Source organism: Euphorbia lathyris, chromosome 6 (assembly GCF_963576675.1).
Source record: "Euphorbia lathyris chromosome 6, ddEupLath1.1, whole genome shotgun sequence".
Taxonomy (NCBI): Eukaryota; Viridiplantae; Streptophyta; class Magnoliopsida; order Malpighiales; family Euphorbiaceae; genus Euphorbia; species Euphorbia lathyris.
Window position 1 is genome coordinate 30,504,651 of NC_088915.1, and position 72,089 is coordinate 30,576,739.

A 72,089-nucleotide genomic window follows, 5' to 3' on the forward strand; every position below is an offset into this window, starting at 1 on the left:
TACTCCTCCCTTTTTCTCTCATCTCACCCTCATTTCTCGACCTCACTAATGCATTTTCACTCACCTCTTCTCTCTTCACACCCTCACTGATTTTATCACTCTTATTTTCTCTCGCTTTAACCGTTTCCCTTCTCACAGATTGTTCTTGAAACATTCTTTGCATGTAGAGCTGATCTTCAAACACTTCAGCAGGTGACAAAGGTGGCAGAATATACTTCTTTCCATCTTTAGCAATAGTAAATTTATTTGTTCGACCATGATGTAGTGCTGATCGATCGAATTGCCAAGGCCTCCCCAATAACACATGACATGCTTGCATGGGTACTACATCAAATAATACCTCATCAGAAAAAGAACCAATAGAAAAGTTCAGAAGCACCTGTTTAGTAACTTTGAGTTCGTTACTATCATTCAACCATTGTAACCGATAAGGATTGGGATGTGGAATTGTTGATATCCCCAATCGGCTTGCCAACATGTTGCTCACCACGTTGCAACAACTTCCTCCATCAATAATTAGTAAGCATGTCTTTCCAAGTACCTTGCAATGAGCATGAAATATGTGCTCCCGTTGCTCAATGTCACTACTCACTCCCATCTTCAATGTTCTACGAGTGACTAAGTTAACTCCATGTCCTCCTTTACTATCCACCTCTTCTATATCACTACAATCTTCCAAGACGGGCATATCATCTGATTCATGTTCGGACTCACTTTCGGATATTAACTCCCCATGCTTCATAACCACCACCTTTTGATTCGAACACTCTCTTGCATAGTGCCCTCTCCCTCGGCACTTAAAACAGACAATTTCACGAGTTCTCGTGGGTTTTTCAGTACTTTGGTGTTTTGGAGTAGTTCCACCAATTTGCAACTTTCCAAATGCTTTTAAATCAACCTGAGACTTTTGATCACTTTTAGAGCTGAATTCGGATTTAGTTTTGAAATTACCTCTTGGATCTGACTTCCATGGAGTGGAAGTAGTGCATTTGAACTTTGATCTCCCTTTCTCAACCTCTTGAAGTTGTCTCTCAATTTTTATCGCTTTATGGAGCATCTCCTCCATGTGGAAATAAGTTTGTAGCTCAAGAGGGTTGCGAATCTCCCTCTTCATTCCCATGAGAAATCTAACCATGGTAGCTTCCTCATCCTCTTGTATATCCGCTCGGATTAGTGTCATCTCCAATTGTTTGTGATAATCTTCAACAGATTGGTTACCTTGAGACATAGATTGGAGTTCTTTCAACAGCTCCTTATAATAGTGAGCCGGCACAAATCTCTTTTTCATGACCTTCTTCAATTCCCCCCATGTTCTTATGGGTTCATCACCATCTCTTTTTCTTGTGCGCTTTAATTGGTCCCACCAAACAGCCACATATTCAGTTAGTTCAGATACTACAAGTTTCACCTTCTTCTCCTCGGAATACTCATGTATGTCAAAGATTGTTTCAACCTTTCGTACCCAATCAAGATACGCCTCCGGGTCACTAGCTCCTCGAAAAGTAGGCATTTTAAGTTTGATAGCATTGAGATTACTATCTTTTCGATCATTACCCCTTTTTCGGTATCCAAACTGCTCCTCCTCTTCAGACTCTCATAGTTCATCATCAAAATTCAATCTCCCCCGTCCTCCTTTCTTTTGGCTTGATTTCTTTTGGTTTGAAACCAAATCAGCCACAATAGCCCCTAACCTCTTCATCTCACCTACAATAGCTTGTTGCCATTCTTTAGAATCAACGTCGTTAACGTTGTCCTCTTTAGGCCCGTTAGACATAACAAAATATATAAAGAATGAAAGAGAAGTGAAATCTAGTCTAAAGCAAGAAAAGAAAAAAAAAAGAAAGTAAAAGAAGTACCTCACAATCGGTTCAATCACTCTTTTATATTATCTTGATAGATCACAAGGATTATCTCGGGTAATATAAATGTCAATGAAGCAAAAGAATGACAAAATAAAGTAGGGCAGAAACTAGAAGCAAAGAAGACTAATATTGTAACGATAACCAAAGTTTAGCACACTAAGAATAAAATAAAAGACGATTTTCGAAGAAGAGACAAAAGTTTGAAAGAAATTTTAAGCATGTGTGTTTAGCATGCAAATTCTAGAAAACTTGTAACTTTAGTACAAACAATGAGCCGATTTTTTTTTTCTTTTTTTTTAAACTAGGCTGAAATTGATTAACAAATTAAACTTGTACTAATGATTTAGCATGCAAAAATTTGAATAAATTCACACACATAAATAGGTTTGGCTAGTAAGAATAGAATCCAAAAATCAATTCGCTACAACTAAGAACCTAAATAACTAGATGCAAAGGTATGAGGAACTCGATCAATAATTAAAGACTCTAGATTGGGTTTTTTTTTTATTTCGACAAAAAAAAAAATAAAAACAAGAAATTCCTTAAGAGCCAAAGCTCTGATACCAATTGATGTGATATTGGTTATGAAAGAGAAATAATAACCAAATCAACAAGTTTTCCCGATCTATCTTAAGGAATTAATATCATCAAATAACAAGCATAAATTGGTGATAACAAACCAATCCCAAAGAATTAAAGACAATGAAAGGAGATCTAACTTTACACCTTCGAATAATTAAATTGGAACCTGAGTGTTTGGCGATTCACAAGTACCTTACCAAAATACTTGTTCACGATCAAGATAATATTGCAAGAATGATGACCCAGTCTCTCAAGCTCACAATAAAGAATTCAATCCCGGATTGAAAATAATTCCCAAAGGAAAAGAAGAACTTTTGTTCATAAAAATATTGATGTCTGATTGATCAAAATAATGAAGAATACAAGCCTTTATATAGGCTACAAAATAAACCTAAACCTAAACCTAAACTAAAAAGGAAGTTGAATTCGTTTTTGTCCTTTAGAGCCCAAGGTAAAGAAATCCTAATTAGACAAGGAAAAACATTAAATTCGTTTTTTTCCTTTAGAGCCCAATTTCAGCCCACTAATTAACATTATTTGGGCCTTTTAATTAGCTAGAAATAAGCCCAATCAAACCTATAAGGTTATAACATTAATTTTAATGAGTCCCAATGGGTTTTGCACATGCCAAACACATGCAAGTCCAAAACTTCTCTTAAAACATGATCAACCTTTTTACATATCACTATTATGGGCTTAGGCTTGGATACAACACAAAAACACACCATCTTTAATGACTTTGCTAGAATTCATTCCTTGCTTAAAGAAGCTCAAGATGAGTCCATTAAGCATTTGTTGGTCTTTCTTTGCACGATTCTTCATCATAGGTCCAATTGACAGCTCCAATGGATCCCTCATGCTTCTACTGAGCTCCTTAACTCCAAGCTCCTTTGTTCCATGCTCTTGTGCTTTTGATATCACATCATCTAGCTTCGCTTAACCTCTTTGCTTGGTAATAACACTTAACCCCTTTTAAGTTGTTTTATCCTTTTTAAGATGGCGATTTTTCTTATTAACTAATAGTTCTCGAGATTGGTTCTAAACTTTCGACTAATTACTTTCCCTTGGTCCGGCTCAAGTAATTAATCAAGAGAAGCATTAAGTTTTCTTAGTTCCAAACATTCGATTTATTACTTTCCCTTGGTCCGGCTCAAGTAATAAATCTAAGATTTGTAATAAGATTTAATCTAAACCTTTTTAACCTACTTTACCTTGGTCCGGCTAAAGTGATTACTTAAGATTCAAGAAAAAATACTCGAGTAATTAGTTCTAAACTTTCGATTAATTACTTTCCCTTGGTCCGGCTCAAGTAATTAATCCAAAGAAGCATTAAGTTTTCTTATTTCCAAACCTTCGATTTATTACTTTCCCTTGGTCCGGCTCAAGTAATAAATCTAAGATTTGTAATAAGATTCATGAAAAACCTTGAAAAACCAATAAGCCACACTAAATGGTCATTAGGTCCAACTTATGAATTTTGATTAATCAATTTAATTATGGTCAATATAAACGATTAATTATATTCAAGTAGAGAGTTGACCCATCTCCTACAAGCATTAAGAATCATAAGTTAGTTCTTAAAAAGAATAAAGATAAGTTAAATAGGTTAAACGTAATTACCACATAATTAAGGTTAAGATTCACTTTTAGCCTTAGTTAAGGGGGTTTTAGCCCATGATTAGATTAAAACACACCTTAGAAAGATAGATAATAGAGTTCATATTAATAAAAGAGATTAAAGTTTAGAAGAAACCGTAATGACAATTGCCGAACAAACTTCTTCGGTAACTTGAAACTTACTTTTATTTGATGAACTTGTGCACAAACAACACTTTAAGAACAATAACAACAATTACAACAACAAAACAACTGATTTTTGAAGAGAAAAATCAGCAAAATAACATTATAGATGGAGGAATTAAGCCTAAGCTTGGTGTGTCTTCAAATGCCACCCAATGCCTCCTTTTATAGTAAAACGACACACATAATTCCAAAGACCAAGTCATCCTTATGGCCTCCCACTCCTTATCATCTGAATTTAGCATTTAAGAGAGCATGGTGGAAGATTTCAATAATTTAGGAGTTGAAATGTGTAAAGGTGTGAAAGGAATCTTAGGCTTCAACATATTCATCAACTTTGGATAATTTTCTGGGCCTGATTCACTTCGAATTTAGAGATGATTATTATTAGTCATTTGTTCATATTTCTCTTAGCTTTCCAACGCATTTTGAATCGCCTCAATCCGAGCCCGTATGAGGGAGATAAGTTGAAAATACGAAAATGTGTCAAATCTGTCCTAGTGTGAATAATTGGACTTTATTTTACAGCACCTATCCGCGATGAAGTGCACGCTGGGTGTCACTAAAACTCCTTTTTTCTGGTCCCTTTTACTCCCGAGTTGCCGCCTTAAGCCCCGACTTGGTTATTTGTACTGAAAATCTTGCGAAAGTGCCTAAAAAACACACAAAGTGGCTTAGATACATAAAATGAAGAAAATATACAAAAACCATTATTAAAATGATACAAAATAACTAGTAATTAAATACTAAAAATGCTACAAATTACGACGATAACAACACCCCCAAACTTAAGCTTTGCTTGTCCTCAAGCAAAGAAAAGCTGAAAACAAAATTTATCGTCGAATAAGTTAACGTAAAGACATGAATTATTTTAATCGAAAATGAGCAAAAATTCTATATTCAAATCTCAGACTATTTCTTTGGATAAAATAATTTGTTTTTTACACCCTTATTTTTCAAACGGACATTTTTCATTGTGTTGAATAAAATTGAACCAATTTAAACACCTCGCATGGAAGTCACTCTTACGCTCAAGTGTTTAGGGCATCAAATTTTTGCTCAAATCCGATAAAAACACTAACTATTAAAAATTTGCATGGTCATCCAAATCTTTACCATACGTGACCGACTATAAACACGATCAAAAGGTCTTTAACGGGTTGTAACGTTGGTTGAAGGTAAAGGTATGGAGAAGAGGAGATTTTTTGGGTAAATAAATTCACGGGTAATTATTTGATAGATTCACAAGAGAGATTTTGTCTTTCGGAAATTCAAAATTTTTGTAACGGAAATCTCTTTTTTATTTATATATATATGATACTATATATTTTTATTTTTATTTATATATATTTTTTTTCCTTTTTTTTTACTTTATATATATATATATAAATATCAATATGAATTTTATATATATATATATATATATATACACGAAAATAGAGAGGTATAACCGTTATATATCGGTAGAAGTATTTGTCTGAATTTTATACTCACCGTGAATCATCATTTCTTGTGATTAAAAAGCATATTGGTTACTAATTACCTGTAAATTTAGGGGAAACAAAAAGGTATTTATGAAGGGAATGCAGCTTGTAACGTGGTGAAATGAATGGAAAGTCTAGGCTCGAAGGGGTGAACGACGGAGAATGTGTTTAAGGTGGGCTACTATTTCGAGTTTGAAATGTGAGGGTAAAACAAGGAAGGCCTTAATCATGTCGTGATTTGAGCTAGACGCGTGAGGTTTTGACCGGTATTTGATGCAAATTCTCAAGTTTCGTGTAATTATGGAACACTCGTGAGAGAAAAAAAATGAAGCATTAGTAAATGCTTTTTAAATTAGGCTCAAAAACTCACTTTAGAATGGTAATGTGTGCCAATTAACTCAATTTTATTCCTCAAAATGTAAATGTCGATTTGCTAAATACTGAGTGTAATAAAAAAAAATTACGTATTCAAAATAGTCCAAAATTTGTTTACAAAATTTAAGGTTTTCAAATAAAATTTTATCCTATCAAAATTTAACATTTATTCTAGACAAAATTTTGTTTGATTTTCTTGTTCGATTAAAGCAAAGCTTTAGAATGAGACTTTTATTCAAATTTATTTAAGAAAAACATTTATTTAAAGGCCAAATAAAGATAGTAAAAAAAATAAAGGTAGTAAAAATAAAGTGTGAAATAACACAAAATTAAAATTAAACGTACGACACATGACTGAAACAAAAGTACGAAAATAACAATTACTGAAAATAAAATTAACGTACTATCCTTTACTTCCATCCCCCACTAGTGCAGCATTTAGTCCCGAAATGCGAAAAATAAGGATTATTTTATTATTTTTTTTTATTTGAGTTGTTTTTTTTCATTGTTTTGATATTTAATTGCTTTTATTCTATTTTAGTGTTTATATAAAAAAATTGACGAGATGCATCTCATCGATTTTTTTTAAATAAAAAAAATGAAAATGAACGGCAAAATGCATCTCATCGATTTTTGTTAAATAAAAAAAAAATGAACGGCACCTCGCTGAGGTACTAATGCACCTCGGCGAGGTGCATGCTCACTTCGGCGAGGTGAGTTCACCTCGCCTAAGTGAGCTGTTCCAGAGACTTCAAAAAAGTCTCTGAAACTTTTAACTAAATTTTAATTTTTTTTTATTTCAATTCTTTTTGTTTTGTTTTGTTTTATATTTTTTTTTTTGCTTTTTGTTATATCAAAACATAAATAAAAGTTAAAAATAAAAATTGAAATAATTAAAAAGTTAGAAATATCGAGTTGCCTTCCGACAAACGCTAAATTTAAAGTTGTTTAGCTCGACTTATACTTCCCTTTTTATGTGAACGCATGAAGTCGTATGAGGAATCCAAATTCTTTGATAAAAATCCTGTAAATGCACATTGCAAACAGGCCTTCGAGGGGATCAAGCGCTTTCTATCTGAACCGCCCCTAATGAGCAGACCTTTAGAAGGTGAGAATCTATACATGTATATTTCTGTTACTGATAAAGCAGTCTGCACGGTCATGATAAGGGAAGAAGATGGCCAACAATATCCAATCTATTATGTGAGCAAAGTCTTAAAAGATGCGGAAACCCGGTATTCAAGATTGGACAAGATGGCCTTAGCAGTGGTAACCACTTCAATCCGCCTAAGACCTTATTTCCAGGCCCACACGGTCATTGTTCGTACCAATATACCTATGAGGAAGGTATTGCAAAAGTCGAAAACTTCAAGGAGACTAATGGAGTGGGCAATTCGTCTGGGCGAGTTTGATGTTCGTTATGAAGGCAGATCCGCCTTAAAGAGTCAAGTCTTGGCAGACTTTGTGAACGAATTCACTGAAGAGGGCATAAGTCTTCCGAGGCCAAAAGTGGAAGAATGGACAATGTACACAGATGGCGCCTCTTCGGCTGAAGGTTCAGGAATCGGCGTAGTGATCAAAGGACCTCATTAGATCAAGTTGTATTATGCTGCGAAGTTAGAATTCCCAGCAACTAATAATGCTGCGGAATATGAAGCCTTGATATTGGGACTACGCCTGCTGAAGGAGATCACGCCAGAACGAGTTGTGATCTATAGCGATTCTAAGCTAATGGTCAATCAGGTAATCAAAAACTTTGATGTGAAAGATGAAACTTTGGTCAAGTACGTCGAGGAGGCCAAAAAGCTATTAAACCATTTGGAGTCTAAAGAAACCAAGTGGGAGTTGGTTCATGTGTTGCGAGGATCAAACACAGAAGCGGATCACCTGGCTAAACTAGCCTCAAGTAAGGATCAGTGGACAAACCTTCAATGTCCATTCGAGATAAGAGACAGGCCGGCATTCGCCCCAGAAGTGGTAGCTCTTCTTTCATCTGCCGTAGGAGATTGGAGATCACCGATCCAACAGTATCTCTCCACTGGATCTTTGCCTCAAGACAAAGGAGAGGCTAAACGGACGGTGAGAAAGGCTGCATACTTTTCCATAATGAATGACCAGCCGTACAGAAAATCTTTTGGTCACCCCTGGTTGAAGTGTGTAACGACAGAAGAGGGACAACAGATCCTCAAGAAATTTCATGAAGGTACTTGCGGGGCTCACGAAGCATCCGCCTCCATCTTGAAAAAGTCTAGATTGGCAGGATTTTACTGGCCCACGGCGGAACTTGATGCTCAAAAACTAGTGGAGTCCTGTCATAATTGCCAGGTCCATGCAAATGAATCTCACACGACTAAGCACCTACAAAAGCCCATTGTTGAAGGACGAACCTTTGCCATCTGGGGGATTGACATTGTTGGCCCATTTCCTCCTACCAAGAGACAAAGGAAATATGTTGTAGTAGTTGTGGACCACTTTACGAAGTGGGTTGAGGCTAAAGCTGTCTCTTCCATAAATGCAGAGCGAATGGTTGAGTTTGTCAGAGACAACATAGTCGGAAGATTTGGAGTTCCCCACACGATTATTCCTGACAACGGGACGCAGTTCAATTGTGGAGAGTTCAGAACATTCTGCGAAAGCCAAGGCATTCAAAACAGGTTCGCCTCCGTTTACTACCCCCAAACCAACGGGATGAACGAGGTAACAAATCGAACGATTGTCAAGGGCATAAAAAAGAGACTGGGTGAGCATAATAAAAAGTGGGCGGATCACCTCATGAATGTCCTATGGGCATACAAAACCACTCCTCGAACTGCAACTGGCGAATCACCATTCGCCCTCACCTATGGTGTAGAAGCTGTAATCCCCATCGAGATCCAGGTCCCTAGTGACAGAGTCCTGTTTTACTGTGAAGACAGGAATGACCAAAGATTAAAGGAAAGTCTGGACCAATTAGAAACAAGAAGGGAGAAGGCGTATGTACGAATGGCCGCCTATAAACAGAGGATTGCAGCCTATCACGACAAACACGGCAAGCTCATGGATCTGAACCTAGGGGACCTAGTGCTCCGAAAGGCGGACAAAATTCAATCCTTGGAAGGCAAAGGAAAATTGGGAATCACCTGGACGGGACCATACAAAATAGTCACCAAAATTGGGCCTGCCACTTTCAAAATCCAAGATATGGAGGGGAACACTCTGCCACGGACGTGGAATATTCAGAACCTCCACAAGTATTTCGCCAGAGAATAAAATGTAACCAAGGTCTTGAGTACTCTTTTTCCTTTAGTAAGTTTTTATCCCATGTGGTTTTTCTTATTAAAGGTTTTAACGAGGCTCACACATAAGACCAATTCGTTGTAATAAGGTGAATCACCATTTAATAAAAGGAAATTTTCATCTTGCAAATTCTTTCTTTAAGTACTTTTCTTGCAGTAATATAAATATTCCAGATTCAAAAATGGGGGAGGCAACAAAACGCATTCCCACAAATGGAATAAATGCTATCATGGCATGACTAGTTTCTCCTCAAAGATAGGAGAACAATCTCAGCGGCGGGTCAATTCACCTCAAAGATAGGAAACAATTGATCACCGTCAGAGATAGAGTTAGAACATTTCTCAGACGTGAGATCTTTACACTCTCACACACTCTTTCCAAAGAAGAGTTCTAAGTCCTAGTGGCGGATCGATTCACATCAAAGATAGGAAGCAAATCGATCGCCTAAGGCAGCTTAACTTCCTCTAAAGGAATAAAAGCTTCAAGCCTTCAAAAAGGCTCACACTCCGGGGTATGGCTGGCCACCTACCTCGAACCAACAAGATAAATCCTAAAACGTATAAAATTACTTGCTGAAAGATATAAAGCGTAAAGTAAAGATAAATGGTTGCAAAAAAGGATTAAAATAAATTGTACGTAAATTACATTCAAACATGAGTATCCTCCTTAGCATCTTTCTCAACAGATGCGCCTTCTAGAGGAATCTCCTTCTCTACAGTAATGGTTCCTCCTTGAGGAACCGTACAATCTATCGCATCACTGCTCTTGTCGCCCGCTATTGAGCAATTTCCGCAAGTGCACGGTATACGCTTGTAGTAATAAAAGATATCGATCCCACATGGAACGTTTTTTAACAAAAACTTATTTTGAATCGGTTAAATTTACTTATAAGATTTATAGTAAGGAAAATCGTTAAATCGGTTTTGGTTTTGAAATTGCTAGAATGAGAATTAGATTAGAGTATGAAAATGTTAGAAAATATTCTGATTTAAGAATGAATTTGCAAGACAGGAACGCTTAGTACTTTTTAGAAAAGTAAACAAATGTATTTGTTTGCATTAAGTAAAGAAAACAACTTTAAACTTTGTATAAATTATAAAGATGAAATAAATGACGGAACCTCTAATTTTTAGGCTTTGAACGCAACAATCCTCCTAACTGGTTTAGATTGCTTCCTTAACCAAATTAAAACTCTACCGAGATAATAATTTGGCTAAGTGTTCAACAAAGTTTCCTTGTAAAGATTTTGAATTAAACTACGCTTTAATGAAAACACCAGCATCAATCCACTTCGGATCCTTTAGCAAAGTGCTGCATAAAAATCTATCGAATAGAACGGACTTTATTAGATGAAATATAAATTGATACAAGTTTACAGAGAACAAGGAGCATGGAAACATTCGACGACTTGCAAGTAAATGGGTTGTCAATCCTTTCCTTGGGTTTCGTTAGAGTTTGTCAGACTCAGGGGCGGATCCTCTACTCAATCTTCTCGTTGAATCTTCGTAATAGAGACGGGGTCTGTCTACTACCAAAATGTAAACTAAATTTGAACAATGTCTAAACGCTACTGTATTTGTTATTATTGAATAAACAATGTGTGTACATCATATTGTTTTGAACAGAAATGAAATCTAAATTCTGAATCACTTGACTCGGAATTTCTGCATAAATTTTATACTAATCTCTTTCTTCTACATCTCTCAACTCTTCATCAACTCTTTATTTATAGATGTTGAAGAGTCTTGATTGAAGTTTCGTGTCCGTTGTGAAGGATCGTATCCGTTGTGAAAGGACGTCTTTATCCACCCGAACGAACGCGTTTCATCTAAAACGAAAGTGTGCAATTTGGCTTCTACAGATTTTCTGCTCTTACCGAGAATATTTAATTCTCGGCCGAGAATGGGGGAGCATCATTTTGGTCTTCGAACGAAGGGAAGGAGGAGCTGAAGGGAGAGTGTCGCGACCGAGAATTGGGGGAGCCGCGGTCGCGGCACGGAACTTTTTCGCTTCTTCAGCTTTCGTTCTCGTACTCGATTTGGCGTTATTAATTTTCATCGTCTTCGACTCCTTTTGTAGGGTTTTTCTTCTGTTTTTGATCCTTTTTCACTCCTATTTGGATGTTACCAAATATTTATGTACCTTGCATGAAAGAAACATATTCGAGAATAAAAGTATTCTAAACAGGTATAAATAGCACAAATTCGTAGCAATATTGATGTAATTATTGATGATATTTTAGGTATATTTTGGGCTTAACAAATCTCCAGACTTAATCTTTTGCTAGTCCCGAGCAAAATTTCACTGAATTTATTCTTTAATTAATCTCTTTATAAAAATAAAACATACATCTTGGTATTACCTTTTGAATTAGTTAAGCTGAAAAGACTTACTTCGCATGGCAAATTTATACGCAAAATATCAAACTAACTTAGTATAATATACGATATATCATTCGTCTTGTATTTCCAATTTTGAATTTGAAGTATTCGGGACGATATAAGCACGCATGTTATTGAGTCTTTCGTCTCAAGGCATTTCAAAGCACAAAATTTCCTTTCCCAAACCTAAACTAATATATGAGATATATTTGTATATTTAAATAAGTACTTAGGATTAATTTATTTGCTTAGTTACACCCAAGATAAGGGTGGTCTTGATCGTAACTTATACGTATGTTATTGCTTAGTGTTTGCTTAAGAGGTACCGACCATGCCATGGGTGGACGCAATCGTTACTTTAAACTTAAACACGCTTATTTTTTTGTTGCTTTTAACGTTACTTCCATACCTCGATTGTGATAAGGGTGGTCGCAATCGTGGCCAAAAGTAAACGGTACTTAATTTTCCTCCCTTTCATACCTCGATTGTGATAAGGTTGGTCTCAATCGTGGCCAAAAGTTAAGAATTCAACTAATTGATTAATTAATATGAAATATAAAATTGAAATTGTAACTTGGGAAAAAGAAAGATAGCACATTCATCCTATATTGACTTTAAAATTCAATATGTATTATGGCTAAAGTTTCCTTAAAAACTTCAATTGGTGTTAATGTAAGACGAAATCAAACCGAGCTAAAAAAATTGTTAGTTCAATTTAATGTCTATAAACCTAATTGAAAATTTAAAATAAGATTTATTGAATCACGAAAAAATAGAGATCGAAAATAAAGAATTTTTTTTAACTAAAATACATTCACTCGAGACAATTTTACTTAAAATCGTATCGGAGATTTGTGAAAAATTTGAAAAATATTACCTGTATAGAAATATTTTTTTCTAACGATAATGATAACCTAAACAAATAATCATATTAACTTATGATTAATTTATAAATATATGAAAAATGTTAAGTAGTGTAAAAAAAATGTGTTATGTGTTGCAATAAATTAGTGTTGCATTTGCATAAAAATTATTCGTTGCATTTATTCGTGTAAATGATTTATGTATATCACCTCCCACACTTAAATTGGACCATGTCCTCATTGGTGCAAAAATTGATAAAACATGAAAAATAAACACGAAATAAAGCATACGATAATAAAAATAGAATTAAGCAAAAGAAAAGCATCCAACATTAAAATTAAAATTGTACCAAACATAAGAAAATATTGTACCAAACTTTAACAAAATAACAAAAATAAAGGAGACAACCTAAGCATTAGGCGGGGAATCCGGAGGTGTAGGTGAAGTCTCCATATTTCGGCGTCGGAAAAATGAAAGCATCCGAGACCGAGTAGACCTATGCTCACGCCTCAAAAGGTTGAAGTTGTCATTCATCACCATGTTATTTTCCACCAAATCATCAATTCTTAAGTTCATTTGGCGATTGTTGGAATTGATTTGGTCAAAATCCGCCTAAGATCAACCGTATCATCATCTTGAGGTGCTTGGGGTTGTGGTTGAGCCGGTGGTGCATCCTCCTCGCCTTCCGCCTCGCCTCCGCCTTCGGTACCTACAAATTGAGAACTTGAAGCGCCTCCACCCATAGTACCATGAAGATGGGCAATACGGGAAGCATACGAAATAAAGACGGGGGACCTTACGGAAGCAATAAATGAGCCCGCTCAAGAGCCGAGATGTCCAAAAGTGGAACATACCCATGGTAAGTGGACATGTTAAAATCGGCCAATTCACCCCGTGCTCCCAACACAATAGCGGTGACAAAATTACAAAGAGGGATTTGAATTGTAGTAGCCCTCGAGGCACGGAACAAATTATCAAGCAGAATACCAATGCTATCAACCCTCAAGCCTTTAAACAAACTATCCAAAACAAACAAACCCCGAACTTGAATCTTCGAACTCTCAACACGACCAAACAAGGAGAAACTCAAAAATTTATGAAAGAAGAACACACAATTGTCCTTAATCAACTTGCTTGAGGTGTTTTTCGAATTAAAATAGTCTTGGTCCGAAAGAGTTTGCCAAATAGCATCATTATCAAAATCCTTAGGCTTATCATAAAAATCAGAAGTAGGGAAACCAAACATGTTTCCCATTGCTTCATAATCAATGGTGTAAATGGTACCATCATTCCTAAAAGAGATTGAAGTTTTCTTCTTGTTCATGGTCAAAGTGACCAAAAACTCCACCACATATTCATTAATACGGGGAAAACGCATATTAACGAATTCTTGCCAACCCAAAGCCTCAATAAAAGCATCAATTCTAGTGGAGAAATTCAATGCTCTTACCGAATGGAAGTCTAGGAAGTGCATGTCCACAAATTGGCGATCGGCCTGTGAAAAATGTTTGAAACGAGCGGCTTCCTCCTCCGAAGCGATGTCGAAATAAGCGCCGCATCGAAACCGAAGGCGATTAGCTTCCGTTACAGTGGGCTTGTGACCAACACGCTTAGTTCTAGGCATGTTAATGGTGTGTAGGGTTTGAGAAGAAGAAGAAGAAAAAATGAATTGAGAGAAAGAGCAAAGCTTGAAGATGAGTTTGGGAGTTGTAATGGTAGGTGTTTGAATTGAAAAGAGTATAGAAATGGTAATGAATAAATTGGGAAGAGTAAAAGTTGTTTTATGGGGAAGAGTTTGGAGTAAGGGATTGGGTAAAAAGAGAGGTGATGTGAGGTTTGTGTAAGAGGTAGGTTTATATAGGGGGTAATAGGTAGATGTAGAGGTAGAATAGGAATAGGAATAGGCTTAAAATAGGTCAAAAATCGGAATCAAAAGGGCCTGCAGATCGCATGTCGCGACCGAGAATGGCATAGCCGCGGTCGCGGCACGCGAATTTCAGAGAACATTTTGCTCTGAATTCGGTCCGTTTTTGCTACCCATACCGAGAATTATTAATTCTCGGTAGAGAATTGGTCAAAAATGGCTATTTTGGTGCCTTTTGACTTGGTTTGTGCAATTTTGTTGATGAATTGGGTCCTGAACTTAATAAAAACTGTATCTGTACTTAAAAACAAAAATAAATGACATTAATTGCAAGGAAAACCAAAGGTTTAACCTTAATAAATTGAATTAAAAGGGAAATAAATGGTATATGAAGAATTAATGAAACTTAAATGCTCATTTATGCATACAAGTTAAAAGAATCATATTAAGTGCATATTAAGTTCATATGAATATATATTAAATACATGAATTTAATCAATTGAATGAATTGGAAAAACCTAATGTATTAAACTCAATGAATTAAGTTTGTGAAATTGGATTATGCGTTTGAATAATAAATCATAATAGATTAATCTAAACATTTAATTATCGTTAATTTACCAATAAGTTCAACTATCAGAAAACAAATAAACTAAGATGAATAGAAAAGTTAATTTATTAACAAAACACATATGTACAAAATAAACAATTCAATTACAACAAAAATCAGAAAAATATGTACAAAACAAATTTGAAAAACCTAAACTACTCTATATATTCATCCCTATCAAACGGGATTCTTCTAGCCCTATAGCGATCAATTTGCAACTGCACGAAAGCCTGACGTTCCGGTGCAGAAAGAAAATGAGGGCCTGCTCGAAATACACGTTTCACAAGTCCTTCATACTCGAGAAACTCATAATCGAGAGTCGGAAAACTCTTATCCTCGCTCCAAGGAATATCGATAGTACCCTTGGTACCGAGAATTATCCCACAAATAATATTCCCAAATCCAATCTTTTTATCCGTGGATCGAGATGCAGCAACAAGACCTTCCATTAGAATTTTGGAAGAATCCACTGTATTGCCTTGGAACACATCCCCAAGGACATACAAATCAGTGTCACGGACCACACAACTGAATGTGCGACCAAACAGACTGTGACACAAAAATTTATGCAAATACAGCATGGAACTGGAGTGAAAAGACTGATTGTAGGCGAGTTTAGAATTGAATCGCCAGAATCCAGTGAGCATTCTCCAAATATCAGTGGATGTCATGTCTTTTCCAGGATGACATTTGATTGTATCCCTCGGGGGAAAACCAAACCAAGCATGCAACTCGGGATAGCCGAAAGTGAAGATTTCGCCATCTCGACGAAAACTGAGACGTACCCGTCGTTTATTGACGAAACGAACGGTACAAAAGAATTCGAGTATCCAGTCGCCTATTATAGGAAATCACATTTTGGCAAATTTTGTCCACCCTAAGCGTTCCAAATAGCGGCTCATGTCATCGCTAATTCCAAGTTGATCGTTAAGAAAGTCATCCATATACAACATTCCAGTGAAGAATTTGTAACGGAGCCTCCAGTAACGCCTACCTTCGTCGTGATTGAAGATAGGAAAAGGCGCCCCATATCGTTTGGATAAGTCTGGGCGTTTGTTGCTTGAAGCAACATTTTGCTTTGAGGTTTTGTGTTTAGTAGGCATGGTGTAGAACTAAAGAAACAAGGTTTCTGTTACTTAGTGAAAAAATGGTGTTTGAAGAAAATCAGAAATTTGATCTAACAAAGATGAAAAGATCTGTAACAGAACCAAGATCCTTATGGACGAATTTATAAGATTTTAGGACGAAATGAGGTGTTGTTTTGATGCGAAAAGGCATAAAATTACACCCTTCGGAATTGAAGAAACTTAAGTTTTCGTTTATGAAAGGGTTTCTCTGCATGTTGAAGATGAATCAGGCTTGATAGTGCAGGAATAACACGTGTCGCGACCGAGAATTCCAAATTCTCGGTCGCGACACGCTGATTTCCTTGTGGAAATCAGGCGTCGTAACCTATTCTCTGATTCACGGTAGAGAATTAATTATTCTCGGTAAGTTCAGAAAAAAAACCTAACCTATTTGGACAACTCTGAAAAAGAGGATTCTCGGCTGAGAATTCCAAATTCTCGGCAGAGAATTGCCTGAAACTTTAATTTCGGTCTAATTTCCTAAAACCAAATCTAAAATCATGAAGTAAACATATTTTATGCATTTAAATCATAACATTAAGTCATCTAATCATAAAAATGGCATTTGGAAAAAAAAATAAAATAAAATAAAATAAAATTTAATAAAAATGAACAAAAATATAAAAAGAAATAAACCAAAATAAACTGTGTAATAAAATAAAAAAAACAAAAAAAAACTAAATGATTTATACGTCAGATAATCTTGTTACGAACTCAATTCCTATTTGTGAAATATTTTCGTAATAGATTTTACATCGATTACCATTAACTTTGAAACGAACTCCGTTAGGACCTTCCAGTTCTAAAGAACCATAATCGAATGTTTTGACGACTAAATACGGTCATATCCATCTGGACTTAAGTTTTTCTGGAAATAAACGAAGTCGTGAATTAAATAACAGCACTTTATCCCCAACATTAAAGTGTTTGACTTTAATTTTGGCATCGTGCCATTTTTTAACTTTTTCTTTATAAATCTTTGCATTTTCATAAGATAGATGGCGTAACTCATCTAACTCATTTAAATCGAGCAAACGTTTCTTACCTGCTTGTCGTAAATCAAAGTTAAGTTCCCTAATATCCCAATAGGCTTTATGTTCTAATTCGACTGGCAGATGACATCCCTTCCCATACACTAAGCGATATGGAGTCATTCCTATTGATGTTTTAAATGCAGTACGGTAAGCCCATAACGCATTATTGAGTTTAGAAGACCAATCTTTTCTTGAAGATGAAACTGTTTTCTCTAGAATCCATTTGAGTTCTCTATTTGATATCTCCGCCTGACCATTTGACTGAGGATGGTATGGCGTCGACACGCGGTGGCGTACTCCATATTTTTTCATAAGCGTTTCAAAACTTCGGTTTATAAAATGGGTACCGCCATCACTAACGATGACTCTAGGACAACCAAATCTACAAAATATATCGTCAAGAAAACTAATGAATATTTTAGAATCGTTCGTCGGGGTTGCAATTGCTTCAACCCACTTTGAAACATAATCAACGGCAACTAATATGTAAGTTTTACCAAAAGAAGGGGGAAAAGGTCCCATGAAATCTATTCCCCACATATCAAAGACTTCAACTTCTAATATGGTTGTGAGGGGCATCTCATCTTTCCTTCCTAGATTTCCTGTTCTTTGGCATTTATCACAACGAGTTAGAAATGAACGGACGTCTTTAAACATCGTAGGCCAAAAGAAACCACATTCAAATATTCTAGCTACTGTCTTGCTAACTCCATTATGTCCTCCATAAGAGCTAGAATGACATTCCGATATTATGGATTCATATTCATTTTCTCCAACGCATCTCCTAATTATCCTGTCACCACAAGTCTTGAACAAAAAAGGATCTTCCCAAAAATACTGTATAATGTCAAAGAAAAATTTCTTCTTTTGTTGGAAAGTTAATCCTTCCGGAACAATGTTGGCTGCAAGATAATTTGCAATATCCGCATACCATGGTGACATGACATCTTTTATTTGGTAGAGATGTTCATCAGGGAAATCATCTCGTATACCGATAGTTTCACCTATATGACTATTTTCATCTTCAAGTCTCGATAGATGATCGGTGATAAGGTTTTCTACTCCCTTTTTGTCTTTAATTTCTATATCAAATTCTTGTAACAATAAAACCCATCTAATGAGACGTGGTTTTGCATCCTTTTTAGCAAATAAATATCTTAATGCTGCATGATCAGTATAAATAAAACTTTCAAACCTAACAAGTATGACCTAAACTTATCTACATGCAAAAACTACAGCTAACATTTCTTTCTCTGTTGTGGTGTAGTTTAATTGTGCACCGGACAGTGTGTGACTTGCATAATAAATGACATGATGTTTCTTATCCTTCCTTTGACCTAAAACACATCCGACAGCTAAATCACTTGCATCACACATAATTTCAAAGGGTAAATCTCAATCGGGTTTAGCAATAATAGGTGCACTGACTAGAGCTGTTTTCAACGTATCACACATAATTTCAAAGGGTAAATCTCATTAAAATCAAAGGTTTAATCTTTCATGAGTAGATTAGTAAGTGGTTTGGAAATTACAGAAAAATTCTTGATAAATCTTCTGTAAAAACCGCGACATGTCCTAAAAATGATCTTACTCCCTTAACATTAGTTGGAGGGGGTAATTTTTCTATTACTGAAGTTTTTGCTCTATCCACTTCTAATCCTTTTTCAGATATTTTGTGACCTAAAACAATTCCTTCGTCAACCATGAAATGACATTTTTTCCAGTTTAATACCAAATTTGTTTCTTCACACCTAGACAAAACTTTATCCAAGTTTTTTAGGCACGAATCAAAAGAATCTCCATAAACTGAAAAATCATCCATAAAAACTTCCATGATATCTTCAATGAAATCATTAAAAATCGCAGTCATACAACGTTGAAATGTTGCAGGTGCGTTACATAGACCAAAGGGCATTCTCCTATATGCAAATGTTCCGTAAGGACACGTGAAGGTTGTTTTATCTTGGTCATCCGGGTAAATATATATTTGAAAGAATCCGGAGTAACCATCTAGAAAACAGTAGAAAGCATGACCAGCTATCCTTTCGATCATTTGATCAATGAAAGGAAGAGGAAAATGATCTTTCCTAGTTGCTTTATTAAGGTTCCTATAATCTATACAAACTCTCCAACCAGTGGTGGTTCGTGTAGGTATTAATTCGCCTTCTTCATTCCTTACAACTGTTATGCCTCCCTTTTTAGGTACACAATGAATTGGACTAACCCATTCACTATCCGAAATAGGGTAGATGATTCCATTGTCCAGAAGTTTAGTAATCTCATTTTTTACTACTTCTTTCATATTCGGATTTAGGCGTCTTTGCCTATCCGCTTTAGGTGGCTTATCTTCTTCTAAGTGAATTCTATGCATTACAATACTCGGATTAATACCTTTTAAGTCTGAAATTTGCCAACCCATACTTCCTATCCTATTTCTAACAACTTCTTTCAATTTCTCTTCTTGGACCTGTGTTAACTTGTTAAAGATAATTCTAGGTAGAGAATCACCTTCGCCTAAGAAAGCGTACCTCAAATGACTTGGTAATTCTTTAAGTTCTAATTTAGGTGGAACTATAATCGAAGGCGGAACCGGTCCATCTTCTCGAATCAAAGGTTCTGGGTCCTTATCTTCTAGTTCCTCACTCATTATAGGTTCTATTATTTCTTCTTTTTGAACAATGTCATTGACACATTCTTCAATCAAATCAAGTTTCATACAAGGGAAATCTTCCATAGGATATTTCATCGCTTGGTTCATATCAAACTCAATCTTATCATCTCCTATTCGTAAAACTACTTTCCCTTCCGACACATCAACTAGAGCACGTCCCGTGTTCATGAACGGTCTACCAAAGATTAGCGGACAATTAACGTCATAAGCAAAATCTAAAATAACGAAATCGGTAGGAAAAATAAATTTGTCAACTTTAACTAAAACATCCTCAATTATACCGTATGGTCTTTTAGTGGTTTGATCCGCTAATTGCAAAACCATATTGGTACGTTTGATATCTTCTTCTAAGCCTAACTTATTAAAAATAGATAATGGCATCAAGTTAATGCTTGCTCCTAAATCACAGAGACAACTGAGAAATTCAATATCTCCCAATTTACACGGAATGGTAAAACATCCGGGATCTTTGAGTTTTGTGGGCAAATTACTTGACACAATTGAACTGCAATCTTCAGTTAGTGAAATGGATGAAATTCCTTCCCAACTGATTTTCTTTGAAATTAAATCTTTGAGGAATTTACCATAATTGGGAATTTACGTAATTGCATCCATAAACGTCAAATTAATATGCAAATTTTTAAGTTTGTCTAAAAATGTTAAAAGTTGTTTGTCATAGTCTTTATTGCGGACTTTGTGTGGAAAAGGTGGTTTGGGTACAAAAGTTTTTGTACTAGAGTCAATTGGTGCATCTTTTTTATTTAATGTATCTTCTTTGAACTTTGGTAAATCAGTTCCAGGCAAAGTCGAATTTCCGGGCATTTCCGGACCTAAGTAATTTTTCCCTGAACGAAGAGTGATAGCCTTTACATGCTCTTTCGGATTTTCTTCCGTATGGCTTGGAAGACTTCCCTCTTTGCGGGACGGAATTGATTTAGCGAGTTGTCCAATTTGAACTTCCAAATTATGGATGCTAGATGATTGGTTTTTAATAAGTTGATCGAATTTATTCTCGATCCGTTTAAAACCATCGTCGTGATTACTTATTTTTCCGCTCATAGCATCAATAAATTTGTCGATTTTAGAAGATAAAGTGTTAATCGTATCTCTCGATTGATTTTGATAATTAGTCGTACGATTTTGATTAGCATTAGCATTATTATTATTATTATCTTTCAAGTTAAAGTTAGGATGATTTCTCCATCCAGGATTATATGTATTGGAATAAGGGTTATTGTTTTGATTTTGCCTTTGTACAAAATTTACCTGTTCAATTTCGCTCATACCTTCGTAATCCACATCCGTTTGGATTGGCTTACCATTAGGATCACACGGTGCCATAAACCTATCAATTTTGTGCGATAAGGCAGAAAACTGGGCTTGCAACATCGCACCTGGATCAAGATTCACTATACCTTTAACTGATGACGTAGCTGAGGATGATGGTTTCGCTATTGGTACGTGTCCACGTTCTGCGGGCCACATACTGCTGTTGATTGCCATTTCCTCCAAAAGTTCTCTTGCTTGGGCAGATGTTTTCTTCATGAATAACCCTCCAGACATAGCGTCCAATGAACCTCTAGTTGTAGGATTTAGTCCATTATAAAATGTTTGCATTAAAAGTTCAGCGGGCAATTGGTGGTGTGGGCATAAACGTTGAAGTTCTTTAAAACGTTCCCAAGCCTCATAAAGAGTTTCATTATCATTTTGAGAAAAAGATGTTAACTCTTTAATGACTCTTGCGGTTTTTCCTAAAGGAAAATTTTTTGATAAAAATGCTTGGGCTAATTGCTCCCAAGTCTCAAATGATGCGGCTGACATAGAAGTTAACCACCCTTTGGCTCGATCCTTCAAAGTAAAAGGAAAAAGGCGAAGTTTGATTGCTTCTGCAGTTACATCAGTAATTTTAAAAGTATCACAAATTTCTAAGAAATTTGTCAAATGGGTATTAGGATTTTCGTTAGGTAACCCGTAAAATGTTACGTTATTTTGCAACATATTAAGCAATGCTGGCTTAATTTCAAAATGGTGTGCATTAATTTGGGGTCTAACTATACTGTTTGTTACCCCGACCACTCCTGGCCTAGCGTAATCCATGAGTGTAGCCATAATTTCTGGCTCGGTAACTCTGGTTTTTATTGGGGTCTTGTTTTTGTTTTTGTTTTTGTTTTTGTTGTTGTTGTTTTTGTTGTCTCTTTTGTTCTTCTTAAGAGTCCTTTCAATTTCTGGGTCAATAAGCTCTGGTGGCGTGCCCGAACTTCGAGAACTGCGCATGAACTTGAAATTGTGCACGAACCGGAACTACCTTCAAAACAGAATTTGAAAAATAAATATATTAGTAACTAAAAATAAATAAAATATAAAAGTTTGAATAAGTATGAATAAACATAGATTCGAAATAAAATACGAAAAATATAAATTTTTGTCAAAAATTTTGGCGTTCCCCGGCAACGGCGCCAAAAACTTGTTGAGCGATTTTCGCAAGTACACGGTATACGCTTGTAGTAATAAAAGATATCGATCCCACAGGGAACGTTTTTTAACAAAAACTTATTTTGAATCAGTTAAATTTACTTATAAGATTTATAGTAAGGAAAATCGTTAAATCGGTTTTGGTTTTGAAATTGCTAGAATGAGAATTAGATTAGAGTATGAAAATGTTAGAAAATATTCTGATTTAAGAATGAATTTGCAAGACAGGAACGCTTAGTACTTTTTAGAAAAGTAAACAAATGTATTTGTTTGCATTAAGCAAAGAAAACAACTTTAAACTTTGTATAAATTATAAAGATGAAATAAATGACGGAACCTCTAATTTTTAGGCTTTGAACGCAACAATCCTCCTAACTGGTTTAGATTGCTTCCTTAACCAAATTAAAACTCTACCGAGATAATAATTTGTCTAAGTGTTCAACAAAGTTTCCTTGTAAAGATTTTGAATTAAACTACGTTTTAATGAAAACACCAGCATCAATCCACTTCGGATCCTTTACCAAAGTGCTGCATAAAAATCTATCGAATAGAACAGACTTTATTAGATGAAATATAAATTGATACAAGTTTACAGAGAACAAGGAGCATGGAAACATTTGACGACTTGCAAGTAAACGGGTTGTCAATCCTTTCCTTGGGTTTCGTTAGAGTTTGTCAGACTCAGGGGCGGATCCTCTACTCAATCTTCTCGTTGAATCTTCGTAATAGAGATGGGGTCTGTCTACTACGAAAATGTAAACTAAATTTGAACAATGTCTAAATGCTACTGTATTTGTTATTATTGAATAAACAATGTGTGTACATCATATTGTTTTGAATAGAAATGAAATCTAAATTCTGAATCACTTGACTCGGAATTTCTGCATAAATTCTATACTAATCTCTTTCTTCTACATCTCTCAACTCTTCATCAACTCTTTATTTATAGATGTTGAAGAGTCTTGATTGAAGTGTCGTGTCCATTGTAAAGGATCGTATCCGTTGTGAAAGGATGTCTTTATCCACCCGAACGAACGCGTTTCGTCGAAAACGAAAGTGTGCAATTTGGCTTCTACAGATTTTCTGCTCTTACCGAGAATATTTAATTCTCGGCCGAGAATGGGGGAGCATCATTTTGGTCTTCGAACGAAGGGAAGGAGGAGCTGAAGGGAGCGTGTCGCGACCGAGAATTGGGAGAGCCGCGGTCGCGGCACGAAACGTTTTCGCTTCTTCGGCTTTCGTTCTCGTCCTCGATTTGGCGTTATTAATTTTCGTTGTCTTCGACTCCTTTTGTAGGGTTTTTCTTCTGTTTTTGATCCTTTTTCACTCCTATTTGGATGTTACCAAATATTTATGTACCTTGCATGAAAGAAACATATTCGAGAATAAAAGTATTCTAAACAGGTATAAATAGCACAAATTCGTAGCAATATTGATGTAATTATTGATGATATTTTAGGTATATTTTGGGCTTAACACCCGCCCCTTGAGATGATTCGCCGAGGTCCTTCGCTTCAAGATCCAGCACAGGTTTGGTCTCCTCAGCTGATCCACTCAGCTTGTTCCGAATTTGATCGCGGATGAAATCCTTAGCGTTGGGGATCTTGCGATATTTTAGGCAATCTTCAACCTCGGGGACCAGGTACTCTGGGTCCACAAAATCAATCTCAGGGTAGGAAAGCTTAACGTACGCCATGATCCATTCACCGTAATAATAGGCATGTTCTCCCGCCAGGATCTCCACGTTCAGCAAGGCATCCTCGTGATTCTTAGCATCCTTCTCCATCTCCTCCAACTTCTCCTTTAGATTGCGGATCTCTGCGTCTTTGCTCTCGTTAAGAGCAATGGCGGAAGCGGCATTTGTATTGGCAACGATGACCTCTTTCTCCAGCCTCTTTATAGTCGCCTTATCTGCCACCCCTTGCAGAAGATCTGCCTCCATGGCACGCATGTGCGTATACGCCTGTTAAAACAAAAGACGATGTAAGACACAAATCTCCTCGTAGAGATCACTCTTTCATCCAAAAATGTGAGATAAAGAAAGCTCACCGAAAGGAGATCCTTTTTTCCCATCTTGGCATGGGCTGACCTGGAGAACTTGTTCTGGCTCTCCTGCACTTCGCCAAGTTGACCAAGGGCCTCGTCCAGATCATTGATGACTGACTCATTCCTTAGGGACCCTTTATGACCGTACTTGGCGAGCCAGTACCCTCCCAAACCAGGCTTAACCACCTATGCAAGAATTAAAAGACCAAAATTAGGATCCGTGATAAGAAAAGGAAAGACGGTAAAGCAAACATACCTGCTCTAGTTCCGTTAGCGGCTTCTCAGCTCTCATGGCATCCACCAGTAACTTTCCTCCACCGGCAGCGATAGATCTCTTCTTCTTCTGCAGAGGGGGATCCGCAACGTCATCAGCAGGACGCTTCCCAGAGCTCTTATGGGGATCCGCCACCTGCGTATCTTTTTGGGCCTCTAGCTCCTTCTGTTTTCTACGCATCTCTATAAGGGCGCGACTTGCCTCAGACAAACCCCTGACAAGGGAACAATGAAATAATCAAAGTTCAAGGAAGAAACAAAATTACCTTTATCTAGTTCGGTAAACTTCACGTAAGTAATTCTGTCCTCTTCACGGCGGATCAGAGGAATATCATTCATCATGAATTCCAAAGCACCGGCGTACGTCCAAGCATCTGTCTTGATGCTTTTCATGAGATCCGTCACCTTCTCATCGTTGTCCGTCAGTATACGTAGATCTCTAGCCATATGCAGAGGTTTGGCATTCCAAACCGACGGGAATCCCAAGGGTTCACCTTCTTTCACTTTAACAAAAAAGAATCTTTCGTCCCAGAGATGGACGTTTGACATCTTACCACAGAAGGGCGAGTAAGTTTTGAATTTGGCGAAGGTATAGAAAGACTCGGATTTACGCTTCGTAGGTTTGTGAAGAGACCGGAAGACTCGAGGATTACAGATTACCCCCAGGTTTGAAGCTAGATAACAGTCTAAAGCCAAATCCAACCAGCCATCTGGATGCAGTTGGCAGACAGTGATCCCGAAGTATTCCAGGATATCCGCTATCATCTTAGGAAGAGGAAGACGGAATCCTCTCTCTACATGGCAATTATACATAGACAGATATCCGACGGGCGGACAGGCGGGTCGTTGGTGGGCAGCCGCCAACTCAGTCTCGTAATCCTTGATCCACGGATAACGATTCGCCAAATCTGCTAGATCCGCGGCGCTCATACGATACGGAGTAGACTCTGCCCGAGGTGCTTTTTTCCTAATCGGAATTGAAAAAGAAGCCTCCATTCCGGAAAATCTCCTAGAATCTATCGCCGGAGCAATATGAGTCACGGCGGCAGGAAAATTTTGAGTCCTAAATAAACGGGTTCGACGATTCCTACTCTCCCTCACCGTATTACACAACTCGGTAAAATCACAGCTAGGTGTACTTTCAGAAGAACTAAAACTCTCGGAAGAAGTGGTCCAGCTAATTTCGGAGGAAGTGGTGGTCAAATTAAAAAGTTCAGTAGTAGACCCAGAAGAAGAACTCATAAAAAACTCAGAAAACAAGACGAGAAGATTAACTTACATGAGAATCGGAAGCTTTGGAGATTCTTCATGCCGGAAAATGCTCTGAGGAAACTCGAACGAAATGAGAGGAAAATAGCAAGTAAATCGGAAAGAGACGAGAGAGGTTGAAGAAGATATCACCTCCTACCTCGAGCAGCGCGCCTAGGACACTTATCGCTCGATGAATGGCCTGGAACAGAGTGATCATAAATGTGATTCATCATGGTGGCGTGCAAAGAAGTGCAAAAGCCCTAAAGGACTTTAGTGGAACTTTAGGGGGGCTTCTGATAACATCGAGATATTATCCAAGGGATCAAAGGGGATATTTGCCAAAACGGCCGCGTATTGGGGCGGTCTGAGAAGTGATGGCATATCAAGCAAGTCATCCGAATGGCGTATCACCTGGACTCCGCCACACGAGGGCCGTAGTCAAACCTATGGGAGACCCGCCATCATGCCTCGATTCGCCTGCTGAACGGTTGAGCCGATTCCCAATAAAGGTAGTTAATGGTCCTTTAATGAGCTAACGGCCAAGCTTAAAGGAGATCCGTAACCACCATTAATGAGGCATTAATGGAGACTTTCTAGTTACTAGGAGTTACGACTTCATGACTATAAATAGCTTACATCCCAAGCTATTGAGGTACACATTCACTTTCAAACCCTACTTTGTCAATACAGTTTATTCTTTATTCCTATACTGACTTTGGCATCAGAGCTTCCCCCCGTCGAACCCAACGACGCCCCTCGCAGGGAAGGAATCAGATCAGAAGTTCATTGCCAGTTATCATTCCTCAAACATTATTTAAGCTTACCAAATTTTCATATGTAATCATCAAATCATGAACTCTAATATATTCTCTCACTTTACTTCTCATTGATCACTAACATCGGTATCTCTCCAAACATCATTTATATAACTCTCAATAATTCTAAACCTCAATCTGATAAAGTTCAACAATAGATCTGCACTTTGAATTCGGATATCATTTATTCAAATTAATATTCCATAACTTGTTAAACTCCTATCATAATCTCCAATTTATAATCAACCTCCAAAACAATTAATTGAAATCTCCACATTTTCGCTTTCTTAATCACATATATATTAACTTCAAAACTCATCATATCATTTCAAAATATCCTAACCTTACTTCACATCTGAGATACGTATATTTTTAAGCTAACTATTAAACTCTCAAATATCAATTCCAAGTCATACTAAGGAGAAAAATGAAAACAAAAACCAAATTCTGGTTTAAAGCCAAAATGACCTACATATTCCGTTTATAGCCCAACTTCTTCATACGGAGTCCGAATAAGACGATTCAGAAACCCCTGGAAACGTAAGATAAAAATAAAGAACTTTCATTTAGGACTCCATGACAGATTCGGCCTATATCTGGTCAAAAAAATGCATCACAAAATTCAGGTACGAATCTGATTTTCCAGCAACACCTATATAGACAATTCTCTATATCTCTAACTCAAAGTTATGACTTTCTCATAACTCATATAACCAAATATCAAATAATTTACTATTTTTCATACACCTAGATATTGCTAACCATCAAATCTCATTTTTACACCTCATTAGCTATTTACTCAATCCTCGAAAAATTCCAAATTATTTCTTAGCTATCACCAAATATTCATATTCCTCAATTACTATCGATTATTTCTTATCTATCATCAAATATCGATATTTCTCAATTACTATCAACCTTAGGTCCGAAGAATTTAATCTAGAGCTCTGATACCAAACTGTCACACCCGATCGATTCTCCTCTAAATTCTGTCTAAGACGTTTCCTCTCCAAACATTTTCGAAACTCAAAAAATCTTTGGTTAGGACTTAGATCTATGCATAAGGACGCTATGTTTTGAATTTCGAGTGATTCGGACGGTCGAAACTCCGTAAATCAAAGAAACGGTGGAGAAACGATTCAGAGAAAACTGGTGATAAATATGAAAGAAAAAAAAAAGAAAATGAAATAAAATGGATGATGATGATTGAGTATATCAAATTGATATACTCTGGAACATTTAAGAAAGATTAGAAAATATCATGTTTGATCCTTCATCTTTCTATAATTTTTTAAAACTTATCCTAATTTTTAATTTGCATATAAAACCATCAATTTAACTCCAAACTTTTCCTATAGCACCAAATAAAAATCACACACCTAATATTTATAATATATATTACTATCAAAATATAAATTCTAGAAATTTAGACACGAACGTGACAGTTTTACTCCTTACTCTTTTCATGTTGTACTAGCAATCTTATTATTTAATGAAATTTTAGCATTCCCATAAAAAAAAAAAAAGGAAGGAAAGAAATAGGGTGAAAGCATAGATTGTTTAATTAAAGTTTGGATTTTTATTTGTTTGTAATACATTAATGGAGACATGCATATATTTGTTCAGTTGATTTTAGAGAGAGAAAGAAGAATAAAAATAAGAAATTAATGAGAGATGAAGAAAAATGATGTAATTGATTTTTATTTTTCATTTTGGGGTTTGTTTGTGATAATTAAATAATAAAGGGATTAATTTATAAAAATAAATAAATATAAGGATAAAATTAACTCTTTTTCCTTTGACTTATGACTTTTTTTAACACCGTTAATCAATTTGGCATGTGTTTGCTAACAGAATGAACCTTAAGGTACCAATTTATAAATTTTTAAACCACAAGGGTGCCGATCGAAAATAGGTGTAACCAAGAAGAATAAAAATAAGAAATTAATGAGAGATGAAGAAAAATGATGTAATTGATTTTTATTTTTCATTTTGGGGTTTGTTTGTGATAATTAAATAATAAATGGATTAATTTATAAAAATAAATAAATATAAGGATAAAATTAACTCTTTTTCCTTTGACTTATGACTTTTTTTAACACCGTTAATCAATTTGGCATGTGTTTGCTAACAAAATGAACCTTAAGGTACCAATTTATAAATTTTTAAACCACAATGGTACCGATCGAAAATAGGTGTAACCACAAGGTTTATTTTTATACTTTTCCCTATAAATTATAAACCCTAAATTCTAAATTCTAAAATATATACATGTAGTTCACCAAACCTTGTATTATTATTAGGGTAAATTCCAAAAAAAACCCCTGTGGTTTCACTTATTGACAAAAAAATATCTGTGCGTTTTCTTTTGTCAAAATGGGGATTGTGTTTAAGACCGTTAACCAAAACGCGAAAAAACAGCTAACCCCGTCAACTGAGCTGACGTAGCAGAGGGTATTTTTGTCCAGTTTTTTTTCTTTCATATAAAATGTCTCCATTTCCATCAATAATCGATCACCAATTCAATTTAGGGTTTTCCCCCAATTTCTTCATAGATTGAGAAACCCTAGAAGTTAAATCCTAAATTGGGGAAAAACCCTAAATTGAATTGGTGATCGATTATTGATGGAAAGGGATGCCTTTTATATGAAAGAAAAAAAAACTGGACAAAAATACCCTCTGTCACGTCAGCTCAGTTGACGGGATTAGCTATTTTTCCGCGTTTTGGTTAACGGTCTTAAACACAATCCCCATTTTGACAAAAGAAAAAACACAGATCCTTTTTTGTCAATAAGTGAAACCACAGGGGTTTTTTTGGAATTTACCCTTATTATTATTACTACTTTATTATTTATTTACTGGTTTCTAGCCATAAATCTCAAGCATTAAAAGGACCCTAGGAAGCTCACCTAATATTATCACACATCAAGTATCAACATATTTTATTAATGTTTTCCTACTCTTAATATCAATTCTTCTACTGATTAAAGATGTCGGGACATTTTGAAGTCCAAATCGAGAAAACTTGTGAATTACTTCAATTCAAAGAAATTGAAGAATCGTTCTTGTATCATTGAACAAGAGAGGAAATTGAAGGCATCAACTTGTGTGTTGTGGAAAATTTGGTCTTCATCTAAGAAAATTGATAATAAGTTCAAGTGCCAAGTAATGAACAAGAACAGAAGAGTATAATAAGTTGTTAGAGATGTGTTGAGGGAAAACTTGGAAGATCATGAAGAAGAAGAAAAAGGTGATGATTCAGATTATTTGAAAATGATATTGGAAAAGATGTTGATGAAGAAGACAAAGATTTATTTGAAATTGATATTGAAAAAGATTATGATCAGAAAGTTGTTGATGAAGATGATTATGATAATTTATTTGAACTAAAGTATGTATTAATTATGTGTGTGTGACCGAACCAAAAATGGGTCAATATAATTAATACATACTTTATTTCAAATAAATCATCATATTCTTCTTCATCAATATATTTTTGACAATAATCTTTTCTAATATCAATTTCAAATAAATCATCATCTTCTTCATCATCATCTTTTCTAATATTAATTTCAAATAAATCTGAATCATGAGTTTCTTCCTCTTCTTCATCTTCCAAGTTTTCCCTCATCATATCTCTAACAATTAAGTATGCTCTTATGTTCTTGCTCATTACTTAGCACTTGAACTCATTGTCAATTTTCTTGAATGGAGACCAAATTTTCTTTAAATTGAAGATTGAATTGAAGTAATTCACTAACTTTCTTGATTTGGACTTCAAAATCCTATTGCGTGAAATCTTTAATCGGTAGAAGAATTGATCTTAGGAGTAGAAAAAAAAATTTTATTTTTTTTTCTTTTTGTATCCATCTTATTAAAGAGGATAATAAGATGCAAAAATTAGGAAACAAGTCCAAAATCAAATCAAATCAAAGAAAAAAAAGAATTGCACTTTCCTAATTAGTTTTTGACGATTATGGTAAGTGTTGAGTTAATAGAGGTATTACTAAAAGAGCAAACAATTTATTAATTGAAATTAAACAGCCAATGTATAAATGACTCTAAAATGAATGTTATGTATTAAGTTTGTGATTTTTTTAAGGAAATTTATAAATATAAATTCAGCCAAAATTGGCAATGGAATGTTTTTTGCCCAATTTAAGAACGTACGTAACAAATTTTAAGTAATAATATTTATTAATCGTAATTATATTCCCTAAAAATTATGAGATTTTTTACCCTATACTTTTATTTTAGTTTTTGATAGAATTTATCCTATATTAGATAATATATGAATTTTGTTTACAATGAGATTATTTTTGCCCGATCGCATCTATTCTATTTTGATTACTTTGATTAAAGTAATTATAGGAGATTAATTAGTAATTATGTCGTTAATATAATTTATTAATTCTAATTTCCTTAAAAGATTATGAAAGACTAATTAGTAATTATCTCATTAATACAATTTATTAATTTTTAATTTCCTTAAAAAATTATGTAAAACTAATTAGTAATTAATGTAATTAACATAATCAAACATAATTATTAACTTTTAATTTGGTTAAATAAATTATGGAAGCTTAAATTTAGACCGTTCCAACTTGTAATCCCATGTATATGGGTCACCGGTTAAACTATCGTGTTGAATGGTTTTTTTAGCAATTTTTAATACAGTTTATTGTGCTACTTCTCCTAACCAGTTTACATAAGGGCTCTCGTAACAAAATGGATTATAGTCTCCAAACCCTCTATTGGACTACAATTAAGTTTATAGTTATAGTGAGATCATGTCGTGTTCCAAAAGAACAATTAACTTTTTAATTTAAATATACAAATAAAATAAGAGGGGGGGGGGGGGGGTTGCGAGAGATGAATAAATCAAAATAAACAAGTAAAGAAAGATGGAATTCAATAATGAGAAAACCTGATTCAAGAGATTGGATACATTTGGTGTTAAATCGACCTGGTTATTAAGAAAAAGGAATGAAACATATCCAATTTCTCAATAACTGCATTAGGATTAATGAAGTTTTATCAAATTAATTCTTATTGAGAGGAACGTCGACAAGCAATAGCAATTGACAGAATTTTCTTCCCAATCAACCTCAAATAAAAACTCAAGTACTCAAGATCGATTATTGCTACTTGTTGTAATTCATTCAAGACAATTACGGATCAAGAACAATTACTTAGCAATAGAAGATTGAATATGATTCACTAATCATAAAAAGAAATGAAGAAGAAAATCGAAACTTGAATTAATACTTTCAAAGATTTAATACATGAAACCTCACAACTTTAAACCAAATGAATTCTTTCTTGAACGGAAATGAAACTTAGCTACTCATAATTGAAAATAACTCAATAATACAATATAAATTCTATAAAACCTAGCTACCTCTCTAGGAATGTTAAGTCTCTATTTATAAGGAAAAATCGTAAGAAGAAAGACTAAAATATCCCTATGAGATAAGGAAAGAAATAACGTTTAATTTATAATTAATAAATGACTAATTTAGAGATAATAGGAAATATTCAACCCTAACTAAAATGAAATACAACTAAATAAAATAATATCTCAAAATCAATCTGAAAATATCTTCTCCTAACCTCCAAATTTGTCTCGTGTCCATGCCTGCAAATGGTCTCTGATTTGTAAATGCTCTAAATTGCTTTAAAATTCTAGATTTTCGACTAATCACCTAAACTTTCTCCCAAACTAAAATATGAGATAAAAACTTCAATTGAGCAAAAAATATTTCCAAATTATATGGAATAAGATAGAAAATAACAAGACTAAAATAGTCTTGTCACTTACGGGGGGCCTCCTTTACTCTAACCAAAGACCAGCATGGGTAATCTCGAGTTAATTTCGTCTTGATCGTGTTGTTGCTACTTTCAACTTTTTTAGCGTTTGGGATAACATCTCTTGTTTATCAATGTTGGAAAAAAATGAATAAAATTATGTAATTAATTTAAATACCAACAAACACCTCCTTTCATGAATAGCCATGTTCATTCGTGAACAGTCGTGTCCGTCGTGAACAATCATGTTCGTTCATGAATAATCATGTCTATCCATGAACAGTCGTGTTCATTCGTGAACAGATGTGTCTTTTCGAGTTTTATTTATACAGAATGGAACTGTAAAATTCACAGGTTGTTGGAAAAATACATTCTCTAAAAGTTTCCTACTCTCTATTTGTTCTTGTTTTCATACTGCAGTGATAAAAAAAATCTACATACGGTAAGAGTTCACTTACCTAATTTATTGTATCCTGGGAGACGATCGTCAATAACAACGAAATCTGTCTTTAAGGAGACTGCTAATACGTGCCTCAGATTTGTCTAACTCTGTTCTTTTGATTTTTATTTACTGTTCATATTTTTTTCTGTGTTCGTTTTTTTTTTTGTTAATCATATCTAACATTTTTAAGACAGCCTTACTGTGTAATTGTGATTTCAAAAAATACGCAGAAAAAGTATATGAAGGCAAGGACTAGGCAAAGTGGAGTGGTGTTGATGAAGTATGATATGATGTTCTCTTAACACATATATATATATATATATATATATATAAGCATATTACTTCAAAATTAATTATCATATTGAATTTAAATTGCTGCAATAAAAATTGTTGAGATTTATTTGCTCCTATAAGCACCTTGTTTCTCCTAGATTAAATTAATCTATTAACATTGAGTTGTTGGGTTTGATTTATAATTTGCTTTCCTAACACCCAATTCGTATCATGAAGATAATGGATGACCAAATAATTCTACACATTCCAACAACAACAACAACCATAGTTTAATCTTGGTAACCACTGCTTTAAATGATAAGAACTATATTCCTTTGTGATGATCGATGTTGCTGGCTTTGAGTGCTAAGCGAAAGACGAGATTCATTTTACATAATGATGAACCAGAAGATGTTGGATCTATAACTCATCTGAAGTGGGAAAAAACCGACGATTGGTCTTTTCATGGATCATTAATGCTTTGACTCAAGAGTTGGCAGATTCATTTCTTTTTGCTTCATCAGCAAAAGGATTATGGGAAGAATTAGCAGAGAGATGTAGAGAAAGCAACGAACCACTTATTTTTCAATTAAGGCGCGAAATCTACAGTATGACTCAAGGTAATGCCTCTCTTATTGACTTCTTTAATCGTATAAAGTGAAAGTATGATGAATTTGGGGAAATCAAACCTATAGCTACCTATAGATGTGGAGAAGCCAAGAAGCTAATGCATGATGAAATTGAAGAAGAGCAGTTGATGTTATTTCTCTCTGGTCCGAATCCAGAATTTGATCATCTGCGAGATCAAATTCTACTCATGGATCCATTGCCTATGATAAATAAAGCATATTCAATGCTCACAAAATTGAGAAGTAGCGTAGCAATGGAGGAGGTATAAAATATGAGTTTCTGAGTGTAACAATTGGTTATGCTTCAAATCATGCTTATTATCAGGGCAATAATAATCATAGGCAGAATACAGGTAGCAGTTCTAGGTCTAATCAGAGAAACAATTCTAGGTATAAGAATAGCAATGCTGAGAACAAAAAGGACAAGTACTGCACATATTACAGGAACAGAGGGCATGAGTAGAGTGGTTGTTTTAGGATCGTTGGATATCTTGAGTGGTTTATAGACAAGAAGATTACATGACCAACACCTAAACAGCAACATCAAGCTAATTTTACTCGAGATAATCCAACTTCGCCAGTTGATGACTATGATTCTGAATCTGATGATCCTAGAAGTACATATGCAATGCATGAGATGATTTAAAGAGAAGTACATAAAGCAATGGAGAATAGCAATATATTTAACCATTTCAATTCATCAAATCCATCATCATCTACTGGTTTCTCTACGTTTGCTGGAGCATGTGCAGGTAATGCTTCTAAAATTTTGTCTTGATGATGCCTGTGACATTTAGGAGAAACCACTCATATGGCATTTGATCTACAGAGAAAGAAAAATGTGATAATATTAAGGTCTCCTAGATTGGTATTTTTACCTAATGGGGGAAGCACAACTTGTGACCAATACAAGGGATGTTCAACTATCATCTGGCCCTGTATTACACAATGCATTATAAGTCAAGAATTTTAAATATCATCTTTATCAGCGAGTCAATTGTTAAAATATCAAAGTATTATAATTACTTTCTATGCTGAGAAAGTGTTTTGCAGGACCAGAAATGTGAAGAGCTTGCAAGAGGAATACATGGGCTTTATTATCTAGTAGAGTCATCTGTATCAGTATTTATCAATCCTAGCATTATAAACAATGTATTTTCTGTTGTTGATAATTTTAATAATGATGTTGTTTTATGGTATAGAAGACTACGACATATGTCTAGGGAACAAATGATGAATGTGCATAGTTTCAATTATAATAATTTGCAGTTTGATAATTGTGATGTATGTGTAAGAAGTAAGTAACTAAGAAAACATTTTGCTAGTAGTTCTATACATTCACAACATGTTTTTTTATTTGTTGCACATAGATTGTCAGGGACCTTATAGACATGTTTCTCAGACACGGGATAGATTCATTTTGAATATTGTTGATGATCTATCTCGAATTATGTGGGTGATTTTGTTTAAACACAAGAATCAAGTCCCTGACTTAATTGAATGTTTTGCTTGCATGGTGAAAACTCAGTTTAATGTTGTTCCTAAGATTATAAGAACGAACAATGGAACTGAGTTCACATACACCAGGACACAAGAAATATTGCATAGACATGGTATGCAACATCAAAAAACTTATGTGTACTCTCCATAACAAAATGAAATAGTGGAAAGAAGACACATGTCTTTGACTACTACGGCTAGGGCAATTACTATTCCTATGTTTTTCTTGTATGAATTTCCCTAGAACAGACATAAAGCAATAATATGAAGATCATAATGAACATAGAACAATTTGCATTTGATTGATTGATGTTTGGTATAAATGTATTGATAATGTTAAACATGAATTGAAGGTAAAGAATACAAGAAAAATACTGTAACAAAGAACAATATATGGGTTGTCAATCCTTTTACACTCTCAACCTCACTTCTTGCAGTGCATTGGACTGAATCTCTAAGTAGGATACTTCAATAGTCAAACTCACAGTTGTATCTCTAATTCTGAAATATCTCCGTATCTGTGTCTATGATAATTTGAACTTGTGAACCATTGGAACCATGGTGGAAATGATGGAAGAATCTTCTTTATATAGAGGAGGAAAAGTTGTGTCCCTTGGAAGACATCCCTCCATAGAGGTGTGATGAATGGATGTGGCTAATGGCGAAGAGAAATGTTGATTCAGGCGAAAGGATGTGCTTCATTTATGAAAAATCATGTCCTTCTGTTGAAGAAATGCCTATCACAAACGAGACAGGAGTGTCATGTTCGTGACATGAGGAATCAAATTTTGTGCAGGAAAAGTGTCAATATGTCGTGATCGCGACATGTACTTTTCTTGTATTATCTTCTTTTGCTCCTTATTTGCCAGTCTTTTGCTCGGTTTATGCCGATATTCTATAAATGTGAAGTTTCATCCGTGTTTAACCTATCTCTACTCAAATCATAAACAACCACGTGAAATCCTTCCAAAACATTTAATAAAGTAAACTAAATGCATGAATATGAACGTGAAAATGCATACAAAAATAGGTAAATTTTAGACCTATCAGTCTCCTTCTTTCATTTTCTACAACTACTCTCTCTCTCTAAAAAGCTTTAATAGCATTACAGAGCATAATTTGTAAAATGAGAACCAATCATTCACCACCGTTTAGATTGGGCTTCTTGTCGGCTGTATAAATCGAACAACAAAACATCTATTTTCCTTTTGAAGAAGAAACAAAATTAGAAGAAATTGAACACAAAGATGGAAAGCACCAGCATCGGTTTAATCCCAACTATGGTGTCAGTTATATAGTTGCTCCATTCCTATGCATTCCTGTTCACTATAAAGAACTTTTAAAAGGTGATTATCAATATTTAGTACTTTAACAAATAAAGGAGATTGGGGGTTAGATATTCTGTGATGAAATCGACCAGATCCCAGTTGTGATAAGTGCGTATGAAAATTATAAACTTGTGTCTGCAACTTTGTAAATTTGCTTTTCCTAATTAACACTTAGTAATGTCAAACATCTCTTAACTGTTGTGGTATAGGTAGACTCTTATAATCTTTTTTGGTCTACAGTACTGAAGCAAGTGATTGCGTTATTGAGATCTCGTCATATCGTTTGTTTTCCGGTCCGAAAACAATATTTAAGGTCTCTTAAGAAAGTTAATCTGAGAGAAGCTCACCTATGGTGTAAAATGAGAACGAACCATTCACCACCGTTTAGATTGGGCTTCTCGTCGACTGTGTAAATCGAACAATAGAACAACTATTTTCCTTTTGAAGGAGAAACAAAATTAGAAGAAATTGAACACAAAGATGGTAATGCTGTGAAAGCTTTCTAGATAGAGAGAGGGATAATGATATTTTAGTAATTACATGAGTGTGTCCTACTTTTTTTAATGAGTATGATGAAAATACTGATGTGACGCGTTGACTGATCACAAATACTAGTTGTACACTTTAGTGGGAGATTACCAAAAGACTGTACAGTTTTATGAGCAAAATTGAAGGTACCAAAGTGTGAAAGAGAAAAAATATTATATACCACATATATAATTTATCCTATGTATCATCCATATAAATTAAATTATCGGGTATTCTTAATTATAAACAAAAGGTTGTTATTAGCTTCCACCACCCCTACAGAGAAGCAAATATATGCAGATTGGTTGGCGAAATCTGCTTTGCAATCCCCTCAGGTGTTACAATAGTTTGGGAGCCATTGATTGGTTTGAATCCTTTAGTTCATAAATTTTTGGGTAAATAATTATAAAGTCTTTACGTTTTTACTTAACACGTTAGTAAGACCATCATATTATTATAAGGTCATTAAGTTTTATCGTAATCAATTCTTTAGTCCTTCCATCTGTTTTTGTAAATAAAAGTCCAAATTTGCCTCTAGTTATATACATTAAAAGTTTAATCTTTTAGTTTCAAATTTAATCTAATTAGTTTTAATGAAAATTTTGAACTACATATACACCGAAATTAATATACTTGAAAATTGTAATTATTTTTTTGATATAATATCTTTAAACTAACATTAAATATTATTATAAATTTTTTATAATTTTTTAAAAATTATATATTTTTTTCTTCATTCGTAAAATTTATTAGAATTGTAAAACCTTTTTACAATGATAGTCTTACTCCTATTTTAATAATTTTTGAAATATTTTTTATTTATTTTTTTAGTCAATAGATTTTACGTTATTAAATTAAAGTTCTATAATTTTATAAAAATTAATAAATCAATTACTTTATATTGGAGTTTATAATGGAAAGATTGTGATTATGTAGGAAAAAAGAGAAAAAAATATAAAATAGGAAAAATAGATGTTTTTACTATTAAAACATAAAGTAAAGGGTAATTTTGGTATTTTGAAATTTATTTAGTATAGTTTGACCATTGATCCAAGCATAAGGACTAAGGAGTTAACAAAAACTGGAGGATTATATAATTATTTCTAAAAACATAGGGACTAAGTAGTGTATTAGGTAAAAACACAGGGACCTTATAATTATTTACCTTAAATTTTTTTATGGTTGTTTGTGAGAACAAGTTTATTCTAGGGGAGCCTATTTAGTCTATATTTTTCCTTTGTTTTGCTGTTTTTAGCTTCCTTTTGAATGATCATAGTAATAATAGTAATAATAATAACACATTCATAATAATAATAATAATAACTTATGTGTTAGCTTGGTTTTATTGCAACCTTCGGAAGTCATGCTACATCAGTTTAGCTTATTAGTTAATTCTACATTCCTATAAATCTAACACCCCTCCTCAAAATGAAGGTATTATGATCCATTTTGACTAAACTTAGTTGCATTTTAATCTTTCCAAGTGGTTTTATAAACACATCAACTAGTTACTCCTCTGTCTCAATCGAGTTCTTATATTAGGCCCCCGGTCTTCCATGTCACTTGGAGGACTTTCAATTCACATTTGGACATATGTAGTGTGACCCCACGTAATAATTAAAATAGTGGGATCTCTTATAATATATGTCCTTGTTACATGTGTTAAAATATATATGCAGAGGCGGAGACAGCCCGAAGCCCGGGGGGGCTCCAGCCCCCCGGTCTCCGGCACCACCCCTGGTAAATAGTGGTTTAATATTAAGTAGTCCCCCCAAAATAATTTAATTAGTACTTAGTCAGTAGGGTGTATTCACGAAACATAAAGGTGGGTTTGCTCTGTTGGTTTAAGTTGTATCTAGTATTGTCATTTCTACCCTAATGCTCAGGTTAGATCCCCTACTCCCCACTTTTTGTCTATGTATCCCATATTTTTCCTTTCTCTTACATCCCCTTTAAATTAAAATGTCAAATTTTATTTTTTTCCTCTTTCTTTCAATTGTAAATTTTTCACTAAAATCAAAATATGGTTTGATTGAATTTTAATTTTTTCCTTTCAAATTCCTTTTAAATCAAAATATAAATATTAAATTTAATTATTATTTTCCCATTGTAAGCTTTTCCCTTAAATGAAAATATATTTTTTATCCAATTATTACTTTTTTCCTCCTTAAATCCCCTTTAAATCAAAATGTGAATACCTTAAATCCCCTTTAAATCAAAATGTGAATATTAAATTTTATTATTATTTTCATCATTATTTTTTTATCTAACGATAATTTTTATCCTTAAATTAAAGTATCAATATTATTACTTAATTTAATTATTTGTTCATCATTATTATTAATTAATTAAAAAAATCTCCTTTAATCAAAATGTCAATGTAAATATTCAATTTATAAAAAATAATATACTTATATAGGGGTTTTAATTTAGGAAATTAGCGTTGAATTTATATAAAATTAAATATGTATATGTACTAAAACGAAACAGTTTTTATGGTGGAAGGCAAAAAAAAAAATTGCCAAGCTCTACGGGCTGGACTTCTGAAAATTACTCATAGGGCTAAAATTAGCCCCCCAGATATGAAATCCTGACTCCGCCACTGTATATATGGGAGGTCTTCTATTTGACATGAAAAACCGAGTGATTCTAATAATTTTCCATCACAATATATATGGTCTATAAAGAAAACCATTCAATAACAAATCTCTTACAAAGCGATAATCAATATCCAAATGGTTAGTCTTTTCATGAAAGACTTGGATTGGTTGAAATACCCTACTGCTTTTTTGCCTTTCAATAAATTAATGAGTTCCTACTAGTAATAACAGAATTTCCACTCTCTTGACATCGAGACAACCCATAAGACAAAGTATCCTTATGATACTTCAGGGCATATGTATTTGAGTAAAAGAACTCAAATATTGACTAAGTTGCTCCGATACTATGCAACTGTTGGTGATATTCGAAATATCCTAATTTTCAATCTTGATACGCGTTTGCGGGGATTAAAAATGGTAAAAATAATGCGGGCGTATCAGAGAAGCTAATTCTCAAAAGTAAAATGGTAATTGAATAAAATAAATAAATATAGTGCGCCTAAATTACTTGAATTCTAAACGAAAAACGATTGACGACTGTCACAATGACTGAAAATAAAAACAACGGTCTTGGGCCCCGACGTTACTTGACAGGTCAATTGGAAAAACAATTTTTAAGATAAGTACCAAAAATAAAAACAATAAAACAACACAAAGATATAAATTTTTTTAATTTTTTTTTTATATTTTTATTGATTTTGTAAATATTTTTCAATATTTTTTGTATTACAAATAATAAGCATAAAAATTACAACTAAAAAAAATAATAACTTTAAAGCTAGAAATGTAAATAAGTCATAACAACAAGGGTAAATTTCAAATAAAACCCTTGTGGTTTCACTAATTTTCAGATAAAGGGCTGTGGTTTACTTTTTGTCAAAACGATGATTGAGGTTTCGAACTTTTAATAAAACAATGACCTTTTGAATTAATGCTATTAAAACCATCTTTAACGACCTGAAAATGAAAATTTTCAAGAATTAAAGTTGTTCAATATCATATTTACTATGGAACTATATTTTCGATTTTCGAAAATCATCTTTTTTTGAACTTTCTCTCTCTAAACATTAACTTTCTCTCTCTTTACCAAACATCATCTAAATAATCTCAAAATGAAAAAGTTGAAGAAATAAAGTTGTTTAGAATATTAGTAGTTCTTAAAATATGTCATTTTTGAAGTCGTCAAGGGTGATTTTAATAGCATCAATCGAAAACGTCCTTATTTTGCTAAAATTGAAAACTTCAGTCCTTACTTTGAAAAAAAAAGTAAATCACAATCCTTTATCTGAAAATTAGTGAAACCACAGGGGTTTTATTTGAAATTTACCCTAAAAACAAATATGTACGGGATGAAATAAAATTAAACCGATCTCTTTGATGTCGTTGGGATGCGTGAAATTGAGGACTGGAACTCCGGAAAATCGACTCAGGGGTTGTTGCATTGTCCGCGTAATTCTGGGCAAATTCGGAGCAATTCAGAGAGTTCAGAGACTTGAGCAGAAATTTAGCACCAAGCTAATAAATCAGCAGCACTTTGTGGAACAAAAACAGTGATTTCGTGGGACTTTTGGGCTAAATCTCGGGAGCCATAGAGGTTGGATTATAGCGAAACGAATGCTGGTATTTAAAGTTAGTGTGCAAGGGAAGGATTTAGAACTGGAATTTCAGAAAACGTCGAGTAATGGAGTCGGAATAAATTGTTGAAAATGGGGTGACAGAATAATTGTTTGATGGTTGAAAAACCAAAAGCCTGATTCTGTTTCGTGGATGGTGTTTTAAGGATGATTAAGAAGGATATAGGGGATCGTTTTTTACGAAATAAAAATTGAGAATTCGAGAATTGATGTCAATAAAGAGATTAAAATTAATTTGGGCTAAAATGACCAGCTAACGATCTCGAAATAAAATTTGGAAAACCGTTCACCAGAAAAGTTGTTTGATGAATTTTTCAATAATGAAAAACTCAAAAGCTTGTTTCTGGGTCTTTTTAATTGATTGAGATCAATAAAAAGTTTCTAAACATGATTTAGAATAGGTGTGTAAACTAATAATGACTCGAAAATGGGGTTTCGGTGATCTCGGTTTCACGAAAAATGTTTGAAGTTTTGAAAAATATGACAATGGTGAAATTTGTTCTAGACTACAAGAGCTCGAATCGAGAATTGGGTAATGATCTTACTGACTTAACTAAGAGATTGCAAAAAACGATTTGAGAATTGATTGATTAAACTAAAAAAATTCGGATTTGAAGTTTTTGAAAATTGGAAGCTTTTCTGAAGAACTGGAGATTGAAGAACTAATTCTGGAAATTGAGAATTTGTTAAAACTAATTAGATGCTAAAGAATGAATTTCTACGAACCTAAGGATTGATAAAAAAAGACCGATTTTGGCAAGGAATTTGAGAGACAAATTGAGTTGTTCTGTGTTTTTGATTGATTTTGAGTGGGGATTGGAATGAAAGAGTTGAGCTCTATTTATAGGATTTTGAGCAACAAATCCCATGTTAGTGGCCCTTAAATTTCTCATCCATGATCCCATTACCTTTCTCTAAGTTAAAGAAAGAACATGGGTGAGTTAGGAGCTGGAAAAGTGAAGTTAAGGCCGTGAAATACGTTCCTGAAATGTGTAGACAGGTTCAAACCCATTTTTCAGCAATGGTCCTCTTTGAAAAATTCTACTTTTTGCTCCGTTTTTTACATTCCGGAAAGCTAACATCCCGAACTTTCTGAAAAAAATGATACCTGTCTACTATCTTGCTGTTTCGGGGTCCGTTTTCGTTATCGAAGTTGCTGGACGGGTTGCTGAAAAAATGGTGCAAATTTGCCCCTAATTTTTATTATTTCTTTTTCTTTTCTTTTTATTTCTGTTTTCTTTTTATAATAATCTTTTGATATTATTTTCTATTATTTTTATCACATTTTTATTTTATTGCAAAATGAATTTAATTAAAATAAAATAACTATAGAGTAAAAATTATAACCTATGCTAAAACACAAAAATTTAGTTAGCCCCCAACAGTAACCAAAGGTCCAACTCACCTCAAAATGCATCTCAAATGAAGGGCAAATTATTAGAAGCACCCGGTTCTCCATGTCAAAAGGAGGACCTTCCATACATATTTTGACACGTGTAACATGGACCCACATATATTATAATAGGTCCCACTATTTTAATTATTACGTGGGGTTATAATACACATGTCCAAATTTGAATTGGAGATCCTCCGAGTGACATGGAAGACCCGGTGCTTAATATAAGAACTCCAAATGAAGAGTATTACTTCACATATTTAAGGAGTCATATAGCTTTCAAATTTAGCAATATGTGATATATTTTTTCTTCTAACTATCTGGTATCCTAGACCGACGGTCCAAACTAATCCATAAGTTAGATCCCTCTTGTGAAGCAAAACTCTCTCACCAAGTATTTTAATCACATCTGCATTTCCATCACCGATTCCTAGATTGATGGTTAAGCTGATCCAGTACCTTAACCACAAAACCGCATGCACTCCTTCACGTCCAATTTATTTGGTAGGTGACACTAGTATGATTATGATATATCTAGAAACTGAATAGATAGAGAGAGAAAGAAAGAGTAAAAAAAATATATGTGTATATATTAATGAAGAACGTTTATACTTGAATACGACGTACTCAATACAAACAATGTGAAGATATGCCACATCAGCTTAGCCTTAAACTGATTGATTGGGTTTGGGTGATTTATTGTAGCCTTAAAGTGGGGGATATTAAGGTTATGTTGGAGTGTTATCTGCTGAAATGGGGGAGGGACAGGGAGGATACACCACCAATCAGAATTATCTCCTTTGCTTTAATTCATGCCTGTAATGGTATCCACAGAAAATGAGATAAAATTAGCTTTATTTTATTTTGAATTTTAGGTTAAGTTAGGTTGGTCCATATTCTTTTGAATATCCATAAACAAAAGACTCTTACATACAATGAATGTCAAACAAACAAATAACATAACTGACCACTTCTACTCTCACCCATTCTCCTATCTGATGAAAATATGAAAGACTGAGTTTATTTTTTTATTTTTATTGTTTTTCTCCATTCTCTTCTTCTTCAAGTTCGAATCTGATAATGGATCCATTAGCACATGCCATTGGTTATGGGTAGAGCTGTACGTGAATACATCCAGCAAATTTTGAAAATAACTCATAGATTGATTACTCAATAGAATGGGACTGAATTGGGTTTTTATTGGGATAAGGTGTAAAAATATCTAACATTGACAGCCTGGAGCGATTTTATCCCTAACGCCTAAAATTGTGCAATTTTACCCCAAATGTTTGCAGCAAAGAGCAAATTTGCCTCTAACGTCAACGTTGGCAAGTTGGATCAATTTCAGACAAAAACAAGAGAAAATGACAGCTTCAGCATCTCTCATGGGGAAAAAAAAAAAGGAATGTGATAAAAGATGATAACAATAACATTATCCCATAGTGTTAGTGTGTGCTTTTTAGCTAACGAGCTTCCATCTATAAAGCTGACGTGCATTGAAAAAATGCATCTTACTATACATAACTGTCATATATGGCACCTTCGAAATATTTGGGTGGACTGAACTAGGACTATTGTATTGTAAAACAGTTTCCATATATAAGTGCAGAATAAGCATCTTTTGCTTCTGCGAGCATATTATAAATGAGCACAGCAGTTTTTCATGACATATTTGCAAAATGGTAGACGTGAAACAAAGGTGAGGTGGATAATGGATAAAGAGACAGAAGCAGATGGAACCTAACCTGTGATTGTCATGCTTAGAAGCATCAATGAGCAGTAGCACGTGCACGGGTGAAGGCAATAGCAGCTTTTGATCCAGATGGGCGGCCTAAGTGGTTAGTTATGAAATCCCCTGCAGCTAGGAGTTTGGTTAAGTCCACATTAGTTTTCACACCCAGCCCATGCAGCATGTATACTACATCTTCAGTCGCTACATTCCCCGATGCTCCCTTTGCATATGGGCACCCACCTAGACCCGCAACAGAAGAGTCCACTGTGCTGATCCCCATCTGTTAGTGTTAATAACACCACACAACACATACTTGCTTCTTTAGATTCAGATGGATACATAACCCTACCTGACCACATCTTAAATAATCACGGATCCAATCTCCAAACTATATGTAAAACCATACCTGGAGAGAAACCAGTATATTTGGTAGGGATTGCCCATAAGTATCATGGAAGTGGACACCAAGCTTCTCAACAGGCACAACTTTCATTACCGCTTCAAGCATGGGAATAACACTCCCTGTATTATCAAATTATAAAAAATTAAAACAATAAATTACCATCAGGCAATATTTATAGCTACTGCAGGCAAATCACAACATTACCAGGTGTGCCAACACCAATTGTATCAGCAAGAGAAATTTCAAAGCAACCCATGTCATGAAGTTCTTTTGCCACATACGCCACTTTTGAAGGCGGGATTGCTCCTTCTACAGGACACCCAACAACACACGATACATACCTATCAAAATGTTCAAAAACCAGATACACTTTAACCAATTAATCCCCAATAAGACAATGATTCTAGAGAACAATGAAGAAGCCAAGATTAAATGCATGCAAATAATATCTATTATGTCAAAGATATCCACAGAATTCAACACTCAAGTAAATTAAATGATTTTCACGCGAAGGCTTGGGAAGTATAAAATAGAGAATAATCCATTATACAAATTAACAAATATACTACTTCCTCCATTTCAAAATAATTGTCACATTTGACCAAATCACACATATTAAGGAAATTATTGATTTGCATTAAATTTATGGAACATAGACTAAAATACCCTTTATCTCTCTTTATTAATAATTCTCATTTTTTGTGTCATCCATTAAATTGAACCACTCTCCATACATTGAAAACTTAAAATGACAAAAAGTGCAATTGATATTAAGTTCATTAATAAGGGTAAAATAGAAAAAAGTTATCTTGAAAACTAAACCTGACAAATAATATGAAATAAGAAAATTTGTTTAAATGTGACAATTATTTTGAAATGGAGGGAATAATGTACTGGTATTATTTATTATGTACTTCATTTTGCTTGACCAAATTAACCATTTGATATGAATGACCAAACTAGTTTCTTGAATTATTTCTCAATCACCAGGAATTTTCAAGTGATGCAGAGGAAGCAAAAGAAAATTGTATTGCTCTAACATTTCAAGGAAGGCAGCAAAGGATTTAAAGCAGAACTAAAAAGGAAAATGGGGCATACCCACGAACAGGAATTCGAAGTTCTTTAGCAGCATGAGTTACAACACGATACCGAGCAAGACTCTCTTCAATGCTACAGTTAATGTTTGATTTTGAAAATGACTCAGAAGCTGATGCAAAAATCGCAACTTCCTTGGATCCTGCAGCAACAGCTGCTTCAAATCCCTAGAAGAACAAATTTATCCAACCACAGAATTCCAATTAGATGATAGTCACGCTGTTAACATAGCATACCAAAGGTGCCACAGATACGCACTTTTAGATTAGGTGTCAAAACAGGCAGTTTAGATCCCTCCAAACATTGAACTGCAGTCATTATATCTCTTGCATCTGCTAACTGTTCAAGAGAACACAGAGATCAAAGAGAGAGAAATGATTACATATCAGAAACAGAATCATCTATTTACATTTGAGCAGAAGTGGTGTTTCTAAGAGATAATTATCCTGCCCAAACTATCACATTTGTTTTAAAGCTATGATGGTTATCAATTCTTTCCCAAAAGCATCTTAATTATCAATTGTAGATCAAGATAAAGAACAAATTACAACTACGATAATGAGTCTGATAAAGAATGACCAGCCAGTTAAGAGAAATAACCAAGTAAAAGGGAAAGCTTAGAGAAGAAGAATGCTCTAATGTTATACTGATGAATATAATAAAGATAAGATAGACAACAGGGATCATATGAGATGAATACAATAGGAATATACCCACTCACAGGGACAAGCCCCTCCCCTGACCTCTGCTACAGACAGCAGGTCCAAAATAAGATAAACATACTCTACCCTTTTCTCACAGCCTCCTCCTTTATTTAATAACCTCCTACCCGACACACACACACAGAATCACATACAAACAGACCAATGTTACTTTGCCACCTGTCCTCCCTTCCTTCTCTCATAGACCCTCCAAACCCTAGGCCTATCATTAGTGTCTTTATCCCTTAAGGTCCCTGCATCCTTGCTAACAGAGTCATTATAATGTAAGCAGATTACCTGTGGAACCCATTTAGGAGATACAAAACTTGTAGCCTCAACCACCGGCAACCCAGAAGAGACTAGTCTGCGTATTAGTTCAATCTTGACATTTGTAGGTACAATATTTTTCTCATTCTGTAGTCCGTCTCTCGGACCAACTTCCACTATCTTCACAAACTTTGGCAAGCCCTTGAAAAACTGCTTTTTACAAATAAAATATAAGAGCTTAAAATAAGTTTAAGGCCTAATAGAATAAAATGTCAGAACTACATAAATAGTAAAGCATATGATAAATTCAATCAGAACAAAAGATTACTTCAAACAAGATATAACAAACCTATATATTCACCATATATGAAAGAAAAATGCCGAAAATTCTGTGATCTAACAAGATACAGCAAAGCTATATATTCACCTTGTTCTTTAACTCCCGCATGTTTTTATCACTGGATTTAGGGTTACATTGATGATCCGGAAAGTAATGTGAATCCCAAACCGTTCGGCAAGCCATTCGGCTCTTGCCTAAGTTCACGCTCCTATGATTGAACGAATCACCTTGTGAGAGATTCCTTGTATGCCTCTTCCATGGAAAAGTTTCTCTTGTGTACTCTTCATAATCTTCCCTGCAGATAAATGAAGGCTTAAGCATGTATAATTAATGAACAAGATAAAACCAAGAATTTAATCGCCCAAATAGCTAAGTATTTTACCATGTACATCTTATATTTTATTGAACAAGAAATTGCAACAAACTTAACTTACTGGCTCTAAAATGACGAAGCTCAAAACTCATATACAATTTAATCTTGCATTTTGCTTCTCTGCAACACTACTGATTCTTTAATGTTCATAAAGCAATATTGTTTGTTTCTATTAGAAAAAAGGGTAAAGCTATAACAATGCACATTCTTTTATATGTCCAATTGGTAATGCTCAGTCTGTAGATGTTGATGTTATATGTTATACGGCCCGGTGCATTACGCATCTCCGCTAAGCGAGGGTCCGGGGAGAGGTCCCACCACAATTAAAAAGCCAACAGTGTGAGACTATGGTGTCAATTACACCCAATAATTCTTACTGTGCTCACTTACTCACAACTGTTGGATGAGGTACAACTTCTTCCTTCAATCCAGAAATTTCCCATTCCCATATCATCAACCGTGGGCCTGCAAGCACCAGATGCGAACCTCTGAATCCTGTCAATAGTATTCATGCTTGGTAACTTGTCAAGATAAGGTGGCTCTTCCAAACTTGACATTGCTGAAGCAGAACGGAAAATAGCAACTGGGATAAATGCAGAAATTAAACTAATGTTTGGTCAAAAGCAATTAGAGAAAGCTTTTATTTTATAACCTACACTACTCATGGTTATCAAAAGAGCAAAATCACCATAAGGTAAATAATATATTTAGCAGATTTTAGAGCAAACGTTTGTCATAACAAATGCATCAACTAAATTCTCAAGAATTTGACGACTAGGTCAAAACATGCGTAGCAAAAATTATGGTGCAAACTGATAATGCATCAACTTACAAAATTCGCAAAAGTGCAACTTCCCCAAAGTTGGAATATGCAGTTTGAGAGATTTATACTGTCACTCCAAGTGCATATAACTCAAAGGATCAATTATTTACCCGTAGGCAAAATAGAGCCATATTCAACACATTCTCAAATTCCCCTATGCCATTTCAACATTTTATCCCCCAAACCTAAGTTTCCATTCCCACAGAAACTAAAGAGCCAGTAATGGCCAAATATGCAAGTAACTTTGGTGAAAGAAACACCTCCTAATGAAGCTCATATCAAGCAATTAAACATACTGATAGCAAAAACTGAATGCATTTATTCAAAATTCCTTAAATAACATTGTACCAAATGACGAATCCCATAAATAAATTAGGAATTGCAGGTTAAGGAAAGAGATACCGAAGTTGAGAAATGGGTGAAATGATTTATGTATTCGGGGATGAATGGATCACAGAAGCGAACAAGTGGAAGTGGAAAAGAAGAAAAAGGAAGGTACCTGAATTGAGGAGAGAAGATAGAGAGAAAATTGGTTTGGAGGTAGATGAAAGAAGAAGCAGAGAAGGAGGGAACGTGTAGTAGTTGCAAACTATGCTATGTTTTAATTAATTAATTAATTAATTAATGTTATTTACCGAAATTTTAAAAATAAGAATAATATGTGGACTTCAATTTGAAGTGAGTCAAGACTGGTGGTAGGTAGTTTTCTGTTGGTGGTTACGTCTTCTTTCCCTACTTTTTTTTTTATTATTATTCTTTATTTTATTTATGCATTACATCTATTTCAGTCCTCAAACTAAAGCTTCGAAGTCAATTAGGTCTTAAACTATTAAAATCATCAATTAATCAGATCTCTTAATTAAGCAAAAATCATCAATTGGATCTCAATCTTATCCTAAAATCACAAATTGTGACTATTTCATATAGACTGTAATAATCTTTCTGTTGGTTCAAAATGAGTTTAAGGAAGATGGACTGAAATTGTTCAATCGAATGATTTTCAACGAGACCTCAATTGAAGATTTTTGTTTAGAATAGAGACTCAATTGATGATTTTTTATTAATTCAGAAACCTAATTGATAATTTTGATAATTTAAGATCCTAATTGATTTAGAAAACTTAGTTTAGAGAGCTAAATTAGTATTATACATTTTATTTATGACTAATGCTCTATTCAAAATTCCAACAGCATTATTATCTAATTGCATTCAATAACCTCCATTTTTTCGAATTCACATATCTAACTCATTAAAAAGGCTCAATTATATATTTAGTCCTATTCAAAGACATGCTACCAAACTAGACTATCAATTATATATTTTTCAAAAATATCGCTTTTCAATCTGCATCTCCAAACATCACGTAAGTTATTTTTTATTTTAAACATATAATACTCAATTTCAATGTTGGAAATGTTATACTCAAAGTTTTTAAACATTTATAAATGTCCAGATCTAGGGTTCGATGTTCGCATATCGCAAAATGCGAACATCCTTAAAAATTGTGATCACTTTTTTCTCATTGCATTTAGTGTAGGGGTAAATTACACCCATGGCCACTGAACTATATCCATTTTCGCATTATGGCCACTGAACTTCAATTCTTTTCGGTATGGCCATCGAACTTTACGTTTTGTTATACCGGTGGCCACTGTCACCGTTGACTATGAATTTTCTACCGTTGACCCCATTATAACCGGATGTCTCTCTCCTTTCCCATTGTTAGTAAATTTCTACCCATTTTACCCTTATTAATATATACATACATCTCCTCCCTGCCTATCACACATCCCTGTCGCCGCCCTTTTTCACCTCCACCACCTGAAGCGCCACCACTACTGCTACTTCCGTCCTCTCCTTCTCCACACCAACTCCGCCTCCAACGAGCCTCCAGCACCTTGCGATCACCTCAATGTAAGGTAAAATTATAGTGCCGTAATGAACTCCGACGTCGGAGTGGGTTAAAATGGTGTCAGAGCAGAGAATGCGTAAAATCTCTCGCCATTCAGAGTGAATAGTGGTTTTGAGTAAGTGAGCGTTGTGTTGATGGACGTCACAAAGAAGGAGGAGGATCGCGTAGAGATCACATTGTTTGAGTGTGACAGAGGGAAGCGGCGGTGGAGGGAGGTAGTGGCGGGTGAGGTGGTGGAGGGTGAAGAGGAGATGATTGGCGATGAGGAGGGATTTGTCGGTGAGGGAAAGGGAGTGGAGGTGGCGGAGAGTGAAGGAGAAGGCGGAGCTCTGGGCCTAAACGCTTTCGTCAATGCCGATGATGGAGGCGGCAAGGTTTGTCTCTTAAAAGACTAGAAGAACTTCATAACCAGTTGTGGGTGATCCCAGATCCTTTTTTTTGTCTGAGTTAGAAATTGTCAGTGCGATTTTTTTTAGTTATGTGTTAATTGTGATGATTTGCTGTGTATTACCTGAGAATTTTAGTTCCTAAACTGGGTAGTAAACTAATTATATTGCTAATATTTTGTTCAATTGATTTACCATTATTCTAACTTGCAGAGCAACCATTTGTGGCAATGTAGTTGTTGGTGAAAGAGAAAGAGAAAGAGAGGAGAAGAAAGTATGGCTAAATTAGGTATTTTAGGTTTTAGAAAGAGAAAAATAAGGAGACAACCGGTTAAAAGAGGAGTCAAAGGTGGTAAAATGGTGGTCAACGGTAATAGTGGCCACCGGTGTAACAAAGTGTAAAGTTCAATGGCCATACCGGGAAGAATTGAAGTTCAGTGGCTACAATGTGAAAATGGGTAAAGTTGAGTGGTCATGGATGTAATTTACCCTTTAGTGTAATGTACAATGCGATCGGCTTGCGAACGATCTATCTGAATATGTACGCAAACACTAGAATGCGAACACCTTCAATGTGATATTATTTCGCATCACATTTCTACATATGCGATACATTTCATAAGATTTGAATCGCATATCCACATATGTGATCATACAAGGTAAATGTGTTAGTGAAGTCCACTCAGTTTCGATTAATTTCAAACTACATTTTCTATGTTTATGACATGATTATACTAGGAATACGACAATTTATTTTGCTCCTTTCAGTACAATATGTCCACATATATTGTTATTTGGTTGGTCTCTTAGAATGGCTAATGGAAAAAGTTGCAAGTACCATGACATACGTTGGTTGTGTATCGAAGTTGCTCTAGGTTTCGAAAAAAAATCAAGTTGGAGAAGTTAAAAGAGAGAATTTACACTTGTGTAGGTGTTGATTCAACCTTATATGATTTACAAATGTCCATGCAAGCAAAAGACAGTCCAAACAAAGTTTCCATTGTAGATCGCAATGATGTAAGATGCTTTACAGACTATTGCTCGATGAATCCGACCCATATGATGCTGTTGTGAAATCCTGATTAAAGAGGACTATTTTGTAATTTGTGTTAATTAGGGACTCATTTATGTAATTTGTAAATATTTAAATATAATAAATATATATATATATATATATATATATATATATATATATATATGAAAGTTGGACCATCGAAATTGGTGGTCCAAGTAAATGAAGTTGACCACCGAAATTTCGGTGGTCAACTTATGGGCAGCAGCAATTGTTGCTGGCCAACATTAATTAGGCCAGCAACAATTGCTGGCCTTGTCTCCTATGCTTAATTATTTTTTGGATTTGAGGGATTAGAAATCCAGGTGAGGGAGTGAAGCTCAAAATTGAGAGTGAGGCAACTGAGAGTTGAGAGCTTTATTTGAGAGTTAGTAATTTGAGGGTAGTTTAATTATTTTCGGGGAGAGACAAAATAGTAAAAATAATTATTTTGGGGTTTTTCAGGAAACACATGAGTGCTACTATTTTGGTTTTATCTCATTGACTGTTCCTACAAACATCTGCGAGTGTTCGGTTGTAAAGCTTTTGTCCACATTCCTAGGGATGAAAGATCCAAGCTTGATGTCAAAACCAAAGAGTGCATATTTATTGGTTATGGCCAAGATGAATTTGGCTATAAGTTCTTTGATCCAGTCCATAAGAAGTTAATCAGAAGTCGTGATGCGGTCTTTATGGAAGACCAGACAATTGAAGACATTGAGAAGTCTGGAAAAGATGCTTCTGGATCTGAAACTAGCTCACCAAGCCTTCAGTTAGTGCCTCCAACAACGGTGCCAAGACAGGTTGGAGAAGAAATTCAAATTGATCAACCAGAGATAGTTGCTCAAGACGCTCCCATTCAGAATGAACTAGTTGATGCTGATGAAGTTCACCATCAACCACCAATTGCAGAACGTTCTCCAGTTCGAACAAGATCCGGTAGAGCTATTCAACGTTCTACCCGATATTCTCCGAACGATTATGTCCTAGTGACTGACGGGGGAGAACCAGAAAGCTTTGAAGAAGCCATGGAAGATGAACACAAGCAAAAATGGTTCGAGGCCATGCAAGATGAGGTGAAATCCTTGCATGAGAATAAAACTTTTGAGCTGGTGAAGTTGCCTAAAGGCAAGAAGGCTTTGAAGAACAGATGGGTGTTCAGAATCAAGAACGAAGAAGCTAGCTCACAACCAAGATTCAAAGCCAGATTGGTTGTGAAGGGATACAGTCAAAGAAAAGGCATCGACTTTGATGAGATTTTCTCACTGGTGGTGAAGATGACATCCATTCGTACTATGTTGGGGTTAGCAGCAAGTCAAAACCTGGAGGTTGAGCAAATGGATGTGAAGACTGCCTTCCTACATGGCGATTTGGAAGAAGAAATATACATGGAGCAGCCAGAGGGTTTTAAGAAGAAAGGAAAAGAGGATTATGTTTGCAAGCTAAAGAAGGGTCTCTACGGCTTAAAACAGGCGCCAAGGCAGTGGTACAAGAAGTTCGAGTCAGTTATGGGGGAGCAAGGTTACAAGAAGACTACTTCAGATCACTGCGTCTTCGTTCAAAAATTCTCTGATGATGATTTCATTATTTTATTGCTCTATGTGGATGATATGTTGATTGTTGGCAGGAACATCTCCAAAATTAACAATCTGAAGAAACAGTTGAGCAAGTCTTTTGCCATGAAAGACTTGGGGGCAAAACAAATTCTTGGCATGAGAATCATTCGAGATAGAAGCGCCAAGAAGATATGGTTGTCGCAGGAGAAGTACATTGAGAAAGTACTTCAAAGGTTTAAGATGGATAAAGCTAAAATGGTTAGTTGTCCTCTTGCTAATCATTTTAAACTCAGTGCCAAGCAGAGCCCTTCTACTGATAAAGAGAAGGAAGACATGAGCAGAGTCTCGTATGCTTTAACAGTTGGAAGTCTAATGTACGCCATGGTATGCACACGACCAGATATTGCACCTGCAGTTGGTGTCGTAAGTAGATTCCTTTCAAATCCAGGAAAGGAACATTGGGAAGCTGTTAAATGGATATTCAGGTATCTTCGCGGTACTTCAAAAATGTGTTTATGTTTTGGAGATACCGAACCAGTGTTAGTTGGCTACACAAATGCAGATATGGCTGGTGATTCTGACACAAGGAAGTCTACATCAGGGTACCTGATTACATTTGCAGGGGGAGCTGTGTCATGGCAGTCAAGATTACAAAAATGTGTCGCACTTTCTACGACTGAAGCAGAATTCACTGCAGCAACGAAAGCGTGTAAAGAGCTATTATGGATGAAGAAGTTCTTTAATGAACTTGGCTTCCGTCAGGAAAAATATCAGTTATTTTGTGACAGTCAGAGTGCTATTCACCTTGGAAAGAATTCCTCTTTCCATTCCAGATCAAAGCATATTGATGTGAGATATCATTGGATCAGGGATGTGCTAGAGATGAAGTTATTACAGCTAGAAAAGATTCATACAGATGAAAATGGATCAGACATGTTAACGAAGATCTTACCAAGGGAGAAGTTCGAATACTGTCGAATGGCTGCAGGGGTAACAAAAGTCCTCATATAATCAGGAGGGGGAGAATTGTTGTGAAATCCTGATTAAAGAGGACTATTTTGTAATTTGTGTTAATTAGGGACTCATTTGTGTAATTTGTAGATATTTAATATATATATATATATATATATGTCACACCCGACCCTAGATGACCTCAATCGGCATCGGGCATGAAATAGAAAGATCATAATCAATACTTAGGAGTCTCCAATTTAACCCAAATATCATTATATTACAATTGAACTACCAAAGTTCTAACCATAATTCTCACAATAAGCAGCCAACTTCCAAACCCCGCCTAAACGGTCGGTAACCTTCTCAATATCCTGTACTTTCTCACCTAAAAACATTAAAACATTTGAAAAGGGTGAGACAAAAATCTCAGTAAGAAACTATCAGCTATAAAAACCAACTTTATTTAACATAGCTACATATATACATTTATAAAGGGATTTAATCAAAACCTTATAAAATATACTCAAAACGTAAAGTCATAATATAGTCAAAGGATTAAACCAAAATCCAAAAATATATATAATCTTGTATTCATTCTTGAGTTCAAAACCTTATAAAATATGGTAATCAAATAAGTGTTTTCTCAAACCAACTCGTATATAATCAAACGTAAAACCTTATATCAAAATCAATCATAACCGAAAACATAATCCAAATGAACTTAAAACATTGTATCCATCCTCGAGTTTCTCCCCTTAAGTATCAATCCATAACCACATATATAAGCGAGACGTCTCTTAACATTGCCTATCCCATATGGTCTTACCCAACACTTCACTGCCATACCCAATAGGTCTTCAGACTGTGTACACAGGCCATGTCCCTCACTGAACATGGTCTTCAAATATGGAACCACCGATCCGGATAACTCCCGATGGATATAAAATCATAAAATCATAACGTGCTCAAATATCCTTTCACAATCAAATTCCAAACTATTTGATAACCAAAAATCATTTGGCTTCAATTAGCCCTTTTGTATCATAAAAATCATATTTGGACTTCAACCCAAAATAATAACAACAATAACCGCAACAGATTTCTCAATCCAAAAACAATTCGTAAGAAATCATCAAATTCATTTTGTTCAATATAGAGATATATTGAAACCAAAAACATATATGTATATATGTAAATCAACCAAATTAAGCCTTAAATCAACATAATCAAGTAAAATCTGAAATTCACATAGAAGCATAATCAATAGCTTCATTTGAACCGTAATTCCACAATAAAATGCAAAATCAGGAAAAACCCCAATTTTAAATTCCTGCATAACCCTAAACTATCAATTTCTGAAACTTCTTTGATTATATATATATATATATATATATATATATATATATATATATATATATATATATATATATATATACATAAAACTCAACATATATGTGATAGTTACTTACCTTGGTCACTAATTGAAGACCACAAACCCGTTCAATTCGCCTCTAAACTCTGTCTAAGACATTTTCCTCCAAACACTGCCGAAACTCAAAAACTCTTCGGCTAGGACTTAGATCTATATATAAGGATACTATGATTTAAATTTCAAGTGATTCGGACGGTCGAATATCCGTAAATCAAAGAAACGGTGGAGAAACGGTTCAGGAACGATAAAAGAAAATGAAGAGGCGGAGAAGAAAAAAAAAAGGAAAAAGGAAACTAATATGATGATCATCATCATCAATTCTCGGTTGACATATATCCAAAATTGGAAAAGATCCAGTTTGATCCTCTATTTTTATATAATCTTTTAAAAATTATCTTAACTTTTAATTTACACATAAAATCATCGAATTAACTTCAAACTTTTCCCATAGCACCAAATCACAATCACACGCCTAATAATTATAATATATATTATTTTCAAGGTATAAACTCTGAAAATTTAAACCCGGACGTGACAATATATATATATATATATATATATATATATATATATATATATATATATATATATATGAAAGTTGGACCACCGAAATTGGTGGTCCAAGTAAATGAAGTTGACCACCAAAATTTCGGTGGTCAACTCATGGGCAGCAGCAATTGTTGGCCAACATTAATTAGGCCAGCAACAATTGCTGGCCTTGTCTCCTCCTTAGCTTATAAAGCCAAGGAGATGCTTAATTATTTTTTGGATTTGAGGGATTAGAAATCCAAGTGAGGGAGTGAAGCTCGAAATTGAGAGTGAGGCAATTGAGAGTTGAGAGCTTTATTTGAGAGTTAGTAATTTGAGGGTAGTTTAATTATTTTCGGGGAGAGACAAAATAGTAAAGATAATTATTTTGAGGTTTTTTGGGAAACACCTGAGTGCTACTATTTTGGTTTTATCTCATTGTAACTCTAGAAAGTTTCTAGAGAACACCCTCTTTGTACGCCTACTATTTTATAGTGGAAGAATTTACTCTCAAGCTTGTTCGTGGACGTAGTCTGTTAAATTATCGGTGTCATTTTTATTGATTATTTTGCTCGTCAATATTTTTACGGAATAAATTTTCCGCATTTATTCCCAACAGATGCCACTATACGTTGAATTGATACATCGAACAATAGATGCATGAATTCCATGGTGTTGTAAGGAAAAGAATGTTGAGACGAGTAACATTCCGCAAGACAATGTACGTCCAAATCATATGTAGGACTTTAAGAGTAATGATCCAATTGTTGATCAAATGACACATGAAGATGCATGGAGTACTTATAATGTCGAGCATGGTAATGTTGGAGATACGTGGGGTACTTATAACGCTGAGCATGATGATGTTGGAGATACATTTGTACTTGAGGCACAAGCAATTGATAAAATTGGTACTAAAGCAAATGCACGAGCTGACCATGTCCTGTCAATTATTTATGAGGCAAATTATGAAGATAGAAAATGAGGGAGGACAGATCCATTTCGGTGGCTTCTAGGAGTCTATCACGCACATGTGGTTCCTATTGTATCTAAAGCATCAATAGGGGTGATCGGTTTAAAAGTGCATGATATATTCATAAACAAAAGAGAATTGCAAGATGAACTCGGAGACATGCAATTCAAGATAAATATGAATGAAGGGTATATAAATCCAACAAGTCCTTGCTTGAAATTAAATGTAGACATGTTGATGTATATAAGTGGCGAGCTAGAGCTATCATGATACAAAATTCTGATATATTCAGACTTCGAAGAATGGATAGGATGGACCAACACACTTGTCTTAGAGATCAAATTCTACCACATCATAGGCAAGCAGGGAAACATGTTGTAGGCACACTACTAGCAAATAAGTTTCATCATGATGATAGATTTTATCGGTTAAAGGATATTATTTTCGATGTTGGGAAAGAACACACAATTAACCTATCTTACATGCAGGCTTGGGGAGCAAGAAGTTGGGTGTTAGAAGCTAGATGTGGTACCACGGAAGAGTCGTACATGTTGTTTTCGGACTACTGTGCGACATTGAAGAGTACTAATCCAAGTACGATAACTCATATTGAAACTGATGAGGATGATCACATTAAGTATTTCTTCATGTCTATGGGTCCGTCTCTTAGAGCTTTTAAAGAACATATTTGACATGTTGTATGTGTTAACAGGGCATTCTTAAAAGGTAAATACCCAGGTACATTGTACATTGTGGTTTGGAAAGATGGTAATAATCGGATGTATCCTATTGCTTTTGGGATTAGACCGAATCACATGAAGCATGGACCTGGTTTATGACCAAGATAAGAGAATGTATTGGTGATGTTGACAATTTTTCCATAATATCATACAGACATAAGATCATTAATCATCTCGTGAATTAGGTATTTCCAAATGCGATACATGAATATTTTTGTCAACATCTCAAAATGAATGTGAAGACCAAACTTCGGTCTATTAAGAAGATAACAAATCAGTATTGCCGAGCTGCTAAAGCTTATCGCATCTCCAATTTTGAAGATGCATTCTCAAAACTACGTGAAATACATGCCCATTGTGTGACATATTTACAAGAAGTTGGAATCTAAAATTGGTCAGTGGGTCGATAGTTATTACAAAAACAATATGTTGAAAATGGCTTATGCTGAGTTTATATATCCAGTTGGACACTATTCCAAATGGAAGATGTGTGATAACCCTGTGAACGTACTTCCCCCTTTAACTGGAAGTTGATTTGTCGGATGACCCAGAAGTCAAAATAGAAGACCATCTTAAGGTGAAGATGTAGTTCCTAGAAGATGCAGCAGGTGCGGACTTGCTAGACAAAATCATTTGAATTGTCATCTCCCTATACCGAATACATCAAGACCTCCAAGTGAAATACCAAGTTCTTCGACCTCTAGGGCATCTCAATGTTTAGATAATATGAATTAAATGTAATATGGATTTCAATATGTTTCATCCAGTTTCACTCAATTTCAATATGTTTCATCCAGTTTCACTCAATTTCAATATGTTTCATTCAGCTTCACTCAATTTCAATATGTTTCATCCGATTTCACTCAATTTCACACAATTTCATCCAAATACAGAAAATTTCGATATGAATCGCATTTAGTCAAATTGCATATAAACGTTCAATTTCAAAATAAAGATAGAAGTATACAAGAATTAGTAAAATAATAACTCTTTAACTATAAATAGCTTTCCCTTAGGGATCTATAACTTTTATTACTACAGGTGAAATTGTGCACTTGCGGAATTTGCTTAACAAGTCCAAATATGTCCTCCAACGACGATGCATGACAGGTTGGATAAGAAGTTCAAATTGATTAACCTGAAATTGTTGATCAATATGCTCCAAATAAGAACGAACCCGAGAATGTTGATTAAGAAGTTCACCATCAACCACCAACTCTAGAAGGTTCTCTAGTTCGAACAAGATCTGGCATAGTTGTTCAACGTTATACCAGATATTCTCCAAATGATTATGTCCTATTGACTGATATATGAGAACTAGAAAAGATTTGAAGAAGCCATGAACAATGAACACAAGAAGAAGTGGATCAAGGCCATACAAGATGAGATGAAATCCTAGCATAAGAATAAAAAATTTTGAGCTGGTGAAGGTTCCTGAAGACAAAAAGCCTTTGAAGAATATATGGGCGTTTAGGATCAAGAATGAAGAAGCTAATTCATAATCTAGATTCAAAGCTTAATTGTTTATGAAGTGATATAGTCAAAGAAAAGGTATTAGCTTTGATGATATTTTCTCATCAGTGGTAAAGATGACACTCATTCGTATTATGCTAGGGTTAATGGCAAGTTAAAACCTAAAGGTTGAACAAATGGATGTGAAAACTTCCTTCCTTCACGGTGATTTGGAAGAAGACATATACATGGAGCAACTAGAGGGTTTTGAGATGGAAGGAAAAGATGATTATATCTACAAGCTAAAAAATAGTCTTTATGACTTGAAGAAGGCATCGAGACAGTTGTATAAGAAGTTCGAGTCTGTTATGGGGGAGCAAGGCTATAAGAAGACTACTTCAGATTAGTGCGTATTCGTTAAAAAAATCTAATGATTTTATCATTTTATTGCTCTATGTGGATTACATGCTGATTGTTGGAAAGAATCACTATGCCATTTTCCCTTTCACATGACACAAGATACATGATAGAAATTTGTTTTTGTGTCGTCTGATTATTTTTTGTGACAGTATATTAAAATTTTGTCATATGAAAGTGTAAGTTTAAATCAACTCAATTCAAATGTGGCCTTCCGATGACACAACTCTGTCATCTATAAAAAGTGCGTGTTTAAGTCAAAAATTACTTAATCATTAGATGACAGTAGTAATAAATAACTGTCATTGTTTGCGGAAAACAAAAAAAGCGGCAATGAAATTTTCACTTACGCGGCCAGCGAAAACTTATCGCGCTCAATATGTTTGACTGAAATTTCAGCTCATATATAAACCCCTTTCTCATTCCAAATCCCTAATTAGGTTTCGCGCAGCTTGTCTTCATCTCTCTCACCCCTCTCTTTGGCTATCTCCTGTTGGGGTTTAGTGTCCTATAGACAATTGTTCTAGGATATGAACTAAATATAAATGAAGTGTTCTTTATGTCATTTGTTTTAATAAGATATGGTTTCATAACTGTATAAAGGCAACCTCTTTTAAAGAACTAAATAAGTCTGATAAAAGGAAATCCCTAAGTTTGTTTAAAGTGATTATAAAGTGTTCATACAAGCATGAAGTGAGACGAAACTTTATAATAAACTAATAAACTTAAAACCACCCCAAGTCAAGCAATATGTTTAGGATTGACATATCATTGTTGAGACTTGCATGTAACAATGTCTTCTGTCAAGACATAGAGCTGATCTCACAATCTTTAGATATACAGATAATCTGGACAGTTGCATGGATCCAATGAAAGGGAGTTCATTAGGATTGGGGACCCGACTTGAGATAACATGATGGGTAGATTCATCCTTGTCACCTGTTTATCTCGTTGGTATTAATAGGTATAAGTAATCCTCAGACTCAAAGGAATGTTAATTAGTGATTCTGGATTATGGAATGTGATGCTTTGATCCTGTTGTAACACGATCCATAATAGAGATGACTCTGGGGTGTGAACGGCAGACGTTGGGTGTCACAGGAAGTAATTGCAGAATAATTATACATTGGATTGAGCATTTGTCACTCCCGATAAATGGGAGATACGTCCAAGGATCGCTTGTGGAAGACTTGACTCTAAATCCTTGCAAGGTGATAGCTTAAGACTTGAAATACAGATTTCACTTAACCTATCTAATTGGAGTTGACTCGGCCTGCACAAGTAAAACGAACATCTCGCTATATGTGACTTGACATTATCCATAGTCATAAGATTCAGTTCAAGGATGTAGTTGATAAATGATCGAATTATACTGTAACTAATACGGAAAGGTCAACGACAGAATCAACCTGTCTTCTTATAGCTCTGGGGGAATGTTTCGGATTTGCTAATCACATTTCGCGTACTCATTCCGTTATGCAAAGATTAAATATAATTCTGTGAAAATTAATTTAATAGTTGCATACGGCTAGAAGCAATAAGAACCTAATGGGTCACACATAAGACTTGGAGCCCAAAAGAGAAACATATGTTAATTAATTGATGGAAGCCCAACTGAGTCCACTAAGGCCCAGTTAGTGAGGGGGGAGATTTTATGTATGATAAATACATAAATAATTAATTTGATTTTCAACAATTCTAATTAGATTATGAATGTGAATTAAATTAATTAAAGGATAAATAAGTTAGGAGGTTTAATGAGATTAAATTGCTCCTATTATTATTCTATAAGGTTATTATTATTATCTTTATATTTAGATATATTTATAGATAATAACTAATAAGAATTTTATTCCGAATTAAATTCTTATTCAGTAACCTAATTCTATCTAACTAGGGTTTAGATACAAGAGAGTATATCTACCCCCCTTGCATGAGAATTTCGGTCAACCCTAGCCATCCAGAGAGAGAGAATTTCGACCCACAGTATTGAGGACGAGATTATCTACCGCTTCTTTTCGATTCAATTAATTTCATCTCTTTCTCTTTATCCTTGATATTGTGTTGATTAATTAGAGACAATCTACTTTGGTTGTTTTATACGGTTGAGTTCTAACTTGCTTTTGAATTGTGTTTTTGTCTTGTGCTCGGGAACTCGAAGTAAGAGTTGTGGGCACTTCGATTGCAACGGTAGATAGAACATCAAAAGGTATTTCCTTCTATCCCTCTTTATATGAAATAACGATTAATGGATCTTGGGTTAATGGAAATGGGTTAAAAATTTTATATTTCCGCTGCCAAACATTTGCCTATTTTCCTTCATCTCCGGCCGGTTGCTTTCTCACTGGGTCGAAACAAGGTAATGGTAAGCCATATTTACTTCATTCCTGGGTGTATTAGAGTTTCATTGTTCCTTACTATTCCTTTTCCTCATCTGATTTACTCTTGTGTATGTTGATTTCAGCAGCTGGAAATGATATCTATTATATCGTTGAAAATGTTAGATCTCTGGTCTTTATCTTTTTTAACCTAGGGCAATATATACTTCGTGATGCTATTGTGGGTGATGTTGACATAGGTAAATATTACTCTTTTTATTTGCAGGGATAGTAAGAGTGTTGAAGTATATGGGACGACTGATGGAAGAGATGGTTCCATGCCTACAATATATGGGAAGATTTCTTTAACTTGTTGAGTACATATATTGTTATATTGGTTGCATGCATGATGTTGTTGTATGCCTCAGTGAGACGTGAGTATGTGATAAAGGGTTGTGTATAGGAATTTCATTGAACTGAATTCATTTGTATACAATAGTCAGACATGAGTATGTGATAAACAATGGTTGTGTATGTGTATTGCTATGAAGCTTATGGTTGATGTTCTGTCTATGGAGCTAGAACTGACTATGAGTATGTTTATGAACATGCTTATTGCTACTTATATATAACTTAATCAGTGAAGTATGGTGATATAGTCAACTGTTGCTATCTGTGTCACTTGAATATACATATATAGCATGTTCTGTGTCACTTTAGTACAGTGAAGCATAATCATATGGTCAACTAAATCTCCATCACTATGTATCGTGTCACTTAGCTTGGTACGCTTATGGAAAAACATGGTGTTGTTTATGTGTATTGCTATGAAGCTTATGGTTGATGTCTGTTTAGGGAACTAGAACTGACTAGGAGTATATGTATGAACATGCTTAGTGCTACTTGTATATAACTTAATCAGTGAAGTATGGTGATATAATCAACTGTTGCTATCTGTGTCACTTGAATATACATATATAGCATGTTTCCATGTCACTTGAGTATAGTGAAGCATAGTCATATGGTCAACTAAATCTCCATCACTATGTATCGTGTCACTTGGCTTGGTATGCTTATGGAAAAGCATTCAACATGGTGTTGTTTATGTGTATTGCTATGAAGCTTATGGTTGATGTCTGTTTAGGGAACTAGAACTGACTAGGAGTATGTGTATGAACATGCTTAGTGCTACTTGTATATAACTTAATCAGTGAAGTATGGTGATATAGTCAATTGTTGATATCTGTGTCACTTGAATATACATATATAGCATATTCTGTGTCACTTGAGTACAATGAAGCATAGTCATATGGTCAACTAAATCTCCATCACTATGTATCGTGTCACTTGGCTTGGTATGCTTATGGAAAAGCATTCAATATTGTGATGAAGTTATATGGTTCTAACACCATAAGTTTATGACTAAGCTTGTGGTGTTAGAACCATACACTTCATCATCGTGCTCACTTTTAATGAAATGTACAATCCAAATGGCAGGTACATAGTAAAAGAGATTCGAAATTATGGTTGATGTTCTGTTTAGGAAACTGGAACTGTTTGAAGTATGTTGCGGTTTGGTTGAGCATTGTGATTGGCTATACTCTTATGCTATGAATGTTCATTGAGTGGAATAATGTTCATGCCTACATCATATGGGTTGTGTATAGGAATTGCCATGTACTGAATTCGTTTGTATACAATAGTCAGTCATGAGTATGTGAGAAACAATGGTTGTGTATGTGTATTGCTATGAAGCTTGCATGTATGAAGCATAGTCATATGGTCAACTAAATCTTCATCATTATGTATCATGTCACTTGGCTTGGTATGCTTATGGAAAAGTATTTAACATGCTGATGAATTTATATGATTCTAACAACACAAGTTTATGACTGAGCTTATGGTGACAGTATCATACACTTCATCACCGTGCTCACTTCATCATGAACTGTACAATCCAAGTGGCAAGTACATAGTAAAGGAGCTTTCAAGTATCATACATTCCATCACTGTGCTCACTTCATCATTATATCATGTCTACTTTATCTATAGCATGTTCTGTGTCCCTTGTATATATTGTGAATTGCCATACTTTTATGCTATGAATGTTCATTGAGTGAAATAATGATGCAATGACTGAAATGAGTATGTGTAAGAGCTGGTTTCATGCCTACAACATATGGGAAGATACTGCTCTTTTTATTTGCAAGGATAGTAAGAGTGCTGAAGTATATGGAAGAGATGGTTTCATGCCCACAACATATGGGAAGATTTCCTTAACTTGTTGAGTACATGTATTGTTATTTTGGTTGCATGTATGATGTTGTTGTATGCCTTAGTCTGACATGAGTATGTTTATAAAGGGTTGTGTATAGGAATTGCCATGAACTGAATTCGTTTGTATACAATAGTCAAACATGAGTATTTGATAAACACTGGTTGTGTATGTGTATTGCTATAAAGCTTATGGTCGATGTTCTGTTTAGGGAGCTAGAACTTACTATGAGTATGTTTATGAACTTGTTGCTATCTGTTTCACTTGAATATACATATAGCATGTTATATATCAATTTAGGAATAGACATGTATACACAAATAAGTCATGTACTTGTTATATAGCATGTTCTGTGTCACTTGAATATACATATATGTCTACTTGAATAAGTTGTCTACTTTGTATTACAAAAAAGGATAGCATGCAAGGGGGGCATGATGATGTGACGTGCGAATAGCGTACAAGGGAGGGCGTGATGTGCGAATAGCAACAAAGGAGATTTGGATGCTAAACAAACATTGGAGCTGGATGGAGTGGAATACTAGAGGGTATGGAGCCAACATTGAAGATCAGATTGATTACCAAGTAGATTTGTAATCAGTAATCATTATGCTCTTCAAGTTTGGCTATATGCATATCCAGTAGTCCACACCATCCAGCTCAGTGTTTGTTTAGCATCCAAATCTCCTTGCTATTCGCACATCACGCCCCCTATATGCTATTCTCACGTCACATCATCATTCCCCCTTGCTTGCTATTTGCACATCATCATGCCCCCCTGCATGCTCTTGAGTCCATCTTTTGGCAGTTGCTACATAACCTGCCCTATTGCTGATGTATTGCTCAGCAATTTGCTCTCGGCCAGGAAATGTCCCCTCAATGAAGGGCTCTATCAGCATTCCATAAATATGCCACAACAGCTAAAAAATGCATAGATAAATTAGACCCCAAACATGCATAGATAAATTAGACCCCAAACATGAATAGATAAATTAGACCCCAAACATAGGCAAATGCATAGATTTATAGCATCATCTTACCGTGGAGATATAATAGGAAAGGCAATCAAGTAGCTGGGGCATAGATACATGCCCCCAAAGGACTGATATTAGGATGATAAATTTTGGTCCTGAATATGAGCTGAGAATAATAGTAATTTCATGAGTGTATATGCATATATATGAACTGATTACTATGTGTTAATAAGTTCATGTTCTTACAACTAGAGGTGTGGAGGGGAAATCGACAGGGAAGTCCATATTGACTATGAATACACCTCCTTCATAATGGGTGTTTGGAGGGCCCTTCATAACGACAGACCATTGCCGATGGTGAGGACCTGCATATATAGCAGTAAGCGTACATGAGTTAGTAGAAATAGAGAAGGAAGAATAATGCACAACTGGGTGAGTAAGATACATATACCTGTAATATTGAGAAGCCACCTAGGTGACTCATGCCGGAGTAGGGAAATCTGAGACTCAACACGAAAATGGAGGTCCATCGTACGTTTATCCATGATTGATATAACTAGAGTAAGTATACTGTTGAGAATTGGTAAAAGCTTCATATTTATACTGTGGGTGGGTAAGTGAAAGGTCTAGAAAGGGGAAAGGGTAAATGAGAGTTATTAGGTCTCTCTGTATACGGTACGTAATTAATGAGCATCATTTGGTTTTGCAGATATCAAGACTTGGGAATTCTAGGCCTAATAATGACTTAGAAATGCAGATCAAGTTGGATTTTGCTTACCATGCCAAATTTTGAAAGATTGACAGATTTGGATATGTATTGCTTATTGTTTTTACCTTATATTAATTATATTTAGAAATTTGTCTTGTTCAAATGTAAACAGATTATGAGCATTAGTCTCCAATAAATTTAAAATCATTGATATACAAAAATTCTTGTTCATTTGATTATGTTTCATTACCGGATTCATTCGAAGAAGAAGGCAAAGAATGACATTTACGTTTAAAAAATGTCATCTAAACAACAATAAAAGACATTAAAATAAACGAATCTGTCATCTGAAAATAAATTCATTGACATGATTGATTAAGACCTGTGTCATCTAAAATAAACTACAACGACATAAAGTTATTATAAAAACTGTCATCGCGAATACCAATATGCCAATTTCTCATATATCTACTTGACATTTTTAATTATTAGTATGTCATGTGATGACATTAAAGGTGACATTAATAATAAAAAAGCTGCATCGTAACAAGATTAATATGACAGCACGCAACTAGGCTAATGTCATGTGTCGTATCTTCACATGACAGAACCTAACCGTCATCTTCAGGTGCAACAGATGACAGCGAACCCCGTGACAGATTTATATCTCGCGGGATGACGGTTTTTAACCGTCGTCTAAGAAGTTATTTGGCATAATGAATATTTCCAGAATTAACAATCTGAAGAAACAATTGAGCAAGTCTTTTGTCATGAAAGACTTAGGGCCAGCAAAGTAGATTCCTATCATGAGAATTGTTCGAGACAGAAGTGCCAAAAGGATATGGTTGTCATAGGAGAAGTGCATTAAGAAAGTGCTTCAACGATTTTAACATGGATAAGTCTAAAATAGTTAGTTGGATCTTGTTAATCATTTTAAACATAGTTCCAAGCAGAGCCTTTCTATTGACAAAGAGAAGGAAGAAATGAGCAGAGTTATGTATGCTTCAGCAGTTGGAAGCTTAATGAATGCCATAATATGCACACGACCAAATATTGCACATGCAGTTGATGTCGTGAGTATATTCCTTTCAACTCCAGGAAAGGAACATTGGAAAGCTCTTAAATGGATATTCAGGTATCTTCATAGTACTTCTAAAATGCGCTTACGTTTTGGAGATACTGAACCTGCGATAGTTGGCTACACAGATGCAGATATGGTTGGTGATGCTGATACAATGAGGTCTACATCAGGTTACTTGATTAATTTTCAGAGGGAGTTGTGTCATGGAGGTCAAGATTACAGAAATGTATCGCACTTTTCACAACTGAAGCAGAATTCATTGCAACAACAAAAGCGTATAAAGAGTTGTTATGGATGAAGAAGTTTTTCAGCGAACTTGGCTTTTGTCGAGAAAAGTATCATTTATTATGTGATAGTCTGAGTGTTATCCACCTTGGAAAGTATCCCTCTTTCCAGTCCTGATCAAAGTATATTGATGTGAGATATCACTAGATCAAGGATGTGTTAGAGATGAAACTACTACAACTTGATAAGATCCATACGGACGAAAATGGATCTAACATGTTAACAAAGATTCTACAGAGGGAAAAATTCGAGTTTTATCAAACGTTTGCATGGATAACAAGACCCTCTTGTATTTGAGAGGAGGGGAATTGTTAGGTGTGGGTTTCCCTCACACATGAGGACCCATACGTTTTAGTTAAAAAAAATTAATAAATTCACAGTCAAATTTGGTGCCACAATTTGTGACACTATTTATGGCAATAAATGCCAACCATACTTCTCAATTAATGAATGGTGATATAAATCGCTATAAAGGTCATTCAACACACAAATCTTTGCACGAAATACAATAGAGCTGCAAAGGTAAATGCTTCAGTGAGGAGAGTTTTTGAGAGTTGAGAAGGTAGTCAAAATTTTGTTTGAAGTGAGACAAAATAGTAAGATAATGATTTTGGGGTATTACTACTCGAGTTTGGTCGTGGACGTAGCTCAAAATTAGGAGTGAACCATGTTAAATTATTGGTGTCATTTTTATTGATTATTTTGTTCTTCTTTTAATTTTTACGGAATATTTCATTTTATCGTATTGAGCATCGAAACCTCAATTGGATAGATACTCTCCCAATTAAAACTTTTTAGATATGTTAGGATTGGAACTCGAGGTCTAGCCTTAGCGAATCGAAACCCTTAACCGTTCAAACTAACCTTAATTGGTTGCTTTGTATGAGAACTAATTGTGCTTTCATAATTAGTTGGTTGAAAAGAATAAAATATAGATAAGTAATTGACATAAAATTGACAGGGTAATGTCAATATGGGAATTTATTGGTTTATATTTGTAATCAAAATAGAATAGAACCCTTTGCCATTTTTTTTTTCTATTGGGTTTATATACAGGACAGGATTCTTGCTATTTTCGGAGAGCCAAGCATTTTAATTATTAATATTGATAGAAATATAGAGGGTAATAATCGGTATCTGGTATTTATTGCATCGATCAGAATTGTTTGATGGACGTTAACTAAGCAATTTGTTTGTCATTATCGTTAGTTAATTCCCATTAAGAAGAAGACTTGACATATATATCCTTACTTTTCTCCCCTTCTTTCACCTGCTTCATTAAACACACGTGTATTTCTAAACAGTAACTGGCTAATAGATGAACAGTAACCGGCTAATTTCAATTATAATATAATAATTATTGTGATTTAAATTATTAAAAAATTATCTTTCGCTAAATAATTATTATATCATATTTGAATATAATAGTAATCATATATATAAAAACAAAAATACATTTACTGGTTACGAAAATCGATAACAATAACACAAATTGTATGATTTTTTTTTTTGTTATTCATCGTAACAATAGCACAATAAGGGGCTTCAAAATTTATGTCGTAACGATAACAGAGATGACTTACAAATTTAGTCATATGGTTATTGTGGAAAACAAATTCAGCATCTACATACAAATAGTACAATTTTAAGCCCAAGAATCACCAAACGATACTATTTCAACGTCATTAATGGAGGATAATTTTTTTTTTCGTAACAGAAAAGCCTTATTGGGTGGTCAGAATGTTAGAGATTGAACGATAGCAGGAACATAAAATTACATATTAAAACAAAAACTCATTTTTCATTAATGAGGCTTGAAATTGCATTGTTTTGTATTAAATCAATTTTCACCAAATAACCGTAGAGATAAATTTATATATAATCTAACAATAATATAGCAATTAATTGTTTCATTCTCTGCAAATTTTATGCACACACGCCGTGTGGACTTTTAAAGTGTCTTTACAAAATCAATTTTGCCCCTTACTCTAGCTTTCCCCTAATTACAATTTTGTCACCATTTATTTACAACTCATATCAACCCTTAATTACAACTCATGCCACCCCTCTACCTCAATCTCATTTTATCCCTTTAAACTTTATGTATTTAGGGGGCGTTTGGTTCACAAGGGGTAAGGGAAAATGAATCAAGAAAGGGAAACCAAAGGAAATGAAAGGAATAATCATTAATTCCCCTATGTGTTTGGATATGTTTAGGAAAGGGAATGGAGTAAAGGGAATCGTAATGGCTTAACTTAGAGTGGGTAAAGGGAATGAGTTTTTTTTTATAAACAAACAAGAACAAATGGAATGAAACCCTCACATTCTCATTCCTATTCCTAAAGACCCCAAACCAAACGCCCCCTTCGTTATGTGCATTTTCTCTTTATTGTAATTTCATCTTTAGATTTTGAGAGGATATAAATTCATCTCTTTCTTTATAATCAATTAATTTTTATCAATCAAACTTAGGTAGTGTTTGATAAAATTTAAAATTAAGTACTGAAAAAATAAGTACTGAATTTAAGGGTTGAATATTATAAATATTTAACATATTAAATGATATAACTCTTTAGTAAATACTAAAAATAAGTACTGAATTTAAAAATATTAATTGATAATGTTCAACTTAAAATTTTAAGTTAAATTTTTTGACTTACCAAAATAACTGATTTTGTGACTTAATTGAAATGTTTAAGTTGTGTTATTAAACAAACTTAAAAACAATAAACACTTTAATGTATTAATTTTAAGTGTTGAAAGTCGTTATCAAACAGTTATATTTCTCTTTGAGAGCTTGTGTTAGGGTTCATCCATTCTACAATGAGGATTTCATGATTTCTACGAGTTTAGTTCGTGAAAATTAGAATTAACTCCTTCTATTTTAGCTAGAGAAGAAGCCTCTATGTTGATTTACGATTAAAATCAACTCGTTCACCGTCGATCCGTATTAAATTGCCAAAATGTTTGATCTTAAATTGATTCTTCTTGTTGAGTCAAGAATTAATTACATTTCATTTATATATTAAATTTAAATTTGTAAAAAAAGAAAATAGAGTATGAGAAGTAGGGTTGGGGCACAGTTCGGTCCAAGTCGGGGATTCATGAATCTCCAATATTGGATTGAAATTCGGAGATTAATAAAAGGAAATCTTTAGGATTGGATTGAAAGAATAAATCCCCAGAATTGAATTGCTCCAAAATTTCAGTCCAGTCCAGTTCAGGGATTCGGAGATTCGGTTCCGGTCCAATCCAATATAATTTTTCGGTGATTCGGATAAATATCTAATAGTTTAAGTCCTAAAAAATAAATTTTAATTTTAATTTACAAGATAATAAAATATAAAATTTTATTATCTTACATAACTTGAAATAAATGATATTTTTTAGGACGTAAATAACATTCATTAAAAGTTAAAGTAGACAACAAAGCTAAAAAAACCCACAAAATCAAAGTATTAAAAGTTACGGTAGACAACAAGGTTAAAAAAACCACAAAATCAAAGTTACAAAATAACAAATCCATAAAAACAAACAACCTTAAAATCAAAAAAAGACAACACTTCATTAGCAAGATCTCTCTAATCGTCATCCCAATTTGTAATTGAATCTTCTTAACACAACAAATTCCTTGTTTTTCAAAGCAAATGCAGTAAAAGCCAAATATCAACCTAAACATATAAAATTTACCATATTAGTGAATCAACAAATGTTAAATTAATTAGCTTTCACTTTAATAAAATTAATCAACACACTAGCAAAAAGTAAAGGGAAAAAAATATGCTTACCAAAGTGCATTTGATTCGGTTAAAAAAACCTTAGTTTTCCAATTGAAATATGGATAAAAGAGATGATGCAATTTCAGGATCAGAACTCATTTCTACAAATTAAATAACATTTATATAGTTAGTATTCATAAACATTTAATTAAAATAAAACTATAAAATATAATTGCTAAGTAAATATTACCTTCTTCAATAGTTTCAAGATCTTCAACTTCATCTTCATGCTTGAAAGCTTGAGTTGAAGTTTTCAACCAATCTTGACAACAAATCAAAACCGCAGCTATAGCAGAAGTTAAAGAACTCCTAAATTGATCCAAAGTTCTACCACTTGTGTTAAACGTAGATCCAGAAGCCACAGTTGAGCATTGAATTGCAAAAACATCTTTTACAACTTTGGATAAAGCAGGATATCGCATAACATTAACCTTCCACCACAATAGAATGTCAAACTCAATTACATAGTTTTCAGGTGCCTCATTGACATATCTTTCCCACACAAAATGGTATCTCTTAAGAGGATTTTCATGATATTTATTATAATCTCTATTCTTTTCTTCAGTGATATTTCACAATCACTTGAAGAAGATGTCATTGACAATTAT

The 72,089-nt window shown here is 34.5% G+C and overlaps 1 protein-coding gene and 1 non-coding gene across 8 annotated transcripts; one reads left to right on the forward strand and one right to left on the reverse strand.

The window, feature by feature from the left end:
- Nucleotides 1-21,563: 21,563 nt before the first annotated feature.
- On the forward strand, nucleotides 21,564-21,670 carry LOC136234287 (small nucleolar RNA R71). The gene has a single exon (XR_010691178.1). It is a non-coding gene; the product is annotated as a small nucleolar RNA R71 (small nucleolar RNA).
- A 21,824-nt stretch (nucleotides 21,671-43,494) lies between these two features.
- On the reverse strand, nucleotides 43,495-49,290 carry LOC136233325 (hydroxymethylglutaryl-CoA lyase, mitochondrial). 7 transcript variants are annotated; one of them, XM_066022954.1, is made up of 10 exons: nucleotides 49,159-49,290; nucleotides 48,227-48,419; nucleotides 47,551-47,758; nucleotides 47,154-47,333; nucleotides 46,414-46,494; nucleotides 46,159-46,322; nucleotides 45,265-45,401; nucleotides 45,064-45,179; nucleotides 44,671-44,937; nucleotides 43,495-43,741 (listed from the first exon to the last, which is right to left on the reverse strand). In XM_066022954.1, the coding sequence occupies exons 2-9, from the start codon at nucleotides 48,391-48,393 to the stop codon at nucleotides 44,695-44,697; spliced, it is 1,296 nt and encodes a 431-aa protein (XP_065879026.1). In that variant the 5' UTR covers nucleotides 48,394-48,419; nucleotides 49,159-49,290; the 3' UTR covers nucleotides 43,495-43,741; nucleotides 44,671-44,694. The 7 variants fall into 7 exon arrangements, with proteins under 7 accessions (XP_065879026.1, XP_065879032.1, XP_065879027.1 ...); XM_066022960.1 differs by having other exon boundaries at nucleotides 48,227-48,331; nucleotides 49,159-49,232; XM_066022955.1 differs by having other exon boundaries at nucleotides 49,062-49,197.
- Nucleotides 49,291-72,089: the final 22,799 nt, after the last annotated feature.

Excerpts from the sequence above, each read along its gene's own strand:
- LOC136233325 (XM_066022954.1), bottom strand. The coding sequence starts at position 48,393 with ATGTCAAGTTTGGAAGAGCCACCTTATCTTGACAAGTTACCAAGCATG. Across the intron at positions 47,759-48,226 it reads ACCTCATCCAACAGTTGTGA|GGAAGATTATGAAGAGTACA; the intron begins GTAAGTGAGCAC and ends ATTTATCTGCAG. Across the intron at positions 45,402-46,158 it reads CTTCGAATTCCTGTTCGTGG|GTATGTATCGTGTGTTGTTG; the intron begins GTATGCCCCATT and ends ACATTTTGATAG.